We start from the raw sequence: 72,089 nt of genomic DNA, 5'->3' as shown, positions 1-72,089 counted from the left end.
CCATGATCAGTCCCAAACATATCAAACCACAGTTAAATTATTTCTTTAATAAGACCAACATGATATAAAGGAGCAGCCCCTCTTACAACGTGATATCAGGTATCAGAAGAAACCTGGGTTTCCCATGGCCAGTACAGCACATACACGTTTAACCTTTCTATCTACCTAGATAGGGGGAGGAAAGATGTAGTCCAGGTTTGCTGCAGGACTACATCCCCTAGAGTGCTATTGGGTACAGGAGTGGAATCAGTTGGCACTAATTTAATGAAGGACACCTGCCTGGTAATTAAACAGGCAGGTAAATTAAGCAGGTCAAAATGTTTAGTGTTTATCTTTGTTAAGGCTAAGGCCTAAGAGGAGACCTGTAGAGGAACCTTAAAGAAAGATATGTGTTTAATGCGTGTAAAGTATTGGTTGTGGGGGCTGGCTCAGCCGTACAGTTGTAGTTAGACCTTGGGAAAAGTTCATTAAGCACTCCTTGATGGATTAGGCGCTTGTTTTGTGCAAATAAATATACAGGCACGGCCCTGTTTTACAGCTATCATCTGTGGTTTCAAGTACTTCATTTACACTTAAAAACAGTGTTAAAGGTCCCGTGAAGTGACAAAGCAAGCCCCAGTTCACCACAAAAGAGACAACTTCACAATGTTTAACATGCCTTTGTCAAGGTAAAGTGTGTTTGAAAACAAACAGTGGAGAGGTTTTTGAAGCCGTCCACTACACTCACATATTTCTATTTAAAGCTATGGATGTATTTGTGATGTCGGTGCTAGTTACGATATATGCTTATATATATATATATATATATATATATATATATTTTTTTTTTTTTTTAATTTTAGCTGGCTCTTTGAGGGAGTAGTACGACTCAAAGCAGAGGAATTGCTGCAACTTCCCAACAACAGAGTCGGATCTTTCATGATCAGAAACAGCCAGACTGACAGAGGTACAGTATGTTAGAACAATTCAAAGGAGAGGCCTTGCTGGACCATAGTGAATGGTCTATTACAAGACTTTCACTGATCACATGTATTTATTTTGATATTTATTTAAGAATATGATTTCTTATATATTTTAGTATACACCCTTATAAAAGTTTACCGTAGTGCAAAAAGCATGGTAAAGCATAGGTAAACATAGTCTTTACAATATAAAGCCCAGAGGGATATGGTAAAGAATATTAAAAAAAAAAAACAGCAGTCTGACATTTTTTGCAAAATAATGCCAATTTCTGATATTTAATGTCTGCTAGATTTTGTGGTTTTAGATCACGAAGCATGACTCATGACTGATCTTCCTAACAGGCATTCTTAATTGTTGTAGGTCAGTACTGCCTGTCAGTCAAGCACAGAGCAGTGAAGCACTATCTAATCAACCGCTTACCCAACAACTGGTACTACATCTCTCCTCGTCTCACTTTCCAGTGCTTGGAAGACCTAGTCAGTCACTATTCTGGTAAGCCGATGCTACGGGATTGCACAGAAACATGTAAATGTAAAAGAAATTGAAGATTAAAGAGGACTCTCGAGTACAGTATGTTCCAGTTGATAAGTGTTTCAAATGTTATCAGTAAAATAAAAACACCATTTAAAAAAAAAAAAAAAAAAGGTTTACTGATTTAAAGCATGTCAGTCAACAAGGTAAGCAGCTGATCGGTTATTGGCAGGATAGAAGCCAGTGAGAGGGTGGGGATGATTTTACTGCCTAGTGGAAATGGCCAAGGAAGTGCATGACCCATGCTGGCTAGAACATGTGTTTTTTTCAAGACTGCACATTTGCAGATTATACAATGAATGGATGTGCACAATTATTTCTGGGAACCACTACAACAAAGTTTCATGTAAATTGTGTGGTTGACTAACAAATGAGTCCTTCTATCAATGAGGCTGCATTTCCCCGGGGGACCATTCTTCCACTTTCAATATAAATCTGTTAGGTGTAACTGTTTCCGATCTTTTGACAGCATCAGTGCTGATCAACCGTGGGTGTCAAAGCCTGAGCACAATCATGTATAAAGAATATCATGAAGGCTACAGTATATGTATAATACAGACAGTACTGACAGCTGACTCTGCTTTTCAGTTACATTTTTCTAACAATTTAAATCCAGCTTAAACTCACACAAACATCTTTTTATAGGGGTTGGATTTTCAGAGAAAAATAACAAAAGTGAGCATGTGTTGTTTTTTTAAGGTTTTGAAAGAACTCCAAGTATTTTCATTTTAAAACATGATTTGGTGCTACACTAGGTTAAACACAATTTTCAGTTTGCTTGCCTTGCCTTCCAGGAAGTATGATACTGCTTTACTTCCTTGGTCATTTCACCATAGCAGTGACTTAAGGGTTCAAGCATGTAACAGGCTGCAAAGCATGTCAGTCATTAGGAGAAGCATCTGGTTTGCTACTGACAGGAATGAAGGCCCTGAAGGGGTGAGAACAATTTCATTTTCAAGTGAAATGCCCAGGAGAGCCAAGACAGTCAAAGCATGGCTTGCAATCAGAGATTTATTTAACTTTGTATACTACCAAATATCAAAGTGTATGTTTGCTTAAATTCAGGTTTCATTCAAAACGAATGGATGGATGTACAGTAATTTGTTAGATACAATCACTACAATATTTTATTCATCTATGACAGTTGGATTATTGTTTATCTCTAATTTTAAAATAGTAATACATTGTTTTAACTCAGTTTAGAAACTATGGCCAAATTGTAATACATTCAATCCTCAAAGTTTGAATGCAACTGGAGTTTGCAACTGCAGCTGGAGTTTGTGCAGCCTTAAATCATACACTTGTCAGAATTAGCAGACAACCCCCGACACCCCCCACACCACAAAAAAAAAAAAAAGAACTTTCCATGGAGAAAAAATGCAAACTATTCCATCAGAAAAAAAAGGCAAGAGAATAATCAATTTGTCACACTATCCCGTGGGCTAAAAGAAGCACCCATGCTTATATAAACATAAGACTTGCTTGTATAAACATGTACCCTATACAGTAAGTACCAGGTTTCCTTTGATGTGCAATGAGGGATGAGGGGGGTTACAGATGTGCAGCCTGAGCCAATCCCATTAAACTCTGTGGTGGGTTTTGATCTTTGGGGTTCAAGAAAACAGCGGCGAACTGGAAATTTGACCCAATACGGAACAGAAAAATGATTTGGACACCATAAGAAAATGGGCTCTTGTATATTCACTTAGTAAATAATATAACAGTTGATTGTACTTCAGAGTAAAATGTAGAGTATATACAGCACAGTATATAAGTCCACTGCCTCTTTTCTTTGTTTGTAAATTCTGATTCCATGCCTCTTCATTTACAGAAACTGCTGATGGCCTCTGCTGTGTCCTTACAAGCCCCTGCCTCTCCCACAACAGCATCTGCAACCTGAACCTGACCAATCAGCCTCCACCTGTGCTGATGAGTCGGAATCGATTCACTTGGGACAATGTGGACAGGTACAGCCCATTTCAGTTTTCAATAACACTACTTTGATAACAACAGCTATGTGTTGCTGTATGATATACGCTTATAGGTTTAAACATTGTCTAGGAAAACCTGAATATTTCATATTATCATCTATGTACTCCCCTACACAAGACAACTAAATTACAAACCCCCAGAGTTACAATATAGTGCAGCTAGTGAGAATTAGCTGCAGTGTAGTGATAGAGCCTGTAGTAGTGAGAGAGTCGTTTACTGCACAGTTTACTGCATGTACCTGTACTGCGGTGCCTGCTGTACTTCATTTTATCTGGGTATTTTTTCACCCCGGATAATGTACGCTTCTCTGTGCTAGTCATCTACGATCCTCTGTGGAACAGAGTGGTCATGCTTAATGAAGCAACGTAAGTACGTCTGAATTAACAGGAAATACATGCAACTGGCAGAATCAGGGTGCAAATAATCTACATCCTAACCTCCCAAGAGTTCATCTGTTTTCAATAGAATGCAATATTGAAATCATAGGATCTTGTCAGCTGTAGTTCTTTGTAAGTGCAATTGCTTACCAAGGTGATGATTCTTTCGTATTTCACCGGCAAATATTTATTTGAATGTAGAAATGTTTCTTTAAGATTTAAGCTTCTAGTGCAGGTCTCTATGCACTTGTTTCCTGTGGTTAAACTTGGCAAGCTGAGTGCACATTATCAAATAACAGGGGATACCAATGCTGAATACCATAATCCTTTCATAGATATTCAGAGTAATTATTTGAAATAACTGGATTGCTGATATAACAGAGCGAAGGCTGGGCGTGAACCAACAACCCTGCGCACCACAAGTGAGTGTCTTAACCACTCAAAAGAGCAAAAGAGCCGGGCTTGTCTGCAATCGTGGTTTAAGAGCTTGAACCTCTCTCATCTTACTGACAGGGGACAGAATCTGTAATGACAGTGTGTCACACAACACTGCCCGTTACACTGGCTACCCTTTAATTCTATATTGCAAATGTAGCTTGAACACCTATTGAAATGCCAAGTGTGCTAAATATCTCTGGTATTATTTTCACCTGTAAAGTTATAAGCTATTGCTTTTTCATTAACAGGTCAGAGTTGACCAAGGAGAATGCAGTAGGTAACTGGGAGAATGACAATTCTCTCCTAAGCTTTGGCTTACGGAACAGCATTGCCTCTTATTTGTCCCTGTCAGGAGGTCAAGAAGATAAGTCAAACAAAAGCAGCCGCATGAAAAAGAGCAAATCCATGTACGGGGTCCCGAGGAGTGCGGAAAACAACGTGATTCTTACTGAAGAGGATTACCGTGAAGAGCAAGGTGAACAATCATGAAGACCTCAAGGAGCGGACATGCACATTGTATTGATTCCTGAAACGAAGGACTTCACATTTACAGCATATCTTCTGCATACATTAGTGTTATTCTGACTGTTTTTGGGAATGTGTGTATGGCAAACATAAATAGTTTCTACTTCTTTATGGGAAATTGAGAGACTTTATTAAAAAAGAAGAAACGTCTTGCTGAACTGCCATATCCAAGCGGACTGTGATTTCTTTATTCTCAATGCTATCATGATGCTCAATTAATCATGTGCACCAGTTTGCATGCACATATATGTATTCATGTGTGTATGGATGCTTGTTTGATTGTTTCTATAACATTGTCATAATGAAACATACACAGACCTTATTGTTATTACAAAGTGTTCCTCCAGAACAAACTAACAGAATCAACGTGACTTCTGGATTGTCAAAACATTTTACTGCAACTCATTTGTAGCGCATGTTTAATTTACTAGGGGCTTGTACAGTACATAGTCTATAGTGTGGCTCACCCAGTTAAAGTGCTGCGGCGGGGAGCACAGTTTGCGTCCAGGCTGTGCAAAGAGGCTGAACTTTGCTGGGGCACCCAGAAGGAGACGTCACATTGGCTCTGACACTCCCGGGGTGGGGGATGGGTAACCGGTAGGGACTTATTCTCCTCATTGCGCACCAGCGAACCCTACTGGCCAGACACTGAGCACATTCAGAGTGATAAGAAGCAGGGCTGATCTCTGTTCTCTGGGATCGGTAGCCCTGCCCACCTCTGCTCTGGATTGCTCTGCGTAAAAGTGATTCTGGCTTTAGGCTTGAGAGATTGGAGGATGCTCACACACCCTCAGAATATCTGTGCTGTGTGGGGACTAGGTGCGGTGAGGAGAAACAAACACAATTGGACATTTCATATTGTTGGGGGGGGGGGGGGGTAAAAATTAATAATTGGTCATTCCAAATTTTAAAATAAACAAATTAAGATTTAGAGTGACTTTCAACTTTTTAAATTTTTTTTAACCAAAATCTAAAAGATAAATGCCAAGTATATGAGGAGATGTGTCAAATTTCACAAATACTTAAAATAGATTAATTAATTCCAAAGTCTGAGGTAGTACTTAACTAACTAAGATGTACCTATTCTAAAGTATCATTTTATAACATATATATATATATATATATATATATATATATATATATATATATATATATATATATATATATATATATATATTGTGTATACTGTGTATATATATACTGTGTATATAAAGAGCAAGCTGTCCAACGTTTCAATATGTTGTACTTGTTACATACTTGTTAAATTATTAGGCCTATTGCAGCTGCACAAGAAAAAAATTGCATAAAGTAATATCCAACCTTTTAGATTTTCTGCAAATTGAAAATCTTTCAACTGCATAAGTTGCTGTAGTTTTTGAAGGTGTATTCTCCTACATGCATACCTTAAACAATAAAGATCCAAGTCCAAGATATCTTGTTGCAGTAAAAGAAATCTACGATTTTATTATTTCATTTCTTCTGTCTTTTATAACGTATAGTAACAACAAAGGGAAATCGATTCTGAAACACTAAGGATTTCAGACTTGCATGTTTTGATCTGATACAAATCAAGAAACGGGCATGTCAGTGTAAAAAAACACAGTTTCCTCTTTGCTAATGCTAACCAACAAAAACTTGCATTCTTTGCATGTTCAAAAGTATGAGGAAGTGTGAGGAAAACATTTAGAAACCTGATTGGGAACTTGTCTAACTGAAAGCATCTGCAGCTCTTGCCATTTTGGCTTTTCAGCTACAGGACTTTTCAGGTGGCTGTTCCTTGACTGAAGTCTAACAGAACCTTTTTTATTTTTATTTCACTCGGTCAGCTGTTTACTTTTTCATGTTGGCATTTAAGCAGTACAGCAAGGAAGTGTATGCAAAGAATTTGTGGACTAGACGTCACCTCTTATCAGATTTATAAGTGCTGTTGCTACAGACAGGATCCAATGAGGGCATGACCTATAATATAAGTCCACAATTCAAACTGTAAAGCTGAGGTAAAGATGAATACAATTTCTTTAACAATCCATCGTAGAGTCAACTTTCTGTTCATATAAACAATGAACATGATGTGTGTTCATCCGTCATGAAAATCAATAGCAACTGCTGGCAATGGTTATTTCTAATTCAAAGGCTTCCTGTTTTTATCAAGCAAATGTGCATATCTCTGTATTTTTCAAATGCATTGCCTGCGTGAAGAATATCGTTTATTGTGTTTGTCCTTGTGAGATAGCAGGGAGGGGGTTAAAATCCTCCCTGCTTTAAAAACATGTGAAAATGCACTTTTGGGTGAATGGGCTAAGGGTTTTAAATTGTTTAATTGTCTTATTGTTTAGTTATCCCCTGCACCTGGTGGTAATTGTGAATTAGAACCAGGCGCAGGGTATTTAAGAGAGGCAGCCAGTCTACTCAGGGCTGCTGAGAGAAGAGCCTGACTGTGTGAGTGAGCAGTTGTATTGAGGTATTGTGTGAGTTTGAGTGTTTGTGGCAGGTAAACGGCTTGGCTGTCCTGCGTGGTAGTTAGGATCTTGCATCGAGTGTTTAGTTAGTGCTCCGAAGGAGCTAGGTGTTTGTTTTATTTTGCTTATTTTTTTGTTAAAGTTGCGCAACAACGCTATTTCTTTCAAACATGTGTGTGTATCGTGATTTTTAGAAGGGAGAAGAACCCAAGCGGGTCTGTCTGGAGTGCCGGCCGTCGCAGTCCTTCAGTTGTTGAGGTAAATAAAGATGGATCAAGTTTAATAATACTATATTACAGGTAGTAATGGTAAATGTTATAATGTATATAATGTATTGATGAACTTTCTTAATATTGTGCAGCCATTTGTTACTGGTAAATTGTAGAAACAAGACCTTTTTTCATGCTAAATTGTTGGTACAGCAAATAGCTGAATTTTACTTATTAAAAATCTCTAATGGAGGAGAGTGTAGCCATTTAAAATATAATATGGGTTGAGTGTTAAAGGGTTGTAACAGAAATCGATAATGTGATAATTCAGGCCATGAGACATTCAAGAAAGCTTGCACAGAGCACTCAATGAGAAATATCCTCAATAGAAGTAAACCAATTGGAAAATTGAACTGTTTTTTTTTTTGTACTGGTATCGAAATGAAAAGACAGCCTCCCTTTCCATTAGCAGGGCTCTTTGGATGAGGCTGCCACCGAGTGGGGAGGTCAGATGCACGCTGGCAGTGTTGGCTCCACTCCTGTCACCTGCTTAGGATCGCCACCAAAACTGGCAGTGTGCCTCTGAACCCTCTTGAGTGCAGCCGTCTGACCTTGAAGGCCAAAGTTCTCATTCAATGCATAGACGTTACAACAAAAATACATACACTTAATAGCAAACCACAGTCGTGTCAAGACTTAGAATCGCCAGAGAGGATTTAATAGCCATCGATGCTGAGATGTGGGCTGTAAATACAGTCACTTTTTTTTATATATATCTCGCACATAAAAGATCAGCCAGAAGAGCATGTATTTGCATAATTTTTTTTTCTGTGAAATCTATATTGACCTCCAAAGAAAATAGGAAAGCAGTTTAAATGAACTAAGTCAGTAGTTTAAATATGCCCATTTAGTTTCCATGACCATGGGCTAATTTTCAGTGTATCCTGGAAAACAAAGTCAAGCATTCAAAAAAAATTGTTCTAACTTGACACTCGCATTATCAGCTCCCATTAATAACAGGTAAGCATGCTGTAGCAATGTAAAGACCCTGAGCTGCTGGACTGCTTGCTGTTGTTTGGTAACACATTGAATCTTTCAGATGCCTGGGTGACAGATTCATTTCTGGAAATCGAGCAGCTAGGAGCTTCTTTTTTTTTTTTTGTCGCCAGCATACATTTGCAGCATTTTTTGATGAATTCCATTTAAAGTGTTATTACTTTTTCTTTTGATTCTAATATAACATTATTTTTTTGCAAACTACTACTCCCATTACTTTTATATTTAAAAGAAAGCTAGTTAGGACTTAGAATAATGTAACTGCTCATACCTCAAACTTTCATACCTCCAGTTTTCTTATATTATTAATGGGGGGGTTGAACTATTGTTAGAAATTATAGAATGTATTTTGTTGCCACTGTCTAACCAAACAAAATATATCAAGCCTATTAACTTCGGAAACCTAACAAGGTTGCTGAGTGGGTACAGGTGGAGAGGTGATGCAGGGCAGAAATAACACAGACGGAAACTCTAATCCGGTTTGAAAAAGGGGCTTTTATTTATTCTTTTAATCCAGGTCTGGTGACCAAACAATAAACCCCGGTAATACATGCCAATGTGTACTCCACAGCCGTAATAACGGGTTGCAGCCAAAACAATAAACGTGCTTTATCTGCCCCACAATAATACTGAACACTGACACCAGCCCTGGGTGTGTGCAGTCATCCTCTTTGTGGATGATAACAGGTTATTTGTGACTGTGGTGTAGTTCTGTTCCAGCTTTGTGCTGGGCCAAGGTGCCAACTCTGGATATCTGTTAGCCATCTGGTGGTTTACAAACAAGACAATTACTAACGAGCACAAACAAACAAAACACCGACAAATACAATTTCAGATTTCACTGGCGTCTCATGGTCCTTCTAGTTTCTAATAACAAAACCAAGCAAAGGAACAGATTCCAATTCTCCATCCCCTTTTATGCAATCACAGATGACACCTTGTTAAACAAGTGCAGCTATCTCTATAATCTGCAGCTGCTACATCGTTTCCCTTCCGGGTCAATATGTTCTTGCAAGGGAGTCTCGCCGCCTTCCACCCTGATTGACTTCCTGACCCTGGAAAAGAACTGTCAGGCCAGCCTGTCCAAAGAACTCTGTTCTTGCTTCTTGGCGCCCTCCCAGGTCGGGAGGGAGATTTACAACCAAGGTTTATTGTATTTCTGTCACAGACCTATTTCAATTTTTTAATCTGAAACAAAAACTCCTTAGATGAGAGCCCTTATATAAAAGTGAATTGGTGGAAATGCAAGCCTTGCACTGGATTCAATACATGGTACATCTGGGCAGTGTTGTTTTAATGACTGCTATTATGACTATTGCTCAGTCTTGTAACACTTTGAAGACTCCAATCTCTCATTGATAAATCCATCTCGGTTACATATGTAAGCAGGAGGATGATGGGAAATGTAGTTCTGAGAGGTCCATGCGGATACAAGTGAAGTCATCTTGAGGCAGGGAATGCAATTTAAGTTTAAAAGTGGTTAAAATGTAAACAATTAAAACGCACACCTAACGTAAACAGTTGTAGCAACACATGGAACACAACACAATAAAACAAAAAAGGTCCCTATGTACCCTTTAAATTGGAATCTTAACTTATCAATTAGGTATATTGTTAAAAAGCTCTATATTCAATTAGAAGTGATCAATATTTTGCAGATAACATTAAAAATGTAAACACATAGCACAAGATTCTCAATATCTTTTACACCAAACAGTTATTTGCACTTTTTTTCTGAAAAAAGTAAAATGCCAGCTACAGCTATAAAACTAATGAGAAACATCTTAAGACGAGTAAGACTTTTTACACATTTCTAAATTAAATGTAAGTTACTGTATTAGGGCATTTTCTGTTTCTTAAACAGTGTACAAATGAATATTTGAAGTAATTCTATACTGTACAAAGGGTGGTTTACACTATGCATATGCTTAGTCAAGACCTGCGTTAGGTATAGACCGCATTGGAGTGTGTTGTACCATTTTATTATTATTGTTATTATTATTTCTTAGAGGCCCTTACCCAGGGCAGCTTAAAGTTGTATAAAAAAATCCATATCAAGAATTACAGTACAATTAAGAGCAAGATACAAAATACAGTGACTTCAGCCCTAATAAGAGCAAATACAAAACACAGTACGAATTGCTATCGGGGCAGTTCGAGAGCAGATAACACTGTTGATAATTGTGTGTGCTATTCTCTACCCTTGTTAAATGAAGCATCACCACTTTATTTCTGGAAGATGAATCTCAATCCTCAATCATTCACACTAAGTAACTACACAGGAAGCTCACTGAACTGCATCTATGTGCTGAGCTCAATATCAGAGTCTCCACACCAATGAATATTTGCCACTCAAGTTTGAACACAATTCCATCCAAAGTCCTGATTTACTGAAGCTAGATAAATGACTTTAGTTAAGCTTACCATTATTTAAAGCTGTATTTCATTCTTAGATAAACTGAAAGACACATGCCCTTGGGGACAAGCACGTTGACATACAGGCCATCTTCCTCTGCAGCTGGAATCTGGTCTTTTCTATTACCCAGTTCCATTATCAGAAATAACTCCTAGCCTCTCTATTAAGCAGTTGTTCCGTACCACAGAAATCTAAATTCTATGTCACATGACTAATACTATTACCAAGGCTTAGAAGATATGATAAATCATGGCAAAACTTCAGTGATGCACATTAGCAGACCATTCCTGTTATACCCATTAATTGCCTTAAAGTTTACTCAATGTAGAAACAAATAGGCTCTGTATGATAGTATCATTCTAGCATTAAAGTGGTACATCGTCTCAATGTGGTACACGTAACAAAACTTGACCTGTGTAATTTTAGAAAGTGGTACGCTTGGAGATTTTGATACAGGTGCAATCAATTGTGATGTGATTATTTTTTTGCAATCTTAAACTGGAAACAGACAATTGCTCTAAAAAGAAAAAAATATTTCACGACGAACAAGACAAAATGAGAAGTCCAGTGCTAAGTTGCAGAAGTAAAAAAATGTACAAGACCCAATGTATTGCATATGACAAATATTTGCATTCTGTTTTCTTAATAGTGGGAAAATATGATAAATTCAACTGAAAGATGTAAAATACCAAAAATAACATAGCATACAAGGTTTGAATGAGCACTTTCATGCTTTCTTGGCAGAAGTTGTGTAGAAGTTGTTTATACAAGCACACGCAGTGCGGTGCGTACCACTGTTTACCTGCGTACCTGAAAATAACACTACATCGTCCATCTAATTATACAGTATAACAAAAAAATGAAGGTTCAGCATTTAGTGCCAAAGTTAATAAGTTCTAAAGCAGGCTTCATGCTAACTAGCACATCAAACCACTGTTTGATAAGAGCCACTAACATTTTCTCTCTTTATGAATCACAATGTTTAATGAAGGATTCTCTCTGTATGAATCACAATGTCTAATGAGGGATTCCCTCTTTATGAATCTCAATGTTTAATGAATGATTCTCTCTGTATGAATCACAATGTTTAATGAAGGGTGTTCTTTGCGTGAATCAGCATTCAAGATCTATGAGTAAAAGCCACCATAATTCATACATTCTCATTCATATACCCTTGTCCTGTATAATTCATACACCCTCATTCATACACCCTCAGTCATACACCCTCACCCTGTATAATGCATACACCCTCAGTCATACACCCTCACCCTGTATAATTCATACACCCTCAGTCATACACCCTCATTCATACACCCTCAACCTGTATAATTCATACACCCTCAGTCATACACCCTCAACCTGTATAATTCATACACCCTCAGTCATACACCCTCAGTCATACACCCTCACCCTGTATAATTCATACACTCTCAGTCATACACCCTCAGTCATACACCCTCAACCTGAATAATTCATACACCCTCATCCTGTATAATTCGTACACCCTCATTCATACACACTCGCCCTGTATGAAACCATCCTGAGCACAGGATTCACCCACTGGGTCCTGGAAAATGAAATAATTACTTATTTGACATGTAGTTATTTATTTGGTTTTCATTAACTTATTTATGTAGGTATCAAAACTGAAAAAAAAAAAAACATTATTCATGCACAAGTACTAATGCTTTCGGATAATGCTATGTGCTCACCTTAGTCGCCAATGGTCACGTCAGATAATGTGTAAAAAGCCTGTGTGCTATTTTTACTCCCAGTGTTAAAGAACATCCTTTCCCTGCAGCCTGCACGGAGCAGCACAGGAACACACACAAGGGTGGCTGTAACTATTCTATTTTTAGTGTAGAAGTCGAACTAAAATACTTCACCATTCTTAGAAGTACAAGTTTAGGAGCAGCAGTTCAAAAGCAAGTTAAAGGAAAAAAGGAACAGACCCTGATAACAGCACATTCTTATTACAATCCAAACTGGGACGCCCCTCTTGTATCACAGTTATTGAACTCTGACCACTCATTTCATGGTGGTGGTGCACTGGTGAAGTTTCACGGCGAAGCAGACTTATCAACCACTTATGTTGTTTGATAAGTGTAATTGGGTTGAGAATTCAGAATGGTCCAGATAAATAACCTTAAACTCTATAAGGTCATGATAAAAATAACTCTAGATAAAAGTACTTAAAAGCAACCATATCTATGTGGGTTTTGTTAAGGTCATCAAACTGTCGTGCTCTATAACTACCACATACACATCTGCAGTTGTTAACTGAAGCATCACTTTAAGCCCCTGCACCTCCAAGGGCTGTTTAAACACGTCTGGTTGTCTGAAAAAAATGTGAGTTTTCCTACTTTGTTGGACCTGACTTCACTGTACTATGACTTTGCTTTGCTACACTTTACTACCAATGTAGCTCTGTGCCTTTTACCTGGTTGGTATTTTTTTTTTTTTTAAACCAAGTTTCATTGGCCCTTGTGTTTTTTGTTCTGAAATTGTGTGATAAGTGGTTGAGCCATCTTTTCTATTTTGAAATATTTTAAGGATGATTTAATGTTGTATTGAGATACAGTCGGACACATTTTTATTGAGTGAAGTTTATTATTTTAAAATACCTGTGTGTATGCATGTGGGGCACTGTAACATAATCACTGTGGATTTTAAATGCTCCTCTAAGGGTAAGGTGACAATGGCGTAAACCACTATCTGGTAATCAGCACCATATGTTTCAGTTCAATCCCCAAATGCAGCTCTTGAATCCATATAAATATCCACATAAATCAGTGAAAGAAACATTAACTGGATCAAGTTTGAAGCTCTGAGTCACTTTTTTCCCCCGATAATAAATTGGATTCTGTTAAAAACTTAATTCTTCCAAAAAGAACCTGGATGAAAATTTGACTATAGAAAATGGTCTTTCTATATTTTTCCAAGACTCAACATTGAGCCAGTTTTGCTACAGTGTAATTCGTATTTTTCAAATGAAGCCTGCATAATATTGTGTTTGTGTAGAAACAAAAGCTTATGCCTCTTTTTTTCACTTTACAACTGAGCCCTCACGGTGCGGTTAAGGAGAGCCTCGGTTGTTTTTACATAATGAGGAAAATCCTGAACCCCACCCCTGGCTCTGCTCAGCTCGCAGACAGAATCAGATGTTTTGTGAGGCCGGAGTTTCATGGTTTGGTACTCGCTCGGCTCTATAAATAGCCAGTAGAGAACCACCCGTACCTATACCGTACCAAACCCTCATGGGTGGGAAGGGGAATTATAGACGGTCCTTGGTCTGTATATACTTATTTTAGTTAAGTTCAGGTGGGAATGAATATAACAATTATCATTATATTGTGATCTACTTATTTGGGGTTGGGTTAGTTTATAGGAAGGGTTATATTCAGTGGTTTTAACATTTATGTAGATAGAGAACAAAACAATATGAGATGTGTTATGTCTATGGGTGTGAGAGAGTAGGTCTTCCAACACGAATTATCTATATATCATTCTGAGGAATCCTTCAGACATGTCTGGATGCATCATGTTCAAACATAAACCAAATGCTAGGTATTATCACTTTCCCATGTGCTCCCTTGTATAAGTATCAAGATATGTATAATAGTTCTATGAAGAGCTATTACATATGTCATCCAAGACAACCAAAATGCCTTGCTGTCTGGTTGCAAATATTTGCTGATTTGTTAGACTGTATTACTATGGCTAGGTTTCCTGTATATCTGATTAAACTGTAATAAAATAATAAAAATAATAATTATTATTATTATTATTTATCAATATCACCTCATTCTTCACTAAGTGACGGCAGCCATTTCAAAGTCAAGGGGCAGTCCAAACACAATGTGAGTCACAGGGTCCTGCAGTGTATCGAAGTATATCAGCTAGAAAGGGTACAGGCATGATCAATGTCCACATACTCCTAAAATGAGCCGAGATTTATTTACAACCCCATCAACAGCTGTGCTGTACTCCGTATGAGCACACCTACAGTATACCAGCACAGCAGTGCTATTGTATTTTACTCCTATAAAATGGGTATTTTAAATACTCTATCCTGATTGGTCAAAACAGGTCACACAGGGGTGTTGATATTACAGCATATCACCATGGGTCGGCATTTCGTTTAAAAAAAGGTTCAAATTACTGATAGTTATCAATATGCCAATAGAATTTTGAAAAAAATAACAAATAAAAAAGCAGACATTGGAATTTATCACAATAAACATGACTGGCGAGATTTATGTAGATGTTAACTTTTTGGGAAACCAAAGCATACATGAGATATTGAATGAGTCTGAATCAGACACCAATAATTAAAGTAGTGAAAGTTAAAAGAAAGTATTCAGTTAGATTGAAAACTCGCCATTCTGATAGCTCTGCTGCTTCTCCCTGAACTACAGCATTTCACTATCCCATTCTGAAAATAAATAGTTTAAAAAATATATCTTAAACTTTCAACTTTTTAAAAACAGATTTGGATCGCTCTTAAGAGAAACTGGTGGTTAATTGGATGTTTTGTTGCCGCTGCCCCTGTCTCTATCCATTCTCCTCTGGTTGGTTGCATCTCCTGCCCTGCCTGCTGCGACAGGTCCCACCCCTTGTGCAGTTGTGTGATCTGTTGCAGAATATTTATATATGCATCTTGACAATTCCAGCCTTACCTTTCTCTCCACATACATTTGACCAGGTACGATGGTATCTCTTCTGCTGTGCCCTGGATTGTTTTAAATCGTTTCTAACCCAATAGTTCCCTTTCAATTAGAAGATGACCACCACTACATTAGGTATGGGATATTCCCGCCTACTGGGAATAAAACAGTCACTCACAAGAAGATCCTCCTCTTTTTCCCTCTCAAGATGAGAAGGTAAGACTTCTGTATTGAGCTGAGTGTGTTGATAGAAAACAGCTTCGAGTCAATTGTACATCCCTTGCATTCGTGCTGAAAGCTGGCTTACCGCTTTCCTGGAATTAACGACTTAAAGACAAGGTGCCTTTCTGTCTTTCAGCGACCTCCCCGCTTGCGTGGTAGGCTGCTCTTTATATCTGTTGTATGTGAGCGACTGCCTGTGCAGCCATCCGCTAATGATTTTTTTTTTTTTCATCCTGAGAGTACACGTGTCCTCCACGGGGCTAGGCCTTGCCATATCCCCACTGTCTAGTGACCCTCCCAGCCACACTGTCCTCCATGGGGATAGGCTTTGTCGCATCCCCACTGCCGAGTAGACCTTGCCCGGCCGCACAGGCCCGCCCACCTTGGTGAGTCGGGCCTTGTAAACAAACTGTGTACTCTTTCTACCATGTTTTACTGTTTGCTTAAACTCACTCACCGCAGCTTCAGCCCTGGGTCCCCCCCCCGGTACACATTATGTGTTGACGAGGTGTGTGTGTTGACCACGCGGTTAGGGTAGGCACATTGCTTACTGGCCTCCCTGCTGCTGCAGTACCGCAGCGTACGCATAGCCCGTGATATATATTATCTCAGGGCACAGGTGCTTAGTATAAGTGGCACACTGTGGCCAGCACCTCAGAGGTAGTGCACAACAGTGCTGCACGGTACGCGGTGCACTTAGTGGCCTCAGTACTCGGTGTGCGCCGTGCCGGTTTGCACAGTGCACGTGTGCTGATACCTCTACCGCTCTAGTGTGATTACGCACAATACACAGTTCATGTAGTGTACGGTACCTGGTACGCACGGCACTTGGGATGCAAGTGGTGCACGTTGCGCTAGTTGTGTAGGCAATGCTCAACCTAACGTATAGCTTACAGTGCTGCACAGTACCCAGTGTAAAACAGGATACTCTGTGTGCATGGGGCTCAACATAAGGTGCATGCAGTGTACATAGTGCAAGGTGGACACACAAACTGGTACTGCACTGGTGCTCATGAGGTGCCCACGATACTCTGTCACTTGATACCATAGCAGGTCTTGTGAGGAATGGTCTGCGTGATTTAAAGGCAGACTTACTTGTGCTGGGTCATGATGAAATGGCCAGTAATATATTACTTTAAAATGTAATAAACAAACCAAGAATTACAAAGTGTAACCAATTAAATTGAGAAAAACTGTACTTTCAGTGGCAATGTTCAATTCAACATCTATAAATTGCTTTTTTTTAAAATGAATGCATCTTTGGTTTTCTTTGCTTTTTAAAGTTATATTGAAGTGTTTTTTTTAAATGGATATTTAATTAAAATGAGTTTTTTGTTAATTTAAAAATACTGAATATCCAGCAAGGCACAAGGTTTAGAGTCACACCCTTATTTGCAGTTATAGCTAAAGCACCACAGGATTGGGAAGCACTTCACAGAAACATATTTGTACCACTTACAGAATTTTATAATTTGTTTGTACAAATTTCCAAAGAAGCACTATGCTGACACTTTTAAAATACTGAATATGCTAGCAGCTTTTTGAATAGAAGTCAGCTGTAGAAGTTCTTCACGCTTCCTGTCAGAAGAACTGGAAAAGCAAAAGCAGAACATGTGTTTTTTTTTTGTCAGACTTGCACCATACTTAGGTTTAGAATTAGTTGTGTTTTATTGTTTTTTTTTTTTTTGCCATTACTGAAAGAAGTTTCATGATCCCTGGGTATTCCAGTAATAATAACTGTTAATTTATTTGTTCTGTACCCTTTGTTAAATGAGATTTCTAGTGTCCAAGTCAAATAACCTGAACTGAGCTTTAGTTTTACAGCATCTTTGCCTGGGTATGAATTTGATACTGTAGCACTGCACACAAACACTAGAGTGCAATTACACAGCTACAACATACTGGGGAGTTCAGTTGTGCAATATTATAATTGCGTTTATAGTGCAAACAATGGGCATGGTAAAGTGAGATATTGCCTCACAAGAGTAAACCCATGTAACTTGGTACAGTATTCCCTGCTTCCTTTATTACAGTTGTTTGGTTTACCAGATATTACTTCTGTTTTCTTGTCTTTTTGTTTGTTTGGGATGGGATGAGTCAATGGAGAGCATTATAAATCTAGAAGCTATCTAATAATGCTCTGTGTTAAGATGTACTGTATTTCAAACAAGCTCATCTGCTGGTTATTAACTGTGCAGAGGGTTTCTGTCTGGGCTCCATTTTTGTTAATGGTGTTTTGTTTTCCACCTGGGCAGATTTGAGCCTTTAAACACCATTAACCCTCCTGTACCACAAACAAATGTGTTCTGTAATGTGAGCTTCTGCGCCATCACCCTAATGCTTAATGAAAGTGCCCGACTACTGTTGAATAAAGCTCTCTGCCAATGACCTGTCATTATGTACTATATTATCATTGGGGTTGGCTACCTCTCTTTGTTTTGAATAGTTTTACAGTAAATGCTTCACATCATAATCAGATTGTCACTGCTAACTTAGCTTTTCAAATGGGTTTCAATTTGGAGAGAATGTAAATACACAGTTACACTCTTCACACAATTCTTCACATATTAACCCCTTTCACTCCTAGTGGAACCTCAAGGTCCCGCATTATCTTTGCACCATATGTTAGCACATGCTGTTGGAAATCGCATTGGAACCTCACGGAACTCCTAGGTTCCAGTCTGAGGTAGTGTATAAATATAAGCAAAAAATATCTTTGGTCCTGTTCTCATGTAAACTCAATAAAGGAGTTTATTCTTCAGCTTGTCAAAAATAATTCATTACTGAAAGGGTTAAACAGCTTTTCAACTTAACATTGTATATCCTACTATTTTATGACCCGCAGCAACTGGCTGTTGGGCTGTCTTATCGTATGCACCACAGGCCTGGGTGTCAGGTGAAATGCAGAGTGGCGTTATCCTGCAAACCTTTCAACTCCTCTTCTTCTTCACAACCTGAATACACAAAACCAAAGAAAGAAAAAGAAAACTACAAATATGAAACGGATACACGGCCACAAATTAACAGATATTTAAGTCTGTTTCACAGGGTGGTGTTGTGGATTACTGGTCAATGATGTCATTTCTGCAGTTTTTGCAAAGATCCTGAGCTGGAGTAAAACATACAGTATGAGGTATGCCTGTTGCCTAAAGAGACGAGTAGGAATGCAGAATCTTCCGTTTGAGGCCCCACATCTGCACCTGTTCAGCTGATTACTCGTTCTTGAAGATTTAGTAGATTCAGCATCTAATTTACAAGGTAACATACTGTTAATGCCTTTCAGGACCTGGGACCACAAATACCATTTCACTGGAAAAAAAGACATTAAGTTTTCTAGCTCCATGGTCTTGGAATACACCTCAGGAAGAACTGAAACGTACTGTCTTAACTTAAAAGGATCAAGACATGTTTTTGTTTTGGCTGGTGCTCCTAAATTGTTTCTTGTAAATGTGATTAACTTGTTTGAATTGGTTCTCATTTCAAGTTGTCTTCTGGGGGTTTTGTGTGTAGGCATCTTTTTACATTTTGCCACAATTCTGTTTTAAATCTTCCATATCTTAACTGTAATACAGCTTTAGATTCCACTATGAAGCCTCCATCCTGAATGTAATCTTGTTTTAAATCTCGCAAGTGGAGTCTCCAATAGAAAAGTAGGAATGTGCTGTCACTCAGTAGTTGGGGCGGGTTTCAAATATTCAGAACGAATCAATGATAGATGCAAGTCAGGAAGGCGGGACATTGCCCAGCAGCTCTGGGAAATGTATTCATTGTTATTTTTGTAGTAGGTTTTATTTCTTAATGGAAAAAGGGTAACGTGAACATGAACAGATGAACCACTTTCAGTTTTTCAGGTGTTTTCTGGTGTTTATTGGCTAGCCATCGATTTCATTTTTTTTTGTATTGGGGGTGTTTTATCAGTTAAAACCAAAAATCAGAAGCCCTAATTATATACCACCTTCTTGACCAGGTCTCCCTTGGAAAGAGATTTTAATCTAAACGGGTCTTTAATAGTACAACAAAGGTTAAATAAATAAAAAAATAACATAATACACACAAAGCAGAAGGGGATACAGTTAGACTCAGTCGTTAAAATCATTTTAGCTGATAACGCTACAGTTCACTTGTCCTGGAGCACAATACTAGAACACTCCAAGGCTGATTTAGGGTGACAACGATAACATCAATATTTCTTCGGCTTTAGTTTTTAATATTAAATTATCAATAGTCATGTGATAAAAATGGGTAACCATGTGAGATTAGTTTGCTACAAATCAGATACCTTTACCAAAGAAAGCTCAGCTTAATGTAATGATATGACAAAAGACTGGCACAAAAAATAATTCTATAATAATGTACCGTATTGCAATGTATTTAAGATTTCCCTGAGTCTTGCAGCAGTGTAATAAAAGGGGCAATAGACTTGAGAGGGTTGGCTGTATGAGGCTGTGGATAGATGTACCCTTATAACACCTTACTGCCGTAAACCATGGTGAAAGCATAGTCAAGCATGGGAACATCAATTCATTTGAACATGAAGGTGGGAGGGTTATTATTTACATCACTCAAAGGAGCAGAGCAGTAGGGAAGGTGAAATTGAACACGTGCACACAGAATAGTGAAATGGATACCGGCAGGATCTGAAGTCACCCCTTTTTAGGACCGTGGAGAATTTCACTGTACAGCTGCCCATGTTATGTTCCTCTACTGTGAGAGGACAAGGATTTTTATTGCAACTAAATCAACACCTTTCACAACTACTCCATTATTCATAAACAAGTTATCCAAATAAAATTAGTGAAAGACGACAAAAGAACAAAAATGTTTTTACCCTTCCACTGAAACGCACTGAAAGCTGACAATGTACATTATAAATATCATATGGGAGAAACTGAAATTGAAGGAATCTATGAAAAAGATCTCTGACTTTATGTTGATTCAGAAATGTCTTCATCTAGACAATGTGGGGAAGCTATATAAAAAAAAAAAGCCAACAAAATGCTTGGATATATATATAGTTAAAACTGTTGAATTTAAATCAAGGGACGTAATGTTAAAACTGTCCAATGCATTAGTAAGACCTCATCTCAAATATTGAGCTCAGTTCTGGGCACCTCGCTACAAAAAGGATATTGCTGCTCTAGAAAGAGTGCAAAGAAGAGCAACCAAAATTATTCTGGGTTTAAAAGGCATGGCATATGCAGACAGGCTAAAAGAATTGAATCTATTCAGTCTTGAACAAAGAAGACTACACAGCAAGCTGATTCAAGCATTCAAAATTCTAAAATTTCAATGTCAACCCAAGAAACTTTTTCAACCTGAAAAAAGAAACAAGGGGTAACAAATGGAGATTAAATAAAGGGGCGTTCAGAACAGAAAATAGGAGGCACTTTTTTACACAGAGAATTCTGAGAGTCTGGAACCAACTCCCTAGTAATATTGTTGAATCTGACACCCTGGGATCCTTCAAGAAGCTGCTTGATGAGATTCCGAGATCAATAAGACGCTAACAACCAAATGAGCAAGATGGGCTGAATGGCCTCCTCTCATTTGTAAACTTTCTTATGTTCTTAAGAGATGCCTGGTAAAATTGATCTTGCTAGATATCGATAAGTTTGCATCAGCTGTGTGAAAAAGTCATCATTAACAATTAAAATGAAGACATCAAATGTAGTGTTCATTGCTGAAGAGTAAATATCTTTATCAGATGTTAAGCAGATGCAGAGCTTGATTATTATCCAAACTCATCTGATTAATTTAGGTTTAAACATGAATTGGTGAATCATGTAAAAGCAGGCGATGTGAGAATGTCCACTTTGCTCCACTATGATAAATTAAAACAGTTATATTGTGTGTTCTTACTAATAGTTAAGTTCTGCCCTCCTAGGCTAAATGTAAATTGCGTCTGCTGCTTGCTGCATTTTATTCCGCCTCCTACAAAACCACGGCCTGGTACACCCTAGCAGCTGCCTTCTGAAAATCTGTCTGCTTCAATATTTTCTGGGACCCGGTGGTGAATTCGTGACCTACAGAGGAAAGACATATTATCAGAGCTCAGCCAAGCGACACAGATGTCTAAAAACAACCAACTGACTCCCAGAGTCATGCAAAACTGCTCGTTCTGTGCAATGGGGTTTAGGCATCATTTCATCCATTGTTTTTTTTTTTTAATTTAGTAGTTATCAATTATTTTTTATTATTTTCTCCCAATTCAGAATATTCAGATATTATTTAAGCTCAGTTCACTGTTACCACTCCTGCGCTGACTGGGGAGCGGCACAGACGAACACACTCTGTCCTTCGAAGAGTGTGCCGTCAGCTTCTTTTCACACTGCAGACTCACCCTGCAACCTCCCAGGAGCTGGTCACTGGTGAGCAGTAAGCCGAGGACACCCTGGCAGACCTAACCCCCCCGGCGGCGCTTGGCCAGTTGTATGCTGCCCCGTTGGAACTCCTATCCAAGGTCAGCAATGGAATAGCTTGGACTTGAACTGACGAAGTCCAGGCTATAGGGCGCATCCTGTACTCCACGCGGCGTGCCTTTAACAGATGCTCCACTTGGGAGCCCCCATATTTCAGCCACTGTTGAATATAAACACTCCTCATCAGCAAATGTTTCCTTGGACTTTCTGATGAGAAATCTCACTGAAACTATTTAATAAAATAAACTCTCGATCAGTGACTAGAAGGAGGATGATTGCCATCAGTTGCGTTATAAATTAAACTGGAACAATACAGATTATTTTAGTTTTGAGATGAGGTTAAAAGCTCTAAAACCATGAATGCAAAGGAGTCCGTCTTTTGCACTGTGGTTAAGATGTTTGCTTGCGGTGCACCGGTTTGTGCCCAGCCTCCATCTTGTTACAGATACATGTACAGTACATGAAAGATCTCACATAAAAGAAATTGAAATATTGATGCATAGAATGGATGAGCAAATTAGCAAGCCCACATGCATTGAAGTGGAAGTGCAGTTGATTGGTACAAGCAGCAACAGTGTAGAGAGATTTTAATTAAGTTGCAGCTACAGTTTTAGCGACACTCCCTGCACTATAACAGCTACCGTTATAGTGCTGTTAAAATGCAAGTCGCCCTCTTAAGACACAATATTGTGACATTTTCAACAGAGATGCAGAATCGCATTGTAAGTGCAGTTTAAGATGACATTTAATAGAATCACTAACTGCAGTTTAACACCAAAAAAGCATCAAAAAACACATTGCAGCTGTAACTTAAAAGTAGCCTGTAATAGAATCACACTAACTACTGATTAACACCAGACTGTAATAGAATCACTTTGTAACTGCAGTTTTACACTAGACTGAAATAATCATTGTAACTGCAGTTTAACAACACACTGCAGTAAAATCACACTGTGACTGCAGTTTAACATTGCATTTAACAGAGTCACTTAAGGTCTAACTTTAGTGATGAGCAATATGTTAAATCCTTGCTCTCAATTGTAAAAACAGTTATTTACATTTATGTTTCATGTTCAAGATTATTTATTTATTTTTTACTGAAGATTGCATTAGATATTTCATTAATAGAAGATAATTAAAGAGGTTTTTGTTGGACAAAACATAAGGCATTTTGAAACCTTGTGAAATTAATTGTATGTTCTATCCATTAAAACCTGTTTAAACTGACATGAATGGCTGCTACATAGGGTTAAGTCACTTTGGTTGTTTGGTGTGAACCCACCTCAAGAGACACTTCATTTCTTACCTTACAGCATACATTTAAAAAACTATGTAGATACAAAAACATCGTTTTACTATTTTGTAGTAAGTATATCTATCTTCTATTGCGAGATTGATCTGTTAAATGTTCAAGATCCAAAGAGTTATTACTTAGTGTGTGGCTTTGAAAGCTCTTCGGCAGACAATAGTTCAGCCTGCAGGACACTGCAAACAGGTGTAGTGAGGTATTAATGATGTAAGTTTTATATTGTATGTGTGTCTTTTATGGTTAAATTATTTTTAATCATTGTTTAAATTGTGTGAATGTTTTTATAGTCGTTTCAATGTGCTTACTAATTCAGTTGCTTTAATATGCTTTTATATTAAGGTTCTATACAGTATTGTGTTAGTTTTGAGTTCTTTCATTACCCATTGGCAAAACCAGCTACGTGCAGTTTTGCACAGCCTAACAGGACTGAAAGTCACAGATGGGGGTCTGATCTAAACGCCAAAAGGCAGGAGATTATCAGAGATAGTGCGAGATGGGGGAGGAGAACTGAAAGACAAGATGGATGTGCCCTGCTAGGTACAACGTGGTATGCAGCCCCCCCCCCAGAGGGAAGGTACAATGATAGAGTGGAAACCCCTATCATTGGATAGAAGTAAGACAAATGAGTGGAGTCAACAGTTGTTTACAAAAAGGTATAAATACCCAAAATGGTAAAGTTTTGTCAGTCTTTTTATCTCTTTCAAATTAACTCCATGGATACCCATACTTTTTGATACAAACGTATGTACTGAGCTGTATTGAGGCCTTGTCCAAAGTCAGTTTAAATCTGGTGCTTATATGATTGTATTGGAGGTATACCTTTCTTGTATATAAAATGTCTTTGAATCAAAAACCATTTGTCAGCTTAATCTTTTTCACTACACAGGAGCCACTTTCTTCTTATTCCTGATAGGAACCATGTGGGAATGTGGAGCACACATTGCTGCTGGCAAAGGTGCCTGCTGGACAGATATCTGATTATGCTAGCTGTCAGCAATGAATTTAAGTCAATTGTTAATATGTAAAAATTAATCACATTAAAAATAATCAGGAAAAACTTATACAGAACAGCTGTTCCGATTCAGATCTAAAAACCTACTTCAGCGAGTTCATTGCAATGTCTAAAACTGGTGTAACTCTAATCAACATTATGGTATCAGTCTATTACAGGGACATGCAACCTGTGGCCCATGGTGGGCTACAGGTGGCCCGTTTATTGCCTAACTGCGGCCTAGTGTATTAATTCCATTTCACGCATGAATATATCAAATATTTCTTAACTTTGACTTCTCATTTTTTGCATAAAAGCAGCACACCATTTTAATTCGTACTGCAGAGGGTAATTGTTTCTGATCAGGTTGTCTCCAATTAATTTTCGGAGTCTTCCTCTCCTTTCTTAAATGTACAAATCAGCTGCATTGAAAGAATTAATTCCCCAAATTAGGAGGCTTGTTGCTAGGGAAGTGACATCACTGCCCTGTGACTTTCCTACATTTCTGTCTGCTACAACTAAACAACCAGAATTAAAATAAAAACTGCTTCAGCAAGTAAATAATTTGCTTTGTATTATTGTGCAATATGTGTGTATATGATAATAGCACGATATTAATGCTTTGTTTTTAATTGTTTTGTATATTTGGTGTATTGATGCAACATGAAATACAATTAACAGTATATAGTGGCTTGCAAAAGTATTGACCTCCCTTGGCATTTTTTTCTGTTTTGTTGCCTTACAACCTGGAATTAAAATGGATTTTTATTTGGATTTCATGTAATGGACATAAAATAGTCCAAATTGGTGAAGTGAAAAAAACTGTTTAAAAAAATTCTAAAAATTAAATAACAGAAGTGGTGCGTGCATATGTAGTCACACCCTTTGCTATTAAGCAAATAAATAAGGATCTGATGCAACCAATTACCTTCAGAAGTCACATAATCAAAGTCCACCTGTGTGCATTCTAAGTGTCACATGATCTATATATATATATATATATATATATATATATATATATATATATATATATATATATATATATATATATATATATATACACCTGTTCTGAAAGGCCCCAGAGTCTGCAACACCAACAAGCAAGCGGCACTATGAAGACTAAGGAGCTCTCCAAACAGGTCAGGGACAAAGTTGTGGAGAAGTACAGATCAGGGTTGGGTTATAAAAAAAAAAAAAGATATCCAAAACTTTGAACATCCCACGGAGCACCATTAAAGCCATTATTAAAATAATGGAAAGAATATGGCACCACAACAAACCTGGCAAGAGAAGGCCGCCCACCAAAATTCACGGACCAGGCAACGAGAGCATTAATCAGAGAGGCGACAAAGAGACCAAAGATAACCCTGAAGGAGCTGCAAAGCGCCACAGAGATTGGAGTATCTGTCCATAGGACCACTTTAAGCTGTACACTCCACAGAGCTGGGCTTTGGAAAAGTGGCCAGAAAAAAGCCATTGCTTAAAGAAAAAAAAAAAAAAAAAAAAAAAACTTGGTATTCTCCAAAAGGCATGTGGGAGACTCCCCAAACATATGGAAGAAGGTACTCTGGTCAGAGGAGACCAAAATTGAGCTTTTTGGCCATCAAGGAAAAAGTCATGTCTGGCGCAACCCCAATACCTCTCATCACCCCGAGAACACCATCCCCACAGTGAAGCATGGTGGTGGCAGCATCATGCTGTGGGGATGTTTTCCCCAATCGGCAGGGACTGGGAAACTGGTCAGAATTGAAGGATGGCGCTAAATACAGGGAAATTCTTGAGGGAAACCTGTTTCAGTCTTCCAGAGATTTGAGACTGGGACAGAAGTTTACCTTCCAGCAGGACAATGACCCTAAGCATACTGCTAAAGCAACACAAGTGGTTTAAGGGGAAACATTTAAATGTTTTGGAATGACCTAGTCAAAGCCCAGACCTCAATCCAATGGAGAAACTGTGGTATGACTTAAAGATTGCTGTACACCAGCAGAACCCATCCAACTTGAAGGAGCTGGAGCAGTTTTGCCTTTAAGAATGGGCATAAATCCCAGTGGCTAGATGTGCCAAGCTTATAGATGCATACCTCAAGAGACTTGCAGCTGTAATTGCTGCAAAAAGGTGGCTCTCTTCAAAGTGGTAGCCATGTTGTGTAAATCAAATGATACAAACCCCCAAAAAAATCAATTTTAATTCCAGGTTGTAAGGCAACAAAATAGGAAAAATGCCAAGGGGGGGGGGGGGGGGGGGGGGGGGGGGGGGGGGGGGGGGGGGGTTTCACAATACTTTCACAAGCCACTGTATTTATTATATATATGCTTATGTATATTGCAGCTAAGAGTTAAACTTAAATTATTCTTTAGTAATGTGTGATGTCTGGTCCGCTATACACATTAGTTAAACTAGTTTTCTGGATATATGGCCCATGATAAGATTAGTTGCACACCTTTGATCTGTTAAGACAGAGTAGTACTTAGTACCAGCATTAAAGCACCAAGTACTTTTAAAATGACCCAATTTATTCACCAGCCTGAAGCGAATGCAAGTGGTTCCAATTTCTCCAAATTGCATTACTTTCTTTTCTGACAATAGACCGTATCATGACAAGTGCAGATTGCCACTGCTAAGTGTAGACATTAATCAATTGTAAGTGCTTGCAGATTCTTTTCACATTACGTATTACAGATTCCATGTTTAAAACAACATTGAAGCAGTTAATGACATTTTCCAAGAAAACATCCATATTGATCAATCCAAGAACTTTTCAGGGCTGTATTTATAATAAATCAGTACTGCGGGAACATCATCCAATATCACACTGTGAAATTAGATCTTGACAGTACCGAGACCGTATTTTATATGGAAAAATACCTAAACAGAATGATGATTCTTTTAAGATGCTATCTTGCAGCTGTTTTGAAACCAAAGCTATTAGAAATAATGGAAAAAAACTGAATCGCACATTTGTCTATAGCCTTCGTTCCATAGCTTTCAAAACCACTTTATTAAAATAATTAAACACCACCTGAACGGTGAAGCAGCCATTGCTATAACTATCAGGCACACAGCAAACTTTAAAAGTGGCATTCCAAAGGAGGCTACAAGATGCATCCAACATATGAAGGTTTACAAAAAGAGGAGAACACCTTGACCAGGCATGTTAAACTCATGTGGCAGCAAGCACCGTTTTAGTTCAATTCACTTGGTAGGCCACACAATGAAAGAAAAACAAAAATTTATACACAGTAATGTACCTGAAAATGTCTATAGAAATTGAATGTAAACCAATATACTCTAATTTACACAAAGCACATTACCCCCACTGCACGATACCTAGTGATCAAAAAGTATGTGGGCACAGTTTCAATCACTTAAACATTATGTAATGTATTTTATAGTACAGAAATAACTAGAAGCATCTTTCCTACAACACTGACAAATGCGTTATCATAACTAATATAATGGAGGAAATAGTATTTTACTTTCAATGGAAAAAAGTGAGAAAAAACAGTAAAAAAAAAAGTCAGTAAATAATGCTAAATCTCTATTTAACTTTTATTCAAAAATATAAACATTTTAAACACCACTGAAAAAATAGATACTAGCAGGCTGTGAAAATGTGATTTAGTAAACAATATCACTATATGGAAGGTACCTTGTGACAGGCTGGCAAGTGGATAGAGGCCCAGAGACAAAACTGCAGTTCAAAAAAATAATGCTTTAATTATAAATCAACACAAAACAAAAGGGATTTAAACACAAAAAGAAAGACAAAAAGCAAAACTTACAAAATAAAGGTTTCCAGGCTGGGCAGTGCCTTCTCTGGATTTTGAAAAACCACAAAAACAGCAACCCAAAAGAACCCACCAACCTGCTTCCTCAGCTCCCTCCTCTCTAATGGGAAGCAGAGGCCTCCTTTTATGTCAGGTGGCTGGGTGCTGATTGATTGTTAATTAACCTAATCAATTAATCAACCCCAGCCACCTGAACACAATGAACCCAGGCAGGTAGGGGAATTTAATCACATTCCTGCCAATTTATAAAGGGCAGAGCTTTGCTCTGCCACATACCTTTTTATGATTTCTGTCTGGACACTTGGCACCAGTATTTTGATATCTGGTTGTATATCCTTAGCTGTGGCCACTCTCAACACAGCAGCCAAGCGTTCATCCGCAAGCCTTGATCTGTGTTCTGATTTGTTAAGGGTTATTGCCTACAAATTTAAGTGCCTCCAAATAAACTCGGGTTTCAGAAGGAGTTCTGACAATTTGGGGAACTCGTTGACTGGAACATACTGGTAGAAATCTTGCTGTGGCACTTGGTTGAATTTATCCTTGAGATGCTGTTTGCACTGAAAATCAGTCAGCTTGAAGATCTGGCAGGGCTGTTGTCACATTACTTGTAAATGGGTTTGCAAATAACTAAAAGATGTTTCGATGAGACTGGAAGTCTTGAAATCGACAATCAAATTATTTTACCAAGTTATTTTTACCAAGAATAAGAAGAGCAACACATCACATCAAGAATTAGAAAAGAGCAACACACCACATCAAGAATAAAAAAAGAGCAACACACAACATCAAGAATAAGAACAACACACCACAGCAAGAATAAGAGCAACACATCACATCAAGAATTAAAAAAGAGCAACACACCACATCAAGAATAAAAAAAAGCAACACACCACATCAAGAATAAAAAAAAGCAACACACCACATCAAGAATAAGAGCAACACACCACATCAAGAATAAGAGCAACACACCACATCAAGAATAAGAGCAACACATCACATCAAGAATAAGAGCAACACATCACATCAAGAATTAGAAAAGAGCAACACACAACATCAAGAATAAGAGCAACACACCACATCAAGAATAAGAGCAACACACCACATCAAGAATAAGAGCAACACATCACATCAAGAATAAGAGCAACACATCACATCAAGAATAAGAGCAACACATCACATCAAGAATAAGAGCAACACATCACATCAAGAGTAAGAGCAACACATCACATCAAGAATAAGAGCAACACATCACATCAAGAATTAGAAAAGAGCAACACACCACATCAAGAATAAGAGCAACACATCACATCAAGAATAAGAGCAACACATCACATCAAGAATTAGAAAAGAGCAACACACCACATCAAGAGTAAGAGCAACACATCACATCAAGAATAAGAGCAACACATCACATCAAGAATAAGAGCAACACATCACATCAAGAATAAAAGCAACACATCACATCAAGAATTAGAAAAGAGCAACACACCACATCAAGAATAAGAACAAAGCAACACACCACATCAAGAATAAGAGCAACACACCACATCAAGAATAAGAGCAACACATCACATCAAGAATAAGAGCAACACATCACATCAAGAGTAAGAGCAACACATCACATCAAGAGTAAGAGCAACACACCACATCAAGAATAAGAGCAACACATCACATCAAGAATAAGAGCAACACATCACATCAAGAATAAAAGCAACACATCACATCAAGAATTAGAAAAGAGCAACACACCACATCAAGAATAAGAGCAACACACCACATCAAGAATAAGAGCAACACATCACATCAAGTATTAGAAAAGAGCAACACACCACATCAAGAATAAGAGCAACACACCACATCAAGAATAAGAACAAAGCAACACACCACATCAAGAATAAGAGCAGCACATCACATCAAGAATATATCTCACTATAACATGTACTTGGCTTTAACTGCATAAACATTCAACTGGAACATATAACTAATTTGCTACTGCCTGTAAGCATTGATTTCTTATCATTAGCAAATGATTTCTATTTAATGAAAACCACGGTTGAAATACTGGGCTTTCTTGGGGAGAATATTTCTTGCTTTGCTTACAAACAAACTGACAAAAAAATAGAACTAGAAATTATACAAATTGATTAAGTTTACTAATACAAGTTAATATAAGTAATAATCACATTCTTTATCCTTCTATTCCTGCAGCACATTTACAATCACTGAACTGAATCACTGAACCCGACAAGCCAGATTTACAAAGCTGTTCTCTATAGCGTATCTAAATGGAATCTTTTCACTTTTCTACTAAAGTACACAAGATCATAAATCATTTGAATCTCAAGCCAATCCCTGGCCTGGTGCTGTTTCTTGCACATCTGCTTTCGATTGTGTGATATCTGCTGTATCTGTGCCAGACCACCTGGATTGTAACCTGGGTTACAAAAACACAATGGGAGGGGTTTGGAATGTGTTAATAAGAAGAGGTACCTGGAGGTGGTAGAAACCTCGGGCCCTCAGATCTGTGATCAGGATGGTTGTGTGTAAGTTGAAGCGTTCACTGCTGCATGACTGCCCCTTACCGAACAATAGCTGGAACTGCTTGAGCTTGGGCAGTCTGGAACACCTGGGGTCCTGGGACAGAAAAGTGGAAGGATGGTTTATTGTACACTTCTAGGGATAAAAATAAACTGCCTTCACTCTGCTTTGCATGTCTGGCACTAGTGCTGAATGAGAAGAGGTTTAATTTAAAAACTGGAACCTCCTCTCCATTCTCAAATGGTTGTCTGTATCGTGTGTAAAGCAATACCTTTATATTGATTTGGCTGGTTTTGTGTAATTATCAATTGAACCCCAATTGAACCTCATAAAAATATAGTGCCAATTTTATATCAGAAAATCATTTTGATGTGTTTCAACTCAGGGACAGTTCTAGCAATAGTGCATAGCTGACAGCCTAATAAAACTCAGTGATATGTGACTGGAGGAATGGAAAGGCATTCTGTTGAGATTAATATCTAACTTTTTGTCATGTGTGAGGATTTGGCTTCACACAGGAGATGAGAAATTGTTTCCATCTGGTTAGGAAGTAATGGTGCTGACTTTAATGAGATTCTAAACTCCACACCAAAGGATCACACAAAAGAAGTAAGCCACTACACAACAGCAAAATTGGAAAGCATTAAGCAAGGTGTGGAATATAATATATTTGTTTATCTTGCATCCTAGTTCTCTCAGGTACTTTCTTCACCTAGTATTTTAGATATACATTGCATCCCAGTTCTCTCAGGTACTATCTTCACCTAGTATTTTAGATATACATTGGATCCTAGTTCTCTCAGGTACTTTCTTCACCTAGTATTTTAGATATACATTACATCCCAGTTCTCTCAGGTACTTTCTTCACCTAGTATTTTAGATATACATTACATCCCAGTTCTCTCAGGTACTTTCTTCACCTAGTATTTTAGATATACATTACATCCCAGTTCTCTCAGGTACTTTCTTCACCTAGTATTTTAGATATACATTACATCCCAGTTCTCTCAGGTACTATCTTCACCTAGTATTTTAGATATACATTGCATCCCAGTTCTCTCAGGTACTTTCTTCACCTAGTATTTTAGATATACATTACATCCCAGTTCTCTCAGGTACTTTCTTCACCTAGTATTTTAGATATACATTGCATCCCAGTTCTCTCAGGTACTTTCTTCACCTAGTATTTTAGATATACATTACATCCCAGTTCTCTCTGGTACTTTCTTCACCTAGTATTTTAGATATACATTACATCCCAGTTCTCTCAGGTACTTTCTTCACCTAGTATTTTAGATATACATTGCATCCCAGTTCTCTTGGGTACTTTCTTCACCTAGTATTTTAGATATACATTGCATCCCAGTTCTCTCAGGTACTTTCTTCACCTAGTATTTTAGATATACATTACATCCCAGTTCTCTCAGGTACTTTCTTCACCTAGTATTTTAGATATACATTGCATCCCAGTTCTCTCAGGTACTTTCTTCACCTAGTATTTTAGATATACATTACATTCCAGTTCTCTCGGGTACTTTCTTCACCTAGTATTTTAGATATACATTGCATCCCAGTTCTCTCGGGTACTTTCTTCACCTAGTATTTTAGATATACATTGCATCCCAGTTCTCTCGGGTACTTTCTTCACCTAGTATTTTAGATATACATTGCATCCCAGTTCTCTCGGGTACTTTCTTCACCTAGTATTTTAGATATACATTGCATCCCAGTTCTCTCGGGTACTTTCTTCACCTAGTATTTTAGATATACATTGCATCCCAGTTCTCTCAGGTACTTTCTTCACCTAGTATTTTAGATATACATTGCATCCCAGTTCTCTCAGGTACTTTCTTCACCTAGTATTTTAGATATACATTGCATCCCAGTTCTCTCAGGTACTTTCTTCACCTAGTATTTTAGATATACATTACATCCCAGTTCTCTCAGGTACTTTCTTCACCTAGTATTTTAGATATACATTACATCCCAGTTCTCTCAGGTACTATCTTCACCTAGTATTTTAGATATACATTGCATCCTAGTTCTCTCAGGTACTTTCTTCACCTAGTATTTTAGATATACATTACATCCCAGTTCTCTCAGGTACTTTCTTCACCTAGTATTTTAGATATACATTGCATCCCAGTTCTCTCAGGTACTTTCTTCACCTAGTATTTTAGATATACATTACATCCCAGTTCTCTCAGGTACTTTCTTCACCTAGTATTTTAGATATACATTGCATCCCAGTTCTCTCGGGTACTTTCTTCACCTAGTATTTTAGATATACATTGCATCCCAGTTCTCTCACTTTCTTCACCTAGGTACTTGCATCTTCACCTAGTATTTTAGATATACATTGCATCCCAGTTCTCTCAGGTACTTTCTTCACCTAGTATTTTAGATATACATTGCATCCCAGTTCTCTCGGGTACTTCACCTAGTATTTTAGATATACATTGCATCCCAGTTCTCTCAGGTACTTTCTTCACCTAGTATTTTAGATATGCATTATGGAGAAGACAAAAATGAGTGATAAACACATCACCAAATACAATCTAAGAAACAAGTTATGGGGATGGAATCTCCCATTAGGTAAAGTGGGATGGAACGACCCTTATTAAAATTGCAAGATTTAATTCCACATACCCTGCACTGGTAGCACCGATAGAAAACAACTTGAAACAAACTACCTAAATCTTCACTCCTTCATCAAAAAAAAATAGATGATATTTTGTACTGTGGTATAGACCTGTCATTCTCCAACACCGATTCAACAAGCTTGACTGAGGTGTGGTTCTCCTTCAGATTCTCATCCCGACCAAAGCCGTCCCTGATATTCTGGTCCAGATTCAAAATCTCTTGTTTGGTCAGAAGAGAATCTTCTTCTGAGGAAAACAATTTGGCAAGTTGGACAAAGTCTCCTCCGCTGGGCTTCTGTCAGGCCAACCTGTTGAAAGATTTGATTGAAACTGAATGTTATTCTCTGGGGCCAACAGCACCTGTGAAGTTTAACTGACCTACATTCTTCAGGAATTTACCTCCAAACAAATTCTCTTGAAGCCTCTTGGGATTTGTGGTCAAGTTCTTAACAGAAGTCCAGAGGAACACAAAGAAGATACATTAAACATTTACAAAATATATTGGGATGGGATTTTGAATATGTTTGATCTAGGCTAATTCTGTGGTGGACTTCTTATACACTTGGGGTTGTTGGTAGGTTTCTCCACAGCAACAGAAAACACACTGAGCCTTTTTTTTCATTCACCACTGTGTTATAAGGATAAGGAGCGACTTATTTTACTATTGAAAGATCAGTAAAACATGCTGCTATAATCGTACTTTCTGTAATCAGTGTACACCTGATTGATATTTACACTCACTATTAAATAATATCTTCTGCATGCCCCATTCACATAGCATGTCCCATTCAGGTTTTTGTTTTTAATGTAAATTTCTCTTTCTTTTCAAACTATACACAGTGTGAACTCAGATGCCCCTTTCTGTTTTCAGTCAGTACCACAGTTAGTCCCAATGGGCAGACAACTGCATCATACATCACAATCTGTATAAGCTCTCATCACTCTGCTCAAAGGGAAGTTATTCATATAAAATGAGGAAAAAAGGGAACTTGACCATAATGTGACTGCAGTTGAGACAACCACCATGGCCAATGGATGGCCTTGTTCACGAGAATAACATTTTGCTTAGAACACTGGTCGGACCGTAATGTCTTCCAGCATCATAGTTAAGTTTCTAAAGCTGAAGGAACATAAAGCCACTTTTTCAGGAACAGTGGTTTGAAACCTGGTTCCAGGAGACTGGGAGACCTAGTTTGAGGTAACTTTGGTGTATCAAACCCCAAGTCTCCCCTGGTGTGTAAGGCAGTGTCCTGAAACCTAATCTCCTGAAACCCATCCACAAGGTGACTTTGTGTTCCCTATGCTTTAGAGACCACATTTGTATTCAACTCAGCTGTACCAGCCAGCTCTCTTCTCCTGCTTTCAGTGCAGAAACAGTAACCGGAAACCTCTGGGACCATTTCTCTGAAGCCACTGAATGGCCGAAAAACACCAGCTAACCTAATGGAAAGGTAGAATATGTATTTATTTATTTATTTATCAAAACATTTTACGAAATAATTACGAAACCTATGTGTCACAATTTAAAGTGATTTGAACCCTGGTCTTCACATGCCCTAGAACAGAATTTATTACACAAGTATAAATATATAAATATTTACTAGTATGTGAGGATTTGTTTACAGATCAAATTCCTGCATATTTGAACAATATTTACTGCATTGAAATGCAATTAATGTATGTAAACCTTTGAGGCAAACACAAAGACAACACTGACTAACCTGGATGAAACCTTCACAAACACACCAAGCATTGAGGTTTAAAGTGAAATACCCCTTCCGGAAAGACTATAAATCGCTCACCACTTAGTCCCACAGGAGTAATTTGGATATTCGCACTTCTGAAATATATCTACAACGCTATCTATAATGTATACCCTGGTGCCCTCCATACTTTTTAAATGACTATACTGTCTGTATTGACAATAATCAGTGGCTTACAGATAATCACAGAGATACAGTGTTCTTCATAGGTATGAATACAGTAAGAGAGAGCTGGCACTGATGATACAATCTTTCTGGGAGCTTGGAGCCCAGCTTCACTACCCCTTCTGGAGCTGGCATTGATGATACGATCTCTCTGGGATCTTGGAACCCAACTTCACTACCCCCTCTGGAGCTGGCACTGATGATAGATCTCTCTGGGAGCTTGGAACCCAACTTCATTATCTCCTCTGGAGCTGGCACTGAGTTTACACTCCCATCTGTCAAAGGGATAAAGGGATCACAGACAAATAGACACATTCATGTGAGCTGCATATTTCAACAGCAGTTATAGGTACGCTCGGAATTCATTTGGTCAGCCAAATATTACTCTCCTCAAAAAGCTTGACCAAATAAATGCTTTTTAAATGTGCTATAACCCATTTCATATGGCTCTGACAATGCTTAGTTCTATAATGTCACAACATCTCTAGTTGTTTGGACCAAGGTAGAACTTCTTAGCTAGTCAGGAAGTCACTTTGACAGCTGTGGAACACAGTTGCCAATACTGAAGAGCTTATTAACCCTTTAAAGCATTCATTAAAATAATTCATTATACTCCGTTCTGAATTTAGCAAAAGAATCATTAGAGCAGCTGGGAGGCAAGACGTTGTGCTAAATTTGCACAAACTGCATTCTCTATTAAAGGTGTAATATTCTGGAATTCATTAACAGATGATATAAAAAATACTCATGAACTCAGGGATTTTGCTTAGAAACTTATAGTATGGTTAAAATCAAGACAAACATATTGTATATTCTGCAATTGATTGTTGATTTGTTTATCTTTGTTCTCACCTAACCAGGGACTACCAATGAAAATTAGCTTTCAGCTAAATTTGGGTACAATGTCTGTCTGCATCCTAATATTCTACTAGGTGATGCAAAACATTTGGTCATATATGTACATTATATTCTTGTACAGTGTGGTACTGATAACTACTGTATCATTCAATTTTTCTATATTGTAAGAAAAGTCAGTCGTGCATACCGCGCTTGTGTGTCCGGGTGCAGACTAGTGGTATTGCATTGTGAAAATGCACAGCGGTGCTGCGTCGCGTCTGTCTTGGCCTTTAGACCCCTGCAAAACTCTGAAATTTGTTTTCAGTAGGGGGCCACCTGCACCCGCTCTGGGAGAGAATCCCATACCACGCTGCACTGGCTCTGGGAGAGGACCCCCATACCCCCATGCACCCGCGCTGGGAGAGGACCGCCATACACCCCTGCACTCCTTCTGGGAGAGGACCTCCATACCCCCCTGCACCCGTGCTGGGAGAGGACCCCCATACCCCCCTGCACCCGGTCTGGGAGAGGACCTCCATACCCACCTGCACCCACTCTGGGAGAGGATCCCCATACCCCCATGCACCCGCACTGGGAGATGACCCCCATACCCCCCTGCACCCGCTCTGGGAGAGGACCTCCATACCCCCCTGCACCCGCACTGGGAGAGGACACCCATACCCCCCTGCACCCGGTCTGGGATAAGACCCCCATACCCCCCCTGCACCCACGATGGGGGAGGACCCCCATATATTCTACTTAGGAAAACTAGTCTCCTACATTAAATGAAAATGAAAAGATTGGTTATATGTGTGTGTTATTTGCAATACCTGTTATATGTTGGTGCGTGTTATTTATTAAACTTTACGGTAAATTTCTGAATTAGTGGACCCAGTCAATGTAAACAAAGCATGGTACAGTATTCCTGTCTTAAAATAATATAGGGCACTAAACTAGTGATATCTCAAGTTCTAATATTAAAATGCACACTCTCCATTTTAGAGGTGTTTTTATGCATTTTCATAAATGCTGTATACACCATGCAGGCAATTTTAACACAGATTAATATGGGGAAGGGGAACATGCAGCATCCCAAACAGTGACATAAACAATAAATACATAAAAAAAAAAAAAAAATAAATAAAGATAAGGGGTATGCATATTTTAAGAGACAACACAGACTTGGTTGAGATAAATACTCAACTTTTCAACAAATAAAAAATAATGACAGTAACACAGTTCATTATTCAATGTAATTCAAATCTATTAAACGTACTCACAATTAGAAGAACCCAAAGTTATGTTTAAAATAATAATAGGCAAATTGAGAATATGAGCAAATATTGCTGTCAATATACAACATTCATTTTACGTCATCTTTTATATTATATTACTTGGTTGCTTAACCATTTTGCAGCGTGGTCAAACTTGACATGAAAATAAAAATGTTATAAATACTACACTCCCCCCCCCCCCCCCCCCACTGGCCATTCAGCAAAAACCACTTCCTATAGAACTAGCAAGCCTGAAAACCATGAAAAAGCAAGTTTAGTAGCAATTAATGTAAGGGTATGAGGCCACTGGTGCTACAAATAAAACAGCGTCTACCAATTAAGAGGCTTGCATTCAAAAGACCAACTAGAATGTCAGCTTCATCCAATACAAAAACATATTTTCTATAATGACCTTAAAAGAGGTATTAATGCAAAATCGTATGTCAAAACTGTGGTTTGTGAAACAGCTGGGAGAAGTGAATGATTAAATAAACTGCACATTTCTTTGAAAAAAACACCCCCCCCCCCCCCCCCCCCCAAAAAAAAAAAAAAAAAAGAAAACATTAAAGGAGCAAGCACAAAATAATCTGAATCTAACAGAAAAATGCAAAGTGCGTTTATGTCTGTCCCTGGTGTACATGAGAAGGGAGAGTGTCCCTGAATAAACAAAGCCGCACAAGCACTATAGTGGAGAAGTTCAGGCCTGTGCCATTCCCTGGGTGAGCTCTGTGCAGGAGGAGGGCATTCTTATACTACAGTGGCCTCTGGTGGTGAGAAAGAGCAAGCAGTTTTGGAATAAAAGTGAACCTGTTTCTGTGTAAAAACATCAGGGGAGTTAAAAGTCTGGAAATGCACACCTCAGGGTATTAGGGTTAAGGCATGTATGTGAACATGGTGCTTACCATCTAGTTATCAGAAAGGTATTCAAGTATTTCACTAGAGGGTTGGATGTTATAGAGTAAGTGCTGTTGCTGCTGTGCCTTCAGAAAGGCTGCAGTCTGCCTGCTGAAAGTATGAAGGAGCTCGAAGACCATCATGTCTGTTGAAACTGGTTTTAGGACTAATGATAACAATGCAATGAAATTCAAATCCCAATGATTCTGTTTTTGATTTTGTTCCCTCCCCAGTCAGCCTAATGCCCATGACAACACAACTGCATGCTCCTCTACTATCGTGTAAAAATAATTCAAAGTTCTAAGCCAGCCTATAGGAAAACAGCAGCCTGGACTGATCACAGGATCAGCTCAGATTTTATATCACATCAACAAAGAAGATAACTTTTCTCATGAACACCAATCTTATCAGAAATACAAAGCAGAACAGAACTAGGGCTACTTTTATTATGGGTTTATTTAGCAGATGCATTTATTCAAGGTGATTTACAGAGACTAGGGTGTATGAACTATGCATCAGCTGCAGCCACTTACAACAACGTCTCACCCAAAAGACAGAGAACAAGGAGGTTAAGTGACTTGCTCAGGGTCACACAGCAAGTCAGTGAGTGAGCTGGAATTTGAACCAGAGAGCTCCTGGTTACAAACCCTTTTCTTTAACCACTGGACCACACAGCTTCCAATTAGCAGTTCCTGCTGTAGACTGACGGTCTCAATCACAGGAATGGCATTTTTGCTTTGCCTCTGATTTGAGCCATATAAAACCCACAATACCTGTATCTGCCATCCTCCGAGCACTGTGGGATGTGACCTCCTTGCACCAATAAGCCATCTCTTCAGCTCACACTGGCTCAAGGGTTGGGAGTCCTGCTGGTACTCTGAAATGACCGAGAGTCCTGAAGATCTCTACACTGTCTAGGCATTTTAAACAGCTTGAGACAGGCAAGATAAAACAAGCACCTGCTTGTTTGGTGAGATGCAAGTCTCATTATATATATATATATATATATATATATATATATATATATATATATATATCTAATGGTAATGTTATAATCATTACAATTTCAAAGGGTGTATTTTAATTACTCTCAAATGAAGACACGTGTTATGGTTTACTAGTCCTTCTAGACACACGTCAAATATTAAAATAATTTATTATTGTAAAAAAAGGAGAATAAAATAGTAATAAAGAATTGAACTGAAAGACAGAGGGGTTCACCAGTTTATTCTATAGGTTAATAAATCAGCCCCGAATCTTGATGTGCTGAACTGTTCTTCTACAGGTTTAACTCTGTTGCAGAGCCTACAGAACAAAACACAGAAACATGCTAAACGTACAGATTTTTTTTTTTTTTTTTTAATGAACAGGTTTGCATAAAGTTGTACAATACCTAAAGAACAGTCTTGTTTGCAGTTATTTTAAATAAATTCTGAATGTACACTAGGTATGTACTGTGAAATGCAACTTCAAGTGTCACACCCTGCCAGTTCTAAAATGCATTTTATACAGATAACTAGAACTGCTGTCATACATGTTATTCAAGTATATATTTTTAAATTAGTTTAGATGCCTTTAATATGTATATATTTTTACAGTTGCTAAAAAAACTGTACATACAGGGGTATATATAATATAATATAGATATATCTATATATATATATATATATATATTATATATATATATATATATATATATATATATATATATATATATATATATACATACATACATATATATATATATATATATATATATATATATATATATATATATATAGTGCCAGCAAAGTCTGTAAGCACCAACATGCAGAAGGCCCTGGGATTGAAACTAGGTGGCTGCTGATGGTACAATATCCTCTGAATCTTTCTAGGCTTCAGTTTACATTTATACTGCAGTGAGGGTATTTTGTTCTTTCAACTCTTTTCCAAGCATTATGCTGGGTGTAAAAAGATAAAAATTGCCCGCAGCACCTCTGTATATCAGAGCCTCATTAGCAAACTGTACACTTTTTCAAAACACCCTCCAACCATATGACACAAGAATGGCATGTATGCTATTCATTACACTTGGCACAATACAGGATAAAAAAAAAAAAAAAAAGTCCTATGAACTATACCCCCCCCCCCAAAAAAAAAACAAACAATAGTCTATTGGAACGTTAAACACCAGCTTTGTTTAATATTGAACTGGTTTCTCGCTGAGGCTGTCTGGGCCCCATTTCCTCTGCCCCATACACCACTTCCATTGTGTTTCCTGCTGTGGCCTTAGCATACGTCCATTAGGCGTTATGTGGCACTGAACGGGTTCCACTCAGTTACTTCTATAGTCATAGCCTGCACTTATTCATGTATCTAGAAATACTTAAAGAAACTGGAAGTCTTTTTCAATGTCTTCAACAAACAGATCTTTGTTGCCTGAACTTACTTCTTCATAGCAGTATCCTACCTCCATTAGGTATTCTGTGGCTCCAGCTTATATTGATTAGCTACATTTGTCCAAGATTCATGTGGCTCCAACATTATTGTAATTGTACAGCCACTATACCCTCCCTGTATGATACATAAGTGATTAGAGCCGATACCCACTGTAGTGTGTGTGGCACGCACCAATTTCAATGATGCACTTCATGTGATGTCCAAGCACTTGCCAGTTTTCTGTTTATTCAGCAACAGCTCGCTTTTAGCAAGTTAGCCACAGATGACCATGTGGTCTGTTTTCATAAAATCATCTTTGTGCAGCCAGGCCAATGAATCCTGTTATATTCTTTCCTAATCACAACAACAGTTCACAAGCCACAAACTAACCCCCCCCCCCCCAGCTTTTACTTAAAGCATCAAGCGAGAAAACTAAAGGGTCCATTGCACTGTGACAACGTAGCTCTTTCATGGCCCCTTGCTTCAGATGCATGCTGGAATCAAACAGAACAGAGTGTACTCATTTGCTGTACTTTTCCAAGGTCTGTTAAGAGTTGTTTGATCCTGCGTTTCAGCTGAGGCAATCTTGCCAGCGGTTCAGGTGGCTCTAACTCCCCAGTGAAATCCAACCAGCTTTCTAATACTGTAGAGAAAAGGAAAAAAACACAAAAACTTAAACTTAAAAAAAAAAAAAAAAAAAAAGGAGGAACTTTGCCATCATATAACATTGTATTAAAGTAATTTTTTTAGAACTTATTTTTAACAAAAAGGCCAGTTATTTCACTTATTTCAGAGAAATTTGACGTGAGGCCAGTTATTTCAGTTATTTTATAGAAATTTGACGTGTAGCACCAAGTCATCACAGGAAAAGTTGTCACCAGGGGTACAGCACCACTAATTTTATTACAGAACCATGACAGGCTCATAAGATGCTAACAGACATGATGTGGAAAGAATATGGATTTGGTGCATGCCAGCTAATTGCTCAGTCAAACAGACAGATGCATACGATTCAAACTGCACACTCAAAACCAATCTCTCCCTTGAGTAACAATAAAACAGCACTCTTACCATCTAGTTCTTTTTCTATCAGATCCATTCTTCCAGCGACCTCGTTCTGCACACCGTCGATGTGGGTCAGGAGGTTTACCTGCCACTGCAAAAGAGTCCTTGCCTGGTCACCTGACTCCACTTTATCTGTAGTGTTTTCATTCAAAACTTCCGAAGAAGCTTTTTCAGTGCTTTCCTAGTTCACATGTAAAATAAACAAAATTAACTGTTTTAGAAAAACATTACTTTTCAATTTGCTTTTTTCTATTTGATTTTAATGCACTGGCATACATATTACCAGCTATTGGGCTCAATGTTTCCAGTTAATCAGATTGTCACATAAGTTTTAATGCATATTTGTTTATTTAAAAAACTTGAAAACACACCGTCTCTAGAGTATGCTAACACTTAAGCCCTCTCCTTCTTTGACCTGCAACACTATCAAAAGTCACGGAAGCAAGACTGTGCTTGCATAAGAGTTCCGCTGTCTTATTCGACTGTGCTTGCGTAAGAATTCTGCTGTCTTATTCGACTGTGCTTGCAGAACAGTTTGGCTATCTTATTCGACTGTGCTTGCATAAGAGTTCTGCTGTCTTATTCAACTGTGCTTGCATAAGAGTTCAGCTATCTTATTCAACTGTGCTTGCAGAAGAGTTCAGCTATCTTATTCAACTGTGCTTGCAGAAGAGTTCTGCTGTCTTATTCAACTGTGCTTGCATAAGAGTTCAGCTATCTTATTCAACTGTGCTTGCAGAAGAGTTCCGCTGTCTTATTCGTCTGTGCTTGTATAAGAGTTCGGCTATCTTATTCAACTGTGCTTGCAGAAGAGTTCAGCTATGTTATTCGACTGTGCTTGCAGAAGAGTTCAGCTGTCTTATTCGACTGTGCTTGCATAATAGTTCGGCTGTCTTATTCGACTGTGCTTGCATAAGATGTCCACTGTCTTATTCGACTGTGCTTGCATACGAGTTTGGCTGTCTTATTCGACTGTACTTGCATAACAGTTCTGCTGTCTTATTCACAAGTGCTTGCAGAAGAGTTTGAATGTCTTATTCACAAGTGCTTGCATAAGAGTTTGAATGTCTTATTCACAAGTGCTTGCGTAAGACTTCCACTGCCTTATTCGACTGTGCTTGCATACGAGTTTGGCTGTCTTATTCGACTGTGCTTGCATAAGAGTTTGACTGTCTTATTCAAAAGTGTTCCACATAAACACCAGAAGTGTTTCATGGTAATGGTTCTCTTTAACAAAATTAAGATCCAGAGACTGGAAAGTGTGTTTTTGATCACTTACTTTTTTTTTTTTTTTCTTTCGTAACTCATGAGAAAATATGGCAAAATATGGCAATCTTTTTTTGATTTGGTGAGGGTGGGGATAAATCTACTAAAACTAACTGGAGTAATACCTGTTCTTTTGGCACAGAGTTTGTGCCCACTTCAGACATGGCCTCTGGCCCCTCCTCAAGCCTGACAGCATCTTCCCCGTCGGAGCTCATGAAATCAATGGCTGTGTTGTGCTCCAGCCCAAACCCTGGTGGCTTCTGGTAACTGTGCTCACTAGTGATATAGGTGTCTTCTGCTTTTTGGTTAGAGTTGTGGTTTATACAGTCTGCTATCCTTTCCTGGTGATGTATGCACTCTGGAAAACCTCCCATTGGCTGCTCTTTATCTGAATTCCCCCATGATCGGGCCCACAGGTGCAAGTTGGGATTGTGTTTGTTCCTTTAATAATTGAAAAGGAAGAAAAAAAGCTGGTGTAACCCTTTTTTAAATCTTGGTCAAGGATGCTAATGAGGGATAGTAAGAAGGCAGCCTTCATGTTCATGAAGATCATATGGCTACATGTTCATCAGAACAGTTTGGGGCAGTTCCATTGCAGTGCATTCTGGTACATTTTACCTGTTTGGTAACTTTCACTTGTTTCTTTAACACTACAACTGACATAGCAGTCATTTTGACGGTTTGATGTTTTCAAATTTAAACTACTCTGCGTGTCTGAAAGTTATGCAGTTGTCCGGTTATGACTTCTCATAAATACATGTTTTAAATACTTTGACAGCGTTTCAAAGGTAGGATCGCAAAAATAAGTAAGTTATAATCCCGCCCAGCTAGAACAGCCAAAGCAGCCATTTTGACTGCCTTTTACAATACATGCTTTTTATTTTGAATATAACCTACAATATTCTATTTTTTTTTTTTTTTCTTTTTTACATACAAGCCTGTTGTTATCTCTACTGGACCTGGCAGCCATCAATTCCTTCGTTTTATACAAGGAATGCACCAGGTAAAAATATCAGTAGGAGAGATTTCATCTTGAAGCTAGCCACAGCGCATTGGCCGAAACATTTCGATTAGAAAACTGCAAACTGCTGCAGCTCAACCTGGATTCAGTGCTGCACCGAGTGAAACACACAAGAGAAAACATGTTACTCTGGTTTAAAATTAAAAAAATAATTTAGCTTTACAGTTTTGTATGTACATATACCTGTTTACACACTAGTTTCTTTTCAAATGTTTATTTTATTACAGTTTAAAATTTTTTGAATATGTGGTAAGTTAGAAAATAAACCCTTTTATGTTTAATTGTTCATTTAAAGGGGGTGTTTTGGCTATGCAGATGTTTGATATGATGTGCTTGAATAAAACTTATGAGTTGTATCCTTTCCTATCCTGACTTTGTTTAACAGGTAACCATCACAATGACTGCTGGCGGCGGTTTTAGGTACGAGTATAACCACAGTGGTTCTAGTGTTAACAGAAGCAGGTCTTTACTTGCCAGAATGCATTATTATCACTCTAGATATTTTAATTAAAACTTACTGCAATATATCCATCTTGAGCTGTAGTCCACAAAGTGCTTTTTTTACATTGTACACGTCAGCCAGCAGCCGATGCGTGGAGACAATGTTCTTTGCATTCTGATGAGAGTAATTCTCGCTGAGAAATGACAGCCCATACATATGGCCTTTATTTAGCCAGTCTTTGTCATGACGATACTTTGCACTCCACCTTTGGCCTAAAAACAAAGAGATAACACATCATTGCTTTTCTGACTATAGTACACTATACCTGAATCATAACACAAAATACATTGTTATGTACAGTGGCTTTCAAAAGTATTCACCCCCCTTGGACTTTTCCACATTTTACTGTGTTACAACATGTAATCAGAATGGATTTAATTAGGAGTTTTTGCCACTGATCAACACAAAAAAGTCCATAATGTCAAAGTGAAAAATAAAATCTACAAATTGTTCTAAATTAATTACAACTACAAAACAGAAAATAATTGATTGCATAAGTATTCACCCCCTTGAGTCAATATTTGGTAGAGGCACCTTTGGCAGCAATTACAGCCATGAGTCTATTTGGACAAGTCTTTACCAGCTTTGCACATCTGGATACTACAATTTTTGCCCATTCTTCTTTGCAAAATTGCTCAAGCTCCGTCAAGTTGGATGGGGACCTTTGGTGAACAGCAATTTTCAACTCATTCCACATATTCTCAATTGGATTGAGGTCCGGGCTTTGACTGGGCCACTCCAGGACACTGACCTTTTTGTTTTTAAGCCACTCCAGTGTGGCTTTGGCTGTATGTTTGGGGTCATTGTCCTGGTGGAAGATTAATCTTCTCCCAAGACCCAGGTCTCTTGCAGACTTCAGCAGGCTTTCCTCCAGAATTTCTCTGTACTTTGCTACATCCATTTTGCCCTCTGTCTTCACGAGCTATCCATGCTGCCACCACCATGCTTCACGGTAGGGATGGTGTTCTCAGGATGATGTGCAGTGTTAGGCTTGCGCCAAACATAGCGCTTAGCATTGAGGCCAAAAGGCTCTATTTTGGTCTCATCAGACCATAGACTCTTCTTCCACTTGGTCTCAGAGTCTCCCACATGCCTTCTGTCCAACTCTAGCTGAGATTTGATGTGAGTTTTTTTCAACAATTGCTTTCTTTTTGCCACTCTCCCATAAAGGCCAGTTTTGTGAAGCACCCGGGTTATTGTTGCCGTATGAAGTGTCTCCCAGCTCAGCCGTGGAAGACTGTAACTCCTTTAGAGTTGCCATAGGCCTCTTGGTGGCCTCCCTGAATAGTGCCCTTCTCGCCCAGCTACTCAATTTTTGAGGACGGCCTGTTCTAGACAAATTCATAGTTGTGCCATATTCTGTCAGTTTCTTAATAATGGACTTTACTGTGTTCTGGGGGATACTCAATACTTTGGAATGTTCTTATATCCTACCCGAGTGGTGCTTCTGAAGAACCTTATTCCGGATTTGCTTTGAATGTTCCTTCGTCTTCATGATGTAGTTTTTGTTAGGAAATGTACTAACCAACAGTGAGACCTCCCAGAGACAGGTGTATTTAACCTGAAATCATGTGAAACACCTTAATTGCACACAAGTGGACTACATTCAACTAATTATGTGACTTCTAAAGACAACTGGTTGCACCAGAGCTTATTTAGGTGTGTCATAGCAAAGGGGGTGAATACTTATGCAATCAATTATTTTCTGTTTTATATTTGTAATTAATAGAACAATTTGTAGATTTTATTTTTCACTTTGGCATTATATGCTTTTTTTGTGTTGATCAGTGGCAAAAACTCCTAATTAAATCAATTCTGATTCCATGTTGTAACACAATAAAATGTGGAAAAGTCCAAGGGGGGTGAATACTTTTGAAAGCCACTGTATCATCACATAAAAAGACTATATTTATATACAGAAATATTTATATATGAAAGACATACTGAGAGATGAGCCAATTAGGTTATAATCCAGCTGCTCACCTGGTGGGTCCCTGCAGACATAACAGATGTACTGCTCTGGAATGCTGTCCTCCAACAATCCCATACACACACTGTGCTGCCAGCACATACATTCTTCACACTGCAACACAGAATACCTTCAAATATTAGCTTTAGGTGAGTTGTAATTGACTATTTAGTCTTCAGCATTTAGATATGTCTTGGGTCCAACTACTTACATATATTACATCTAAATAATAAATTTTTTCCCCCTCCCAAAGTTCAATTCTCTGCCTCAAAGCTAACCTACCTATTGCCTATATATGCTAGCTTGTCTAATAGTAAAGAAAAAAAAGAGCCTACAGATCAAAAAACTATAAATGACATTGTCTTATTTTTTTCCCTGTTGTCTCTTACCTTTTATGATGTCTGCAATCATATGTCCAAGTGACGTTTCTCAAACTATGAGTCGAATCTAGCAGTAGGACTACCAGTAGCATCTCCAGAAATACAGGAGCAACTCAAACAACTAGGAGCCAAGCTGGGATCAGTGTGTTATAAAGCTGTAAGTTATTTATTTTAATTGAATACCTGAATCATAAACCCATTTTCCTCATCCATTTCACAGATGCAGCGCACAATTTCACTGGCTGCGTCATCTTCATCTTGAGAATCCTCAAGATTGAAGGAATCAAAATCCTGGTTATACTCATCCCCACTTAGCAGTAAGCTCTCAGTTGAGGAGTCTTCCAAGAAATCAATGTCAGAGAGGTCTGGAGAAGGAGATAGTTAAAATACATTGGCATTCTCCAAAGAAAGGAGAATTGGGTCAGTGTGGGCCAATTTAGCATAACAAAAAAAAAACAACAGACTTAAAATAGTTTTAAAAAGAAGGTTCTTAAAGGGTACCTGTACCCAAAAATAACAATTCTCTATCAACGGTTCATAGAAGTACCCTTCTATTTGACTTTTCTCATCCATAATAATCTGATTAATGCCGCCACATATAACTTTGTTAGCTGCAGCTACAGACTAGCAGTGTTCGGAAATAGGGAAGTCAACGACCCAACGTCATATCCTGTGTGCCATACGAGAGATCCAATGCATAGAAGCTTAATGTTGTTTTAATGCTTAAATTGGCAGAGCAGGGGCTTTAAATTGTGTCAAAAGTTCTCAGCCACATGTTTTCTATTGAAATGATTCTATATGCACTACCACTACAGGTACCCTTAACTTGTAGCCTGTTTCCTGTAAAATGTTGTTAGCAAGAACTAGAGAAAATATTAGCAGGAACATACATATTTGGGTCACAGACTAACAAGCATGTTTCAAGAAAGGAATAGCACAATGGGATATGTAAAAAAATCAGCTCTATCATCCAATGCAAAGCTTGCTAAAATGCCTTTCCAAGTTGAAAAAGCTTAAAAAAAAACCTAATAAAAATCAAACCAACAATTGGGAGTTGTTTAATTCTACAACACAGTAGAATTCTGTATGTATTTTTAAACAAGACGGAAGAAACAAGCTATTATTATCTCTCATGGTCAAAACCAGGCTTTAATGGGGATAACGTTTCTTACGACATGGGTGATGCTTGTAACATGTATGCAGAGTTTGCTGAAAGATATTAAAAGTTGGCATCGTTATTGGAATGTACTTACTCTCCCCAGTGAGGTCCACAGATAGGATGGCTCGAGGGTACTGGAAGGAGGTGTGTTTGGAGGAGGAGGTATTGCGCTGAGCCAAGGAGTTACTAGAAGAACGAGTGACTGGAGAGGAGCACCTTTCCAAAAAGGCTAGCGAAATATCTTCAAAATCTGAATAATCTAAACAGAACCACAATACAATGATTAGCTAGGTTAGGAGGTTGAAAACAATGAATAAGATTGTAACAAAAAATTTCAAAAAATCTATTTTCTGCAGTAGCATCTTGAAATTGGTGTCCTTTTTTTCAGAACACTCTGGGGAACATTTTAAAGTACTTCAGAAACCACACAAACTTCTCCTTTTATTTCCAAAACATGATATTTTATTTATTTATTTATTTAAACATTAAGTATGTTTGTATTATTATGTATTCGGCTTAAGAGATACATGTATAAAAACATTTTATTCTAAGACCCAAGGGACCTTACAATACTTCCTGAAAGTTTTGTTGAAAAATATTGAAGTTTGACATTGTTTCACCTGTGTGACTGCAATGACATACAACACGTTTATTCCCAAGGTCTTTATAAGCAATAATGGACACTACACTAGATCATTTTCCAAAATAAATATTTATAAATACAATAGTTATTCAATAATATTATCAGTAATAAGAAAAAAAAAAAAAAAACATACCTGATTAATTTAGTAAATGAAATATGTACTTGTTTCTTGATATTTATAAATGTTGTAGAAACATATACTAAAACACGAGACAGATATTCTAATATATGAGTCAAATAAGTAGGATTTACAGTGTTTTCTTTTTTTTTCATAGCTGTAAACAAGTTCTTGTGTCATGTTTTGTCTTCGCCATTTAAATATGAAATGCCGGTCTCAGTGACGTTATACGAAAAAAAAGCAAACAGGCAGCAAAATTCAATCCCTCCCCAATCCAATGATTAACAAGCTGCACTGCAAGGTATGAAGGCCCAGTAACTCAAAGAAATAAAGTGTGTTTATCGTGTTTACACCATCACAGGTACTGAATGACACTTCAGTATGATCGTGTTTACCACATCACAGGCTCTGAATGACACTCCAGTATGATCGTGTTAACACTATCGCAGGCGCTGAATGACACTTCAGTATGATCGTGTTACACCAACATAGGCGCTGAATGACACTTCAGTATGATCGTGTTTACACCATCACAGGCTCTGACTGGCACTTCAGTATGATCGTGTTAACACCATCACAGGCGCTGAATGACACTTCAGTATGATCGTGTTTACACCATCACAGGCTCTGACTGGCACTTCAGTATGATCGTGTTAACACCATCACAGGCTCTGAATGGCACTTCAGTATGATCGTGTTACACCATCACAGGCGCTGAATGACATTTCAGTATGATCGTGTTACACCATCAAGGTCCTTAAAGGGTTAATATGCACTTACTGTGTTGCTTTGATTTCTTTTTCTTCTTTTTCTTCTTCTTCTGTTTAACTTTGAAAGGGTCCTTTTCCTTTTTCTCTTTCCGTTCCCTGTCTTTCTTTTTACCTTAGAAATACAGTTCAAAATAGTTTACTCAAAGCCTATGCTTTGCATGAGACAGTCATTTTCTTCTGCCTTAGTAGGTTGTGCCAGTGTATGAATGACTATCAGCAAACCCCACCATGACAAAAAATTGTATACAATACAGCATTTTCCTACCTATTGATTGATTCTTTTCTTCAAGTTTTACTTTCTTTTCACTTCTTAATATTCCTTTGGTAGAAAAGAGTTCAACAGAACGTTAAAAACAAACAGAAAATGACTACATAACAACAATAATTGTGGTAGGGTACCACTGTAGTCAAGGCTGGCTAGAAGCAGGAACAGCAGACGCAGAGGTGGAAGACCACAGTTCAAGCACTTTTATTAAACAACAAATCAAGTGTTAAACAATAAAACAAACAACTCCAAACTCAAACAGCTCCCAAGCAAAGTCATCTCAGTGCAGGACAGAGAGCACAGCTTGATGCTCTCAGTCCTTTCTCAATTAAATATTCAGGAGGCAATCAACTAACCAATTTGGGAATGGTCAAATTCATTTGTTTTTGTGGGGGATGGGATTTTAACCGCATCCCTGTCAAACGTACATTCAAAATATACAAAACTATTTACAAAAACACACACAATATCTACACCTGCCGAGCAAAGCAAACACCAACACATGTACCTATGCATTATGAAAACCTTTTAGCTAACACACAATAAGAACACATGAAGATACCCCCTCAGAAATGAATAAAGCGGAATGTTTACCAGGTTCTGCATGCTTGTCCTTTTCAATGACTCTCTTCAGTATTGTTTCATGAAGACTCTCGAAGTCCTTCTCTCGGGGCAGCACTGCAAACTGAGCGTCTGTTCCATCAGAGCTGAACGAGGCGGAGGAGTGCTTCTTCTTACTGCACTTTGACGGTTTCAGACCAGTACTTAAAGGAGACTCCAATTGTAAGGCACGGACGTGAGGTGATAGGGCTATCAACAAACGAAAAGACATCATTATCAAGGAGAATGTGTACCCACATGTTGTTTGTAGTGGTTTTAATGCATGATGAAAACTGGGTGATCCTAGCACGCAGTCCTAGTGTAAAACAAAAAAACAATCCTCCTTGTTAAGTTTTCTGTTCAAACCTCCAGTAAGAATTAACTTAATTAAATGATAAATCAATGACACTGAACTTGCATATTGACATTCATGGACTCTATAAGCCTCACCATCACACAGTACTTCACAAGCAATTAACACCTGCTATCCACTACAAAGAAAACCAACCAGAAAAAAAAGGATTTAAGTCTAGATCAGTGAACACTAACAGTGCAGCATTCAATAATGTATAATCAGAAGGCCCTGGAACCAAACCATTACATACCTTCAGCAGCCCAGCTGTGCTAAGCAGAGGGTGCAACACAGAGTAATATATTGAGCACGATAGGTGGAGGGTAAGCCAGTGTAATAATAATTAGCAGGGTAAATAAAGAGATCTGAGGGATGGATGCCAGTGTTTCAGATTAAACCATCAAAACGACAAATTATATACGGTAGGCTAAAGAAAAATATAATTAAAATGAAGTTTAACTGATGCATGCAATGAGACTAATGCTAATTAGCAAGCGTGGGCAAAATTGACTGAAGGCAGAAAAAACAAAAAAGCAATGGAATATACAATTATTTGTACATACAAGCTGAGGTTGACACAGTCCGCCGCCTCTTTGCATCATGACTATCTGGGGCAGTGGACTCAGGGACAGAGGCAGAGGCTGCTCGAGTGCGCACCGCTCGCTCTGGAGAGCCAGTCTCGGACTCCATCTCCTTGTCCATGCTGTGGTAATACTTCAGATGGTAATCCAGCAGCTTGGCCTTCCGGAAGGCTTTGGAGCAGCCAGGAATCTTACACTTGAACTTATTGTGGTCTAAATCTATCAGGGGTTCCTTAGGGGTTGATGGATCCTCTGGCTTTTTGGTGTTAATTACTAAACACAGAAAATAAAAAATAAAAATAAGCAACTCGATCCCATTTAAAAGGTATAAATGCAGTACTGCGATCATACCGAAGCTTTGAAATATGGAGTTTTATATGTGAAACACAGCCTTTTACAAAAACTGCACATAGCACACAAATGCAGAGCACATCATATGCGCAATCAGTCGGGAGACTGGTTAGAATTCCATATCAGTTTTCCTTTTTTTTAATAGTAGTGTCTCATTTCCATTAATATTCACAAAGAATGGCTCCAGCAACTACAAGCATGTTTTAGCATTCTGTGTCTTTGTAGAATTGCAGGGACAAATGCAGGTGAAAAGCGTGTTGTGCTCATATAAGCAAAGAAAACTACAAGGGGGGGGGGTGCGGGTTTCAGGCAATGTTTTGACACCTACACATTACCATAAGAGTCAGAAACAAACTTTTGGTCACGTTACAGTGAAATAAAATAAAAATGCACTTTAATTCAGAGACTTTGCTCAATAAATATGTGTAACTTTCAGAAGAACAATAAAAGTACTTTTACAGAAAGAAGATTAAAAAAATGAATTTGAAAATTACATACTGGGTTCTCTTGCATGCTTGTTTGGTTTCTGTGGCTTGGGAACAACTTTTAAAACAGCACCTAGATAAAGAAAAATAAATCTGAAACATTATTTTCATTCACCATTACAAATAAAGAAATACCACCAGAATTAAGACAGTGGATAGTAAGATATTCACACCAGTACCTGACCTTTGTGTATCAATTCTGTAGGATTAAATACGCTTAACCCTTTAAGGACCGGGATCGTGTTAACATGATCATATTGAAGAGGGCTTCTAGGATCACGATTGTGTAAGCACGATAAAAAAGCACTTTGTTTTGATGACTCACACGGCCACCGTACTGTGCAGTACATGCTAGAAACACATATCAATGGATGGGGGGGCTAGCGTTCACTGTAAAAAATAGATTTTTAGTGAATTTTTATAGGAAGAGAGTCAACTACAGCCAAAAAACAGCAGATCCTGGGGGAGCATCCCAGTGAAAAATGCTTGGTCCTGAAAGGGTTAATTTATATTTGAATAGAATAACCAACAATTGTAAACTACATTTATTTTTTGTAGTAATGTTTTAATAAGATAGGAATTATTATTTTAAAACAATTCCTACCAACTTTTATATTTAGGCTGTGTTGCAATGTGGTTACAACAGCAACTTTTTTTGTTATTAGCTTTCTTTAGAAATTTGTAACATCTTTTGCTCATTCAGATTTTCCATGCTCATAATATCATTTATTGTAAAATATTAGTCACTGCAAATCCAACTTCACCTTACCTGTTGCAGAAGAAGCTGTTTTTTCATCAGCTGGCGTTTTCGAGGGAGGAGATTCTTCCTTCTCCGTTTCAGGGGACTGGGGGGGTGGCAGAGGCGGTGCTGGTGGTGGGGGTGTTACTGTCGCACTTTTACTGAGGTCGAGGGTTAGCTCAGGCTTCTCCGGAGCAACAGAGGTGGTATGTAAAACTGAAAAACAAGCATCTACATATATTGTCCGCTCCAAGGCTGATATGGCAATAATAATAATACATCTAATACAGTATTGATATGTGCCCACAACCCTGTCAATGCTGGGATGTACATGTGTTTAATTTATGTTGGTTGCTATTGGTGCTGATTTGCAAAAGCTCACACACAAACTTACCCTCAGGCACAGGAAAGTCCCGTTGAGACTGTGGTTTCTGGGCAAGCATTTTTCCATCAGTGGCTGAAGGAAGGGAGTGCACCGGTTCACAGAAGGGATCGGGTATAAAAGTGGCCAAACGCTGGGATCGCCTTCGTAGTTGGATTTGTTCTGAGGGTCTGGGAGGGCTGGCAGGGGTAGGTAGAGGAAGCGCTACCGGAAACAGAAAAAATCATAATGATTTCCTTCACTTTCCTTTTAAATGCATGTAAATTGTATGCAGATAAAGGCATTCTTCACATACCCATCTGTGGGGTGTCTGTAGTGCTGGGGGTGGGGGCAGGGGTAAGAGTGGGGGCAGACGGAGACTCAGCTATGGGAGTTGACTCTTCCGCTTGTGACACAGTACAGGATGACTTTGACTGCTTACGGCTGCCTGTAGACTCTCCCGAATCATGCTTCAGAAGTCTATTTCGAGACTTCACTGGGGAAGGAGATGTGGCAGAAGGTAAAACATTTTTCTGTGTTGGTGGAGAGCAGGTGGCTTCTGTGTCAGGTTTTTCTTGATCTTCTGTGCTTGCTGAAGGTTCCTGATTAATTTAAAGAGGGTTTCAACAAGTGCAAATTACAGGAAAAGAAAAAAGGTAATGCCATGTTCACACTATCATTTTTATACCAGTATCGTTGCGGAACCATACCGAAAAATCTGTCCAGACCGGAGTTCTTATCAGTGTGGTATCGACACAGTTAAACTAAAAAAAGAGCAGGTTTCGTACTGGTACTGTTTTGATATGACTCATAACAGCTTAAGTGTTAATAGGTAAACCAACACAGTATTGGTACAGTTAAGTCAATATTCAGAAGCACGTGCACGTCTTGCTTTACAGTTTAAATACAAACAAAATCCCTTGAGGGAATATCAAAAGCAAAACAATAAATAAATGAAGAAATAAAATAAATGCATTCCCAAAGCCGTGATGCAAGCCCGCTGCTTTTATTAAAGATGGCTAATTGTTTTCGCCTTTTTGTTTGTCTCATCCTTACATGTTCTGCCTGTCTCTCAGTAGTAATCGCACACCAAAACAAAACACTGTGCATGGACAGGACAGCAAAACATGCTTTATTACACACAGCGGCTCCATTTCTAACAGATGTGACAGCAGTCATCATGGAAAAGAGTTCAGAACCCGAACACTGTCGATTTAAACATTCATGAATGTGGACAGGTATATCGCAACTGTATCGGGACTGTACCGGTATTGAAAAGTGAGTTAGGACAGAAAGTGGTTTCGTACCGGTATATTCTATACCGAAACAAACTGGACTAGTATCGTACTGATACAAGTGTGAACAGGGCTTAAATCTGCTTATAATGACCACTCAGAGACCAGCCTACTACGGCCATTATATAGGTGGTTTACTAATCATAAAAATAATTATTCAAACCACCAACTTTTTCTTGTATTTTTAATTCATATGTAATATAAAAAAAAAAAAAAAAAAACTATATTACTTCTTTATTTTCTGTACAATATAACAACATATTTCTGATGCTACTTTGTTTAATTGTGCAATATAAATAGACTCTATGCCAGCATTTCTCAAATGTGGCCACCATGGCCGGATACGACCACCAACCCCCTGCAACTCCTCGCTTAGATCAACCTTTTAACTTATTTGGTGCTGCTATCCAGCTTTCTTTCAGTGCACTTGTGCGGTTTGCATTCTCTTCTCGTTAGCTGCTATTGGCCATCATTAACATCACTGACTGACCAAGCTTTTATTCTGTTCAGTTATCATTTTGGCATACATCACAAATCTCCACCCATTTCGCTTTTTGTCAGTGCTCATTGGATGATCAATGAGAGAAGGCTTTAGTAGTGTAATGTGAAAATAACAGTATAGAATAATATTACTTCTTTACAAATATCTGTAAGTGTTGGTGGTCACACTCTCAGGCCACCAAAACATTCGGTTTGAGAACCATTGCTCTACACTGTTTGAACTGAAAAGGAAAACAATATTCATGTTTAAGGAAAAAAGTGCAATAGGCTGTCTAAACACACAATTAAAACATGCATACCTTTTCAGATATCTGAGGAACTTCACTTTCTTCTTTGTTCTCATGCTCATCTTCATTGGCAACTTTTGAAACTAGTAGACCTGGAGAAAAATGGGGAGCCAATGTATTGTCACTAGAGATACAATATTCTAGGATATGAGGGCCTGATAGGGACAGAATTACCCACATCCACATTTAGAAAAACTCCTAGTTTACTTGGTTCAGGCTATTAGACCATTTAATTAAATACAGATTATCACAGGCAGGTTTCACAATGGTACACAAACAGTATACATTGCAGTAACTACTACACTCAAATTAGTTTGTATATTCAAATACTAGTAGAAACCAAACTTGATGTTGCATTTGACACTGCCCAATGAGTGTCAAAAGCAAGATCAAGTGACAAGACTATAACCAGGCAGAAACCAAATAGAAAAATACCAAGAGAATTCACATTACCTGTGATTTTGTTAAGACGAGCTCTCTTTGCTTGGAACGAGCTGCCCTGGCTGCTTTTCTTCCTCTTTCCCTTTACTGGTTCAAGCTGCTCTGCGGCTTGCTTAGGTTCTGCCTCTACTGAAGCATCCGTGTTATCTAAACACAAAATGAATGTATATAGTACAGGGATGTGCAATTCATAGCGTTTTCACTCTATGATGAAATAGACCCTAGAATGACCTAGTTTCAATGTAAAAAATATGTTTTAACATGTACTTTGAAATTAATTTTTCTTCAGAAATGTCTCCATAAGTGTAATTTCATCATCTCCTACCTAAAAACTGTAAAAGTATCAGTGGTAGCCCCAACACTCAGGAAGCAGGATCAGAAAGAATTGTATAAATACTGTGTCTGGTTTTCATTTTACACCAAATTGTTTGACAGGTGCATAATGTGAAGAAGTTCACCATCAGATAGATCTGTCAACTCATCTTCAGTAAAAATATATATGTTTTCTTTCAGGTCGGGAAGCATTCTTGATTATGTAAAGCAATTTAGTATGCTCTTCGGTAATGCTGCCCCTTAAAATCTTGGTATATACAGTAATCGAAACCAAAATCTAAAATACTGAAATGCTGCAACTCAAATTAAAAGGTATCTACTGGCCTGGGGCGTGGCATCTGACTTGCCGTGTATAATGCACAAAAATTACATGGGCTCAGTACAGGCAAGCATGTTCTAAATTACACTGTCTTTATTTGGTTTCATGAAGCAAAAAATATTATTAACCACTGATTGTTTATTGTTTGATAAAAGCAACATTTAAAAAAAGTTAAATTCTATGTGTGTGTATTTCGTGGGACAGTGAGGATGCAAGTAGATTTTTCTGTCATTTTGTCCCATGGACAAGAAGTTTTTTTAAAAAATTGCACACCCCTGTACTAAAAGGGACACTACAGCAGACAATATATGAACAATAACTCCTATGTTATCTAAATTGTTTTTAAATAGGTTTTATTGATTATTGTACTTGGAGTGCACTTCTTTAATGTGACTTCTGCTGCTGAATTATTTTGCTCATTTCTTTGGTCTGGTTCAGAGCTGGTCAAGTTTAGCTTCATGCAAGCATTCAGGTTTTCTTCTGTTAATCTTGAGTGCAAATAGTTTTTGATGTGATTCAAGTGAGAGAATGCCTGTTCACACCTATAGGTGGAGCCAAACATAGTTAAGAGAGCACAGCTAGCATTCTGCATTGTGCTGTATGTAAGTGGACGTTCATTCCAAATTTGCAGAATCTTTGTGCTGCAATGTCATTAAGTCCGTCTGTTTGTGCAGTTTTGCGCTTTGCTGATCAAGGCTTTCCAGAGCAAGGCTTTCCAGATTTTAAATTTAAAATGTGAAACTTTTCAACCCAAATGTCTGACTCCTTGAAGTCAGCAACTTCCAGCTCAAAATTTCAGAGTGAGATGCCCAGAATCACCGTCAAGTCCAGTGCTTCCACATAAATTTCATAAACGAACAAAGTGCTGTGTCTGTGAAAGTCCACAAAACAAGATTTAAACGACATTAGCAGATCAGGTGTAAATGACACAAGCTGATGCAGATCTAGATTGTTGCTAGGATCCTATACCATGCATGAATCTCTAAACATTTGTAACAGCTCAAAGTGAGTCAGTCTGCCAGTCTCAGCATCTCTGATGAACAGATTCAATTTGGATTCAAATACAAAAACTGCCTGCTGTAGAGAGAGGACATGTTTCTTTGCCCTTGAAGTTTAAGATTAAGTTGAGTCAAATGACCTATAATGTCAATAGGATACAAAAAGGGACGTTTGACAAAAGAGCAACAAATCCATTGCGTTTACCCATCATGCTGGGTGCACCGTCAGTACAAACTGAAACAAGCTTCCCTAACTGTATGTGTTTCTGGATAACAAAATAAATCACAGTTTTAAGTATGTCTTTGCCTCTTGTTTGATTTTTCATAGGCAGAACTGCAGACATTTCTTCTCATACTAAGTTGTCACATTTTTATATATATATATATATATATATATATATATATATATATATATATATATATATATATATATATATATATATATATATATATATATACGTGTCTTATGTACGTACATCACAGACATCCACTGACTCAACCAAAGCAAAGGAAAAACATGTAGCAGAACTTATATTTTCTATTTGGTGCTTGTCAAACTGTTCGCCATCTATCTGCAGGTAAAGGCATATCTTGTATGTGCTGCAAGATTTTGTCTTTGTTGAGGAATTCTTCAAATAGCTCTTTGGCTATATTAAGCATACAGCTCTTCACATACTCGCCATCAGTGAAAGGCTTACCTTTGCAAACGATCTCTAAACAGCCTGCGGAACTTGCTGAATGAAAATTTCCTCCTTTATAATACCATGCCAGTAGTTTACTCTGCCCTGCTTTCATTTTTCTTTGCAGCTCCAGCAGGTCTTTTTCCGTACTTTACCATCTGGGTATTTCACTGCAAATGCAGCATGTTTTGTCAAGAGATGTCACTGTATATTCGATTTTTTATTTAAAGCAAGTTATTCACTACATATGAGACAACGTGGAAATCCTGACTTCTCCACAAAGGCATACATATACAGTTGCCAACTTTGCATTTATTCAAAACTGGACACAGACTTAATTAGTGTGGTAACTAGTTCTTATTCAACAAGCTACCTCACTGACCAGAGCTGCTTTTCTGACAGCGACAGACACGTATGCCATGAGACTAATGTTTTATTTAAATACATCTTTACAAATGTAATTTATAAATATATTAAAGTTGACAGACTATCACAGAACCAGTGAGCTTGCTGCACAACATAGACACCACCTCCCCCTCTCTTTGGCTGCTAGCAATATCTATCTTTACAGCGATTTGCTGAAAACAACTGAATGGCAGCACATATTAAATTATGTACCTATCAAATCTAAAATTATGCTGCTAATTGTGGTGACGTTAATTTGTCCAGCTCTTTTGGTGTTTTAGCAACAGCAATTGATAATTAAAGGCACAGCAGCCAGTCACAAATTTGCACCACCCGGTGGTGGCCTTTCATGACGTTGGCACTGAGTGTTAACGTGCAACGTGTATCCGGTTTATCAGTGTACTACAGAACCGGACAGCAAGTTTAAAAAACAGACTATCCGGTCTAAAACCGGACAGTCAGCAACCCTACGTACATGTGAGTCCATTCTGACTGAAAAGAACAGTTTTCCTCATCCGACTTATTTCTTTTTTTAAAAAATGAAACTAAAAAGCACTACATTACACTTCAAAAATGAAAAAAAATGCAGTAAAAGCAAGGTTACAGATTGTGACTCGTGTGCATATTGCTTGTTGTCCTATCTCTTGACCAATCAAAACACAATGAAACAGACTCCAGGAATACAAGCACCAATAAGAGCAGCAGGTAGGTGGATGTAATAAATAAATAAAGCGTCCCGAGTTGGTCATTTGTAGATTTGCGATGACACTAATAGTATGTTTAATTAATTGTGTTTTTTGCTTTTGTGTATGTATATATTTGTGAATGACTTAACAAGACTCGAGAGCCATATTTGGTTACTTGAAGTGGCGAGCCATAGGCTGCTGACTCCTGGTTTAGGAGATCCAAACAGAATCATGTCATTATTCGCTGCAGTTTTCCCATTAATAGATGACCAGATTAAAATAAAAAGACAAGGGCGAAACTGGAGTTTCAGCAACAGCCCAACCTAACCACCTTTCGGCAGTGCATACCAACGGTAACAGAACCATGAAAAAATAAACTACCTAATTTCTCAGTGGGACCAGGCTCTTCCTCTTCTTCCTGTGCACCCCGCATCTCTTCCAGAAAAGCGCTTTCTCCCTCCTTCCCTGGCGATGCCCTTCCTGCTCTCCTTTCCTCCTTGTCTTTATTGCTGTTGGCGCTGGTACGAGGTTTACAGGCTCCCTTGTTCTTGGCAGCAGCTGTTGCTGCTTTGACCAGGGCAATCCAATCCTGATAATAAAAAAATAAAAAAATACATATCTATATATACACACTGTTACAGTCAGAATATATCTACACCTATATCATCAGTAAGATAAAACTGTGCCTTTCCTTGACAATCACAAAACTATTGTAGTATGAGAAAGTTGCTATTATTTTGTCAGTAACAAATATGAAAACCACAAATGAAAAATGATCATAGTAAGTTCTGTGTCAACATTGAGATAATGCGGATATGTGTATGCCCCCGTTGAAAGGTTTACTTTGAAGTGTAAAAACACTGGTTTTACTAATTGCTATAGCATTATACCTTTAGAGGCACAGGTATGATCATTCTACTTTGTGTTCTTATTACATTGCCCTTGCAAATCGTTATACATCGCTGATCATGTGAAAGCCATAAGAATATTACACATATGGCATATAAATAGATGATATTCATTAATACAAAACATTTACTGTACTTTTTCGAGCATACAAAACCCAACACTTGCTACATTTACAGAAGATTTGTTAAAAAGTAGCTGTTTAAAGCTGGAGTGTCCCATAATCAAATTCAATTTTATAAACAAAATAAATAAATAACAGAATTCCTTGGTGTTACTTTTTTCTTCAATAGCTTACATGCCCAAAAGTATGAACACAAGGTCCCCACCTAGCCCTTGAGGCAGGAGTGTTAGCTAATGTTTTTGGTTTTTGATGAGAACGCTTTACAGAAATACCTATAGAAGGTAACAAGCAATACATTTAAAAACTATATGGGACACTACACTTTTAAAGCATTCTCTAAACGATCACCCCTTGGAGACGGCCAGACTGGTATAATAAGCATGCTCCGGGTCTACTACGAAAAGCAAAAAGGGGCGTCACTACCCAACTCTGACCGCTCCAAACCAACATCTCAAGATCCCTGCAAATACAGTTCATTGAGACAGACATGCTGAAAGGCAGATTAAAGAAAAACAAGCAAGGCATTTTACCTGCTCATTGTTATAGGCTAACTAGAGCTCTGGGAGATGGATACTGTGTTTTAGTTTAGTTTTTTACAGGCAAGAAGATGATGACACTGTCTGAACCTAACTAGTACAAAAGTTTAAACAAATGAAGAAATAACTTTTTTTGTTTGTTTTACTTATGAAATAAATCTCTAAAGCAATTAATTTCCCTACGTAAAAATAAGAATATGTCGTCTGATATATTACAGTAAAGAATATATATGCCAAAATAATATTATCCAATATATAAATTCTGGTAACACTTGTAAATTGGCAGTTTATTACATTTACTCACAATGATAGCCCACACATTGAAGAAAGTGTAAGAACAACTCCTCCTTTTATACGTTGCTATAACATCCCTTTGCATTGCTGAACCATTTGCCACAGGCATCTAGATGAAGGTCTTCTACAATATTTTTCTACAATATTCTAGGACTACCACCATGAGTAAAATGTTAATGAAACAAGTACTAAGTAGCAGTAATTTGTTTTATCAAGTAAAATCACAGCATTATATTCCTTGTAAAGTAATTACTGCTTGAATCATTGGTGTACAGTCAGCACTCACATATCCGACCCTATAAAGTTCTGACTTCAGTGACGGTTATACGCGTGTGACCCATATCTGATTATTGCATTTTGGCCTATTCCAACCCTTGGCTGTTTTTCAGGGAACACAAAAAAGATACAATATCAAAAATATATAGCTGAAAGGACTGATTTAAAATAAGTTGGCTTCCATTTACATATATGGTATTGCTTTTGTTGGTACAGTACTATATTTTCAACAGCAGTATTTTAATACAGAAACAATATTATTCTGAAAATATCACTTGCCAAAAGAGATGACAAGTGAACTGTAATACAGTACATACTTTTAAATCTAGTACGTATTGTAGCAGTATGTAAAATTCCTCACTAACGACCGAACAGCAAAATTAAATCCAAATGTTAAGCACAGAACTGCATACAATGTAAAAGGTAATCCAATTTAGCAAAAGATAAAAAATAAATAAATAATAATACATTTAAAAAAAAAGATTCCAGAATTAAAATAGTATCCAAAGTCAGTATTCAAAATTGCTGAATATAGAGCTGGATAAGGCCCTAATGTCACAGTTCACTTGCAAATGAAAATGCACAAAAACAACAAAAGATCACAGATTTAAAAAAAAAAAAAAAAAAATATATATATATATATATATATATATATATATATATATATATATATATATATACACACACACACACACACACACACACACACACACACACACACACACACACACACATATATAATCACAGTATCTAAAACTCTGTCAGCTGAAACTGGAGGAAGCCCTTGTGTAAATGCACAATAAAAACAGACTGATTCAGCATGCGAGAGAAAGTAAAAAAAAAAAGTGAGCTGTGACAGATATCACAAAACTGGTGACGAGGTCGGAAATAGCATGTATATAATGGGGATTGATTTTATTCTTAATACAAGGTCGGTACAACACGACTGACATGTATCTGGGTAACGGATATCCGAGTGCCAACTGTACAACTTGTATGTCCAAGAACCATAAAGAAATTACAAAATGTGTGTCTGAAACAGGACTATTCAATGTCTGTCTGAGATTGTTGCAGTGGTTTAGGGGAAGTCAGCAATTCTATCCTGCACTCCTTCCCTGCATCATCCTTCACATAAAATTCAGCAATGCCCTGACGCATGTTACCTTCTGAAAAAGAGGAAAAGGGAAAATAGAACAGTCTTTGTCAATTATAAAATGCCATCAAGACTTCTAGACTAGGGTCTTCTACTACAGGAGGTACAACAAAACAACAGTACAGGTAGCCAACAATTTATGCAGGATCACTATAGAGAAAGTGTTGTTGGGGCACAGTGATTATGGGGTTTTAATTGAAATAGATTAAATAACCTTGTAGTGCAGGATTATGAAACTCAGCTTCCACAATCCCCCATAAATTAAGGCTTGTAGCATCTTTAGAGGAATGTTTGCTCCCTCGTGACACATACTATCCTTGAGAGCCACTAGATTGGTAGGAGCTGACCGAAGGCCCATGATTTCATAATTCCCCACATGCAGGTTGGAAGGGCTCAAGGAGAGAGAACTGAGAACCATCAGTTGATCACTCAGATTCAGCCCATTGTTAACTAACATCTCAAGACATCAATGCCTGTTTAGAAATATTTTATTCTGGGATGTTTAAATAAAAAAATTATGAAATCAACACTTTCTTTATAATGCTCAAGTACATAATTTGTCCAACCCACTTTCTGATTTCTAAAGCTCTGGGATAAGACAAGTATCCCCAATTTTAAAAACCTCAACTGCTGGATACCGGTATAAAGCCAAGTACAGAAGCAGACTCTCATGTAGTTAGGGCTGTACCTCTGTACCCATAATATAGAAAAGTGCTGTCTCTGAGGATTACTAAATATTAGTAAATATCAAAGTCTACTCTTCCTAGTTTTAGAAATTACTGGATACACCAAGTTGCTTAGTTGGTTAAGTAAAGCTTAACAAACTGCAGCCCATGCATTTAAAAGACAGAACTTCAGAGAATAGAATTGTTAAAAACAAAATACACCCTATTTAGTAACCTGTGGTGAATCCTGAATCACAGCTGTCAACCATATGTAGCATGAAGTCATGGAAAAGCATGCAATGACAACTAGCATGAAGTCATGGAAAAGCATGCAATGACAACAAAACATGTCATTTTTCAATATGCAGTGCCACCCCATGCAAAAAAGGGTTAAAAGTAACTTGTATATAAAGACCACCCGTCTATAACGACCACTTAAATGGTTATATGTTGGTCATTAGGAGCAGTCTGGCTATATATGCAGTTATGAAGGATAACAGAAGGTCACAACAGAAAGATGTTTTTTTGATCTAGCCTACCTGTCCTTTTGCATCTTCAGGCATTGATTTGATATGCATTCTTTTCACACAGCGAATGACTCCATCATAGAACTGTACTGTGTAGGTACCTGAAAACCAGAACACTAATATTAACCACAGCTTTTGGAATACATGTATAAGTACACATATAGGCCAAAGTTCATTCCAGAAACTAAACATTCTTAAACTATTTTACTAAGTTTATTTCAGTTTTACAGAAACTAAAAATAAGTAAATACATTAAAATGAAAATAGCAACAACGGTTTTAAAAATACTACAGTGGTGTTTTCCCACAGTAAACTTGAATTCTGATTAATTTGCTGATGCCAATTTACATACCTTCCTTGCTAACTGATTCTACCTTAGCAGGGTAGTAGCGACAATCTGTCCAGCGAGCTAATACTTCTTCTCCGGATCTCAAAACCTACATGACATCAAGAATCTTATCAGAACCTTTAGTTTGATGAAAAGGAAACCTAACAGCTGTTTTGCGTAAAGTCACAAAAGATTACTAAACTGTGCAATCAGTCGAGCAAAGCAAAGCAAGCTTAAATAGGCCACATACTTGTGTTTTTAAACCATAAACAAACCCAATAGCTTTTGCAAATAATGAGAAAAAGCCAGGGTTGACTGATTTAAATCAAGTTGATTTAAATAATTTTTAAAAAATCATTGATTTAAATAATTTTTGCAGTTACTACCTATTGTATATAGTTTCTCAAGGAAAAGACATGAAAAGCATGTTTTAAAAACCTTTTATTAACACAAACATCTTAAACACTTACTGTCTATAAACTAAAACTCTTAGGGCTGTATTCTGATCACAGCGCAAATACAAACGAACGACAGTGGCGCATAAATGAAGATGTAAAAAAAATAAATACTGCACTGAAATGGTATTGTGAAGACATGTCTTGCCCCGTTATAGCGGGCCTGCCCCATCATAAACATATTGCCGAAGCGATTCTGATGACAGTGCAGTGGGGTCCCAAACATACAATTGAGCACTGTGTTAAGACCCACTGAAACCAGGTTTATTGAGTGGTGCAATCAGGAACTTCAAAAATTGAATACATTATAAAAAGCAAAGCAGTCCTAAGTAACAACTGTGTGTGTTTGGACTGACACAGAAAGAGGAAATCAAAGAAAGAAAAGTAAAAGAGAAGAATGACTGGGATGAGTGAGGGGGATTTTTCTCTGGCGTATTCCATCGCTAAAATCTAATAGTTCACATTTAGAGGATGCCACAATGATAAATAATTTGCTTTATTTATGTATTCATTTAAGATTGAGTAATTTAGTTTGGTATGTAACTATTCACAAACCATCATTTCCAACAACCTTAAATTTATAGTTTGGTGGTACTGGAGAGCTACAACTATGGTACTACAAAAAAATGTCCATAATTAAAATAAATAAATAAATCATGACCCTTTCCACAAATGCCATCCCTCTAATATCTAGAATGTGTGTATGTGTGTAGTGACTGAATTATATTTGTGACCGTTTGATAATTTTAGAAGGTGACGAATACAAGTAGTTAAATATCCAATTGTCTGTATATTTGGGGTGTCACTGTTATACTGGAGTATATTACTTGTTTTGATTGCTGTAACTCTGTTTGGTCCTCAGTGCTGGCTGTACCTCCAGGATGCTCACGGAGACGAGATGCTCTCATCTCACTGAGACTCTCCTGGTAAAATATGTTTATAAAATATTGATTAAAATTGGTAAGTGGCTAGAGCCAATTTGAATAAAGCACTCTAAATAATAATAATAAAAAATCAGTTCAAATCAAATTAAATTAAATAGTTAGATTTATTGTTAATAACTGATAAATGACCCATTTATTTGCAGGTGCTATTCCATTAAGGCTAAGGACAACGGGTCTTATTAAATAGAGCCTGCTAATATAATCTGGCAGTACAATGGACCTGCTTCACACGTGAATACCTCAGTATGGTTCAGAAGGTTCTGCACTATTAGTGGTGCCACATTTAAACCCAAAAAAATATGAAAAAAAGATAAAGGTTCCACATATTAAAGACACAATAGACCATATTTAAAATGTTTTACACACAAATTTACTTTTTTCTTCTGTAAAAGGATAATCAAAATGGATTCAGTGACATATTCTAAAAATACTCCTTCAATAACAGATCCATGAAAAGAAAGAAAAGTCACTTACAGACTGTTCCTCCTCCTCCTCCTGAAGTCCTTCTTTCCGCAGTACTGGTCGTTCAAATGGACGCAGCCGACTGCTGTCCCAAAAAATCCACTCATCGTATCGATGACTCCAACGATCAAAGTGGACTAGCACCTTCCCCTCCTCATAATCAATCTTTTCAATACGTGAAGGATACCTGGTGGGGGTTTCATATCATGTCTTAAACAAAAGAGGGATGCAGTCCTCTAAGTAGCAAGTCCAACAAATCTGCCTCACTTGATATGAGCAGGAGACCTAGGTGCATGGGAATTGGTAAATGAACCTATAGTGGTGAGCTTACTGTAGAAAAAAATGTGTGTCATTTTTGGAAAGCCATAAAGCCTTTTTCTCATGCGCCTGCGACCTGAAATCGCTTGGGGTCGGATAATGTTGAAAAATGTCAACATTTGCTGCATGGTTGCACGCTGGTAACCATCAGAGTAAGACTTTGAAGAATTTTTAATAGAAAAAGTTTGTAAACATCCACATTTAAATAACCCCTCACTTCAAGAATACAGAGATGCCCAAAGAACAGAAACAGCGTGGGTGTTTACTGGCAAACAGATAGAAAAGGACTGGAGAGAATGTAAAGTCTGATGGAGAAAAATGATTGATAGATCTGAGAAGAGCAAGAACATGCTATATTTCAAGGGTTGAGGCAGAAGCGCGTAGCCACACTGCTGTGAATTGCCAGTGGCTATGTGCAGTGTGACCGCAAGTCTTTCTGACATATCGCATTCATCTGGGACAGAAGTATGAATCAGGATTTAGTTAGTAGTCAGTTAAAGTGACACCACAATATGCAAAATGGAATGGAATGTCTGCTGTAAGAAAGAAAAAAAACACAAAAGTGAGATTATGCTGGCTTAGCTGGTGTGCACATACTGCTGCACAGGAAACAGACAATAACAGGGAACAGAGAATAACAGGCAGCAGCTTTGGGAGAAGCTGCAGATCAGCTTTATAGGGAAAACACATTACTAATGCTATGCTATAAAACACACACGATCATCTCAAAGCTGCTTGCCATCTTCTCAAGAGTAGGTAAAAATGTACCAATTTCCAACAATATTACCTACAGCTAACTACAAAGATCTGGAGAGAAATATAGGACCTGTTTTTCATTTTAGTTGCAGTTATTAAGCTCTGAAAATAAAGCCAAAGCACATTTTATTATCTACACCTGGGGATGAAGTGGTGATGGTATTGTGGATGCCGCAGTACACTGTGTGTCACACTACAGGGTTAATGTGCAGTATCGCAATCTGGGGTCTATGGAGTATGTCTGTTAGCCTGTCATATTTTTACATATCATCTAGAGAAACTATCTTAAATAAGAGAACTGGCATCTGGAAATATTATGGAGGCATCTGTCTGCCTATGTCAAACTCACATTCGTACTTGTGGGTACAGTGAATGTAGGCCATGGGAGTTTACTTGCTCATGTTACTGATTTTGTATTTACAGTAGTGGTGTGTGGGATGTATGTCAGTGTCGCCTCAAATGCAATTGAAGCCTAAATTAGGTTGCTTCATTCTCATTGCTCAGAAAATAACGTATAAACACTGACAGAATAATAGTCCAAACTGCTTTCGAAACAGCCATTCCAGTACTTATACAATATTTTTCTTCACCATTTTTGCAGGTAGTCCTGAGCTTCCACACGAGCATCGACCTCAAAGGTGATTCCTGGACGATTAGGGGGCTTCTTGCTCATCTTCACCTTCTGACTGCTTTTAAAGATTTGGGTTTCTTATTATGTCTGTAAAACGAAGAGGTAGGTTTCAGAATATATAGCAACAGCACGTGCTTTTACATATAGTGTATTCAAAACCCTACGTTGCTTAATAATAATAATAATAATAATAATAATAATATCCAAACTCTAAACGTATAGATAAACATACGGCATGTATTCACCATTCAAATGTAAAAAAAAAAAGCAATTGGAAGATGTTTACTATATCTTCAAATTGAGCCAACAACGCAACAGAACGTTAAAATAACGCCAGACCTGAAAACAAAACGTGGTTTGATGTGCAAGTAAACAAAAACGCGTTGCTGGGTTACAGGTCTGCGCTCTAAACTGGGCTTCGCAGTTCAAACCCCATGTCCACAGCCTGCTTAAGTCATGCGATTTACTTTCAGCAACGGCCTCTCTGTTTGGTTGTAGTTGTTAGTTATTTTTGGAGCAGTTAACATAACAGCAGGGATTTTTGAAAACATTAACGGAGCATTTTACAATAATAAGTGCCATGCAACTGTATGTCACTAATTTAAAAACAGCAAGAGTTATCACAAATGTCATAGCACTTCTGTTTAGTTTGAAGTAAATATCTGTAGTAAATAAATTCGAATTTGGTTATAAACCAGATTTACCAGTCAATTGCAGTGAACAATACATTTCAGCACATAATAAACGCATATGATTTAACACGTTTGAATGCAATGTCATATAGAACAAAACAAACATTAAATACAACTTAATACGTGAACTGCTGAAATAATTGTTATTGCGGGCCCAAGCGTTTTTATTCTCGATTACTTTTCGAGCTCCAATGTTAATCGTTTATTTTAAACTGCATAACTGTATTATTCAAAACATCCGAATGGTACCTTTAGTGAACAATTAAATGATGTACCTTTAAATACATACACACAATTTCAGATGAAAACTAAGTCTTTCCCATTCTCCAGCTCTCTCTGCTACTTTAACCCTCTCCCGAACCCAAACACTGTTACGTCAGCACGTACGTAACCCTACGGCGTCGAAGCCAAACAGGGAGCAGACATCATGGTCACGTGTTCTGGGATTGTTGTAATAGTATTACTAGTTTTACACACTTTGGTAAACGGTAAGTTAAAAGCCCTTCGAAGGTAAAATGTCTGTATTATTTTGTAGAAATATACGTAAATGTTAATATTTATATACATTTTTTTTTTTAATTCCGAGAAATATTTACTTCTTGTCTTAATTTATGTACCAAACTATGTTCAAAGGTTTATCTAACGGATTTCCACGTTCTGACCTGTGCTGTAATCACCTGGAAAAACTGGCCCAGTGGTTGTCAAAATTACTAGGCCATTAAAGTGTGATGTGCATTTCAGTTAAAGTATATACATTTTTTTTTGTTTGTTTGTTTACAAATAAACATTGAGTGTACATGCATTTTGCTGATGTACTGTTTGATTTGATTTAGGTGTGCTCTGCAGGTTTACTGCACAGGGTCCAAACACAGTATGATGCAGAATAGAAACAGTCAGGGTTCTTCCAAGACTATTCATGTACCATCATCTTAAACTATTCCGTGTCATTGTCCTCATTCAGGACAGGCTGCTTTGTAATTTTATGGAGCATTTTTCACAGGCATCTACCTGTTTTTTTAATTTTCTCTTTAACAGTATTGGTGTGATAACTTACTCTCATCTTGTTAACCACAAAAGTTAAGTCTGTAACTGTTAGTTCAGCCGTTATAACCCTTCAAGTTCTTTTATGATGCTTTCAGTTTCTTGTTGTTTTCCTCCCACAGTGATGATGAAGCTCAATTCCTCTGTGTTGAGCTTCACAACCAGCGTGAGATTTCACTGCTCTGATTACATGTCTAAAGGTCTGGACACACCAGCACACCGCGTCACTTCCCCTAGGGGCACTTTTTGATAGAGTGGATTTCTAATTCCTCTCACGCACTGGCATGGAAGGCCATCCACGTCAAAAATGAATTATTTAGTACACGTTCTCATTTGACTTTAGTACATGTTATAATTCTAATTACTACGCGTACTAATTTGGCCAATCAGAGCACTGAAAATGAAATAAGAACCAATGAATTTAATGAAAATAGTTAGTCTAGTGAGAGATGAATAGACTCAGACCCTCCGAGACGAGCATCAGCCGGCAGTTTCAGAGCCTCAGAAATTAATTCAGAGCCTTAATTCAGTGGTAACCCCTCTGTAACTAATATGTAACTTTAAACAAATGTTGAAAGATCTGACACTGCATCTAATACTAGCTATAGTAACTCAATATTTTAGTTTAAAACTGAAATAAATATAATTAGGAAAAAAAAGGTGTACATTGTTAATACAAACTGAACTGTGTCACAGTCAACATTGTCTGTTTCAATGTAGGGGCTGGTCATTTTACAGTAGTACCTATGTAGGGGCTACATAATTACAAGAGTAGCCTAATCACTTTTTAATTTCAGACATTATTATTATTATTATTATTATTATTATTATTATTATTATTATTATTATTATTATTATTATTATTATTATTTAGCAGACACTTTTATCCAAAGCGACTTACAGAAATTAAACAAAATATTACAGGCAATATTACAGATTGCAAAATATTATACAATAGTACAGGCAATAGAAATGCAAAACAAACACATAAATACACAATAAAGGAAAATCAAATATATATATATATATATATATATATATATATATATATATATATATATATATATATATATATATATATAGATGTACCAGTCAAAAGTTTTAGTACACCTGCTTTAAACCAGGTTTTTCATGATTATCTAGGCTTTTAACTGTATAAACTTGTCTATAAACACTTAATATTTAATTATATGATACGTGTACTTATATAAGCTGATAATCATAAGTGAATTGCATTCAAAAATTTAATTTTTAAATGAAAATGTAAATCTTGTCAATTTCAATTAAATGGTCACCCAATGCAAGGGGATTTCAGTCTGATGCCCAAGTCAGTTAAAAGTCTGAAATGTGTATAACACAGTGTTAGAACACTGGCCTAAGTATAAAAGTGTCTTTGTTAGATGTTCTCTGAGCTAACTAGCATGTTACCTAATTAACCTTTTGTCACCAATTATTGTTAACAGGTGAGGGTCCATGATTATTATAAATATAGGTAGCATAGACACAAGTTTATCATTCCTGAAAAAGGGAGCAGAAAAAGGCAAAATACGCTCAGTTAAGCAAAGAAAAAAGACAGTCTGTAATTACTTTAAGAAATGAAGGTCAATCTTTAAGACAAATCGCAAGAACTGTGCAAGTGTCTGTAACTGCTGTGGCCAAGACCATTAAACTATTTGAAGAAACTGGCACTCATGAGGACACTCCTCCCTGTCTGATTCATATACTGTGAATTATCATCATCCCTGTCTGATTCATATACTGTGAATTATCATCATCCCTGGCTAATTCATATACTGTGATTTATCGACATCTCTGTCTGATTTATGTATTGTGTGTTAATTTGTTGTTTATGTCAGTTGAAGTAGACTCTATTCCTTACATCACAGTGTACTGTACACTTGATTTGTGTAATTTAAAAAAAAAAAACAGAGGGCATGGGGCCTGGCTGGGTCCAGCAGAGTGCCGCACCGGATACCCGGAGCAAGGAGAAGCGAGTCAGGACCTGCACGGAAGAATGCTGGTCCCTGGCAGCAGAGCGCATGGGCCCCAGTGGGGTCCTGCAGAGAGGTGCATCTCAATCTGAACTGCAGGATGGCAGGCATGCTCTGATTAATACTGAATCCACCGTCAACCTGGTCAGGTCTGACATTTTCCAATTCCCTAATTATCCCTTTAATTGGGTTGAGTTAACTGGGGGGGGGCAATAACTTTTTCACATGTGAAGATTGCGTGTTTGATTACCTTGCACACCAAACAAATGAAAGAAGCACCAAACTTTGGTGTCATTTTTTCTCTCAGACTCTATATACTACTACAACCCACAAAAAGATCTGACCAAATTCAATGTGAAAAATGTGCAAAAATACAGAAAATCAGACAGGGGGCAAATACTTTTACTACAAAAACGTTTTTTAAATTTTTTTCCAAATCGTAGATTCCTTCTACGTACCAGTAGTAGCATTGCATTCAACAGAACAAAACAATGTAGTTTAACAAAAAAAGGGAATAACTTTTAA

The 72,089-nt window shown here is 37.7% G+C and overlaps 2 protein-coding genes across 9 annotated transcripts in view; one reads left to right on the top strand and one right to left on the bottom strand.

Annotated features, from left to right (window-relative positions):
* LOC121313890 (src-like-adapter) overlaps window positions 1-5,497 on the top strand; it is a 9,826-nt gene extending 4,329 nt beyond the window's left edge. Inside the window, exons 5-8 of the mRNA XM_041246675.1 lie at window positions 843-946; window positions 1,324-1,455; window positions 3,326-3,461; window positions 4,550-5,497. Of these exons, the coding sequence (XP_041102609.1) occupies window positions 843-946; window positions 1,324-1,455; window positions 3,326-3,461; window positions 4,550-4,790 (613 nt within the window). The 3' untranslated portion in view covers window positions 4,791-5,497. The remainder of the gene's footprint in view (window positions 1-842; window positions 947-1,323; window positions 1,456-3,325; window positions 3,462-4,549) is intronic.
* A 34,767-nt stretch (window positions 5,498-40,264) lies between these two features.
* LOC121315147 (PHD finger protein 20-like protein 1) lies at window positions 40,265-68,899 on the bottom strand. 8 transcript variants are annotated; one of them, XM_041249109.1, is made up of 25 exons: window positions 68,822-68,899; window positions 67,800-67,927; window positions 66,148-66,322; window positions 65,557-65,652; window positions 64,299-64,383; window positions 63,959-64,047; window positions 62,765-62,767; window positions 59,847-60,054; window positions 56,057-56,191; window positions 55,616-55,695; window positions 53,837-54,122; window positions 53,554-53,745; window positions 53,190-53,375; window positions 52,434-52,493; window positions 51,567-51,857; window positions 50,646-50,861; window positions 50,052-50,105; window positions 49,797-49,898; window positions 48,350-48,514; window positions 47,280-47,461; window positions 46,731-46,830; window positions 44,764-44,959; window positions 43,350-43,665; window positions 41,965-42,139; window positions 40,265-41,536 (listed from the first exon to the last, which is right to left on the bottom strand). In XM_041249109.1, exons 2-25 carry the CDS (start codon window positions 67,880-67,882, stop codon window positions 41,394-41,396), a joined length of 3,618 nt encoding a protein of 1,205 aa, XP_041105043.1. In that variant the 5' UTR covers window positions 67,883-67,927; window positions 68,822-68,899; the 3' UTR covers window positions 40,265-41,393. The 8 variants fall into 8 exon arrangements, with proteins under 8 accessions (XP_041105043.1, XP_041105042.1, XP_041105047.1 ...); XM_041249108.1 differs by having other exon boundaries at window positions 68,808-68,897; XM_041249113.1 differs by having other exon boundaries at window positions 53,963-54,122; window positions 68,808-68,897.
* Between the last annotated feature and the right edge of the window lie 3,190 nt (window positions 68,900-72,089).

The sequence above is a fragment of the Polyodon spathula genome, chromosome 4 (genome assembly GCF_017654505.1).
Source record: "Polyodon spathula isolate WHYD16114869_AA chromosome 4, ASM1765450v1, whole genome shotgun sequence".
In the NCBI taxonomy this organism is placed as follows: domain Eukaryota; kingdom Metazoa; phylum Chordata; class Actinopteri; order Acipenseriformes; family Polyodontidae; genus Polyodon; species Polyodon spathula.
This window is presented reverse-complemented; position numbering and strand designations above follow the sequence as displayed.

What these genes read in the sequence shown, in the direction of transcription:
- LOC121315147 (XM_041249109.1), bottom strand. Translation starts at nt 67,882, where the DNA reads ATGAGCAAGAAGCCCCCTAATCGTCCAGGAATCACCTTTGAGGTCGAT. An exon ending in AGTTACAGCAATCAAAACAA is followed by an intron (nt 64,384 to 65,556) that starts GTAATATACTCC and finishes GATGTCATGTAG; the next exon opens with GTTTTGAGATCCGGAGAAGA. An exon ending in AAAGAAATCAAAGCAACACA is followed by an intron (nt 48,515 to 49,796) that starts GTAAGTGCATAT and finishes GGTTCTGTTTAG; the next exon opens with ATTATTCAGATTTTGAAGAT.